General features: G+C 38.7%; 10 protein-coding genes across 10 annotated transcripts in view; 4 read left to right on the forward strand and 6 right to left on the reverse strand.

Moving 5' to 3' along the window:
* Positions 1–533: 533 nt before the first annotated feature.
* cmtm8b (CKLF-like MARVEL transmembrane domain containing 8b) lies at positions 534–3,886 on the forward strand. The gene is given in 5 exon segments (XM_076081340.1): positions 534–665; positions 1,830–1,855; positions 1,857–1,998; positions 2,215–2,334; positions 3,806–3,886. Coding segments are annotated over 5 exon segments (501 nt in total).
* A 1,136-nt stretch (positions 3,887–5,022) lies between these two features.
* LOC142938100 (zymogen granule membrane protein 16-like) lies at positions 5,023–6,541 on the reverse strand. Its single transcript, XM_076081310.1, has 5 exons — positions 6,484–6,541; positions 6,184–6,313; positions 5,663–5,762; positions 5,225–5,314; positions 5,023–5,133 (listed from the first exon to the last, which is right to left on the reverse strand). Exons 1-5 carry the CDS (start codon positions 6,530–6,532, stop codon positions 5,023–5,025), a joined length of 480 nt encoding a protein of 159 aa, XP_075937425.1. The 5' UTR covers positions 6,533–6,541.
* Positions 6,542–12,772: 6,231 nt separating this feature from the next.
* On the reverse strand, positions 12,773–14,286 carry LOC142938103 (zymogen granule membrane protein 16-like). Its single transcript, XM_076081314.1, has 5 exons — positions 14,238–14,286; positions 13,938–14,067; positions 13,432–13,531; positions 13,004–13,093; positions 12,773–12,910 (listed from the first exon to the last, which is right to left on the reverse strand). Exons 1-5 carry the CDS (start codon positions 14,284–14,286, stop codon positions 12,773–12,775), a joined length of 507 nt encoding a protein of 168 aa, XP_075937429.1.
* Positions 14,287–18,569: 4,283 nt separating this feature from the next.
* On the reverse strand, positions 18,570–20,311 carry LOC142938101 (zymogen granule membrane protein 16-like). The gene is made up of 5 exons (XM_076081311.1): positions 20,263–20,311; positions 19,963–20,092; positions 19,138–19,237; positions 18,786–18,875; positions 18,570–18,692 (listed from the first exon to the last, which is right to left on the reverse strand). Exons 1-5 carry the CDS (start codon positions 20,309–20,311, stop codon positions 18,570–18,572), a joined length of 492 nt encoding a protein of 163 aa, XP_075937426.1.
* Positions 20,312–30,872: 10,561 nt separating this feature from the next.
* On the reverse strand, positions 30,873–32,066 carry LOC142938102 (zymogen granule membrane protein 16-like). Its single transcript, XM_076081312.1, has 5 exons — positions 32,018–32,066; positions 31,718–31,847; positions 31,429–31,528; positions 31,077–31,166; positions 30,873–30,983 (listed from the first exon to the last, which is right to left on the reverse strand). The coding sequence occupies exons 1-5, from the start codon at positions 32,064–32,066 to the stop codon at positions 30,873–30,875; spliced, it is 480 nt and encodes a 159-aa protein (XP_075937427.1).
* Positions 32,067–35,462: 3,396 nt separating this feature from the next.
* LOC142938122 (zymogen granule membrane protein 16-like) lies at positions 35,463–36,854 on the reverse strand. Its single transcript, XM_076081350.1, has 5 exons — positions 36,806–36,854; positions 36,506–36,635; positions 36,154–36,253; positions 35,697–35,786; positions 35,463–35,603 (listed from the first exon to the last, which is right to left on the reverse strand). The coding sequence occupies exons 1-5, from the start codon at positions 36,852–36,854 to the stop codon at positions 35,463–35,465; spliced, it is 510 nt and encodes a 169-aa protein (XP_075937465.1).
* An 18,365-nt stretch (positions 36,855–55,219) lies between these two features.
* On the forward strand, positions 55,220–58,228 carry ncoa7a (nuclear receptor coactivator 7a). Its single transcript, XM_076081413.1, has 6 exons — positions 55,220–55,332; positions 55,630–55,782; positions 56,025–56,177; positions 56,304–56,399; positions 56,672–56,745; positions 56,953–58,228. The coding sequence occupies exons 1-6, from the start codon at positions 55,264–55,266 to the stop codon at positions 57,089–57,091; spliced, it is 684 nt and encodes a 227-aa protein (XP_075937528.1). The 5' UTR covers positions 55,220–55,263; the 3' UTR covers positions 57,092–58,228.
* A 1,123-nt stretch (positions 58,229–59,351) lies between these two features.
* On the forward strand, positions 59,352–62,133 carry hint3 (histidine triad nucleotide binding protein 3). The gene is made up of 5 exons (XM_076081454.1): positions 59,352–59,496; positions 60,024–60,141; positions 60,327–60,396; positions 60,927–61,053; positions 61,216–62,133. Exons 1-5 carry the CDS (start codon positions 59,368–59,370, stop codon positions 61,261–61,263), a joined length of 492 nt encoding a protein of 163 aa, XP_075937569.1. The 5' UTR covers positions 59,352–59,367; the 3' UTR covers positions 61,264–62,133.
* Positions 62,134–62,270: 137 nt separating this feature from the next.
* On the reverse strand, positions 62,271–63,980 carry LOC142938123 (actin-binding Rho-activating protein). Its single transcript, XM_076081351.1, has one exon. The coding sequence runs from the start codon at positions 63,978–63,980 to the stop codon at positions 63,444–63,446; it is 537 nt and encodes a 178-aa protein (XP_075937466.1). The 3' UTR covers positions 62,271–63,443.
* A 952-nt stretch (positions 63,981–64,932) lies between these two features.
* Positions 64,933–69,921, forward strand: part of trmt11 (tRNA methyltransferase 11) — an 8,828-nt gene continuing 3,839 nt past the window's right edge. Inside the window, exons 1-11 of the mRNA XM_076081456.1 lie at positions 64,933–65,011; positions 65,759–65,824; positions 65,981–66,054; positions 66,210–66,291; positions 66,437–66,529; positions 66,626–66,760; positions 66,845–67,001; positions 67,103–67,183; positions 67,341–67,505; positions 67,727–67,799; positions 68,010–68,144. Of these exons, the coding sequence (XP_075937571.1) occupies positions 64,934–65,011; positions 65,759–65,824; positions 65,981–66,054; positions 66,210–66,291; positions 66,437–66,529; positions 66,626–66,760; positions 66,845–67,001; positions 67,103–67,183; positions 67,341–67,505; positions 67,727–67,799; positions 68,010–68,144 (1,139 nt within the window). The 5' untranslated portion in view covers position 64,933. The remainder of the gene's footprint in view (positions 65,012–65,758; positions 65,825–65,980; positions 66,055–66,209; positions 66,292–66,436; positions 66,530–66,625; positions 66,761–66,844; positions 67,002–67,102; positions 67,184–67,340; positions 67,506–67,726; positions 67,800–68,009; positions 68,145–69,921) is intronic.

Below are 69,921 nucleotides of genomic sequence, written 5' to 3' on the forward strand. Positions count from 1 at the left end.
CATCTCTTCTTTGTCTTGCCTCATCATTTGTCATCAGTAGCATAACTGTCTTTATCAGTGTGTCCTGAAGTACATTTCACACAGTGCTACTTTTCTTGCCCTCAGCTGTGAATCCCCCTGAAGGGTCCGTCATCTCAATATCAATATAGGTTTAATGTCACCTTTGTGCCTGTTGTGCAGTGGAGCATCATGACTCCTAATAGCATTTATTACATCACCACATAATGAAAGAATAACAAAACAAAAGCAGCGACAGCAAGAAAGTAAATCTTTTATCTTTTTTACTAACAAATTGTCTCTGCAGCATAAATGTATTAACTCAAGGTATTCAGTCAGTGATTTTTAAACTAAGGTGAATAAGACAGCGCACAACACACATGTCTGATGCAATTGTAGTTGGTATGTGAGCTGAAATACAGTATTTATAATTAAATAGAGGGTTGTCCTTGTTTGATTCCGGGACAGGAAGACAACTTCCTCTGCAACAGCGACAACCCGACTGAGAGCACGCAGACCGTCTGTGTCAGTGTAACATGGAGAGAGCCGCGGTGGCGTCGGCCCCTAGGAGTCCCTCAGCACCAGAATGCAACATCTCAACCTCCACCTTGGCCTTCGAGCAGCACTTTACCACAACAACCAAAGGACTTCTCCTCCTGGCTGAGATAGTAAGTGTGAATATGCATTTTATAAGATGTTCAGTGTTATTAAATAATGCTCAGCAGTCATGAAATGTCACCATTACAGATCAAATGACAATAAGTTACGATGGGAACAACTGCAGCTACTGGTTATGATGCTTAGGATAAAAGTATGTTCCAGTTATGATAGTTCTGTGAACAAGCTCAGATGATGCAGAAACACACACACACACACACACACACACACACACACACACACACACACACACACACACACACACACCTTGATCTGCGTTTGGATTGTTTCTAGTGCACATGAACGCAGGTTTTGTGTTTCTCTGGTATTCCCTAAACTGTATTTAATAGAGTAAAAGAAGAAACAGCAAAAAAATAACACAACGAGCAAATCCTCCTTCCTCTCCCTCATTGTGTCTCTTCCTTTCCAAATCAGCTGACGAAGAAAGTCAGGTCAGCCTTTCTGTAAATACAGTCTGGCTGGCTGCCATGAAGAGGCCGCACAGGTCACAGTTGGAGTAATCTGATTGCAAGCAAATGCAACAAGTTTAAATCTGACTGCAGACACATTCAAAAGCTGTTTGGTTTGGGAATTATATAACATATCGACGGATTGTGGGATCATATTATGTATTAGCATGTAGTCAAGATAAGATAATACATTTGCATTTACGTAACTGCAAATTGCGGCTTTTGGGTTAAATTAACGTGACAGGTGTACTGAAACAGGTCAGTAACTCGGCAGATTGTGATGTTAAATTGATTTCCTTCGATTTATCTTAAAAGAAACAAACCCTGCTTAAAGTCATGTTTCACACCTTCTGTGATATTGAAACATCCAGCAGACTTTTGTTATAAAACAGGAAGGGTCGGTTTGAAATAGTGTTGAGGAACGAGAGGAACGAAATTTAGTCACTCACCACAACACTTTGAGTGAGTGGAGGTGCATGATCAGTTTGGAATTTGGAAATGTCTCATAGAAAAACAAATAAATGGCTTAGTAAGCTTTTATTAACAGAAGCTACATGAAATACTACTTTTTGTTTCCGTTTTTAGTTTGATTTATTTGAATTTTCTATGGTCAAAGTTGCACATCAAGAAGTAGGTTCAGCTCCTCTCTCTCTTCTTGTCTCTTGTCGTTTCTCGTTTCGTATTGTGTCTTGTCCTCTCCTCTAGGTGTGTGGTATGTTGGTGTGGATCCTGGGGGCACAGATATTTTCATCTGTCTGCTCTCAGCTGGGTGATGTTTGTTACCATCTTGTGCTGGGTTCTGACCGTTGACCTGTTTGTAATTTACCTCACTGGAGCCCACAACAGGATACCACAGGTCCCCTGGACTACACTGGTTACACACACACCTACACACACATACTCATTTTCCTCCTTTGTTGGGCCCAAACTTTTTTACCCAAATGTTGGGTCCACCCTTTCCAGTGGTTCTACACTTACACACACAAACAAACACACACACACACTCTGCTTTGCTTTTGTGTTTTACCAGAATGGTCTGACTACTTTGACTATTTAACTGTTTCACAGTTTGTGTCTTTCTTTCTTCTAGCCGCTGTGTTTGAACTGCAGTGCTGCAGCTCTTTATCTGGTGACAGCAGTAGTTGACACTCTCTCAGTCAACCAGTCCACTAGGGGGCAACACAACTACAACTGCTGGGCAGCATCTGCAGTAAGAGCACGCCTAACAATATGATCTGTTGAGAGAAGAGTTCATCCAAAAAGAAAGTTTTTGTTATTGTTTGCATGTATAGAAGAACATCCCTGAAGTTTGTATGTCCACATTAGACACAAGACAAGAGCAGCCCAGTGCCAGAGAGACTGAGTTTTCAAAGACAAACAAATATATAACAACCACCAGTGTAATCTAGGATTTGTGGAAAACAGTGATTGCACTGTGCACAAGCAGATACTGTCTTCGATGTGGACACCGAGGTCATGTCTCAATATTGTTTTAAGAAATAATGACCTCAACAGTTCATATTGTAAAAATATGTACAAATACAAATGGTGGGATAGTAAGTGATACCCCTTTAAGTAGTTTTCTTGGGAAAGTATTTTGGGAATAGTATTTTGATTATTAGTGTTTCTCCACTAGAAATATATTGCTGGCAGTATGGAGTGCGGAAACATGGAAACAGTCTTTATACAATCACTTAAGAATATGAAATCTAACCACAAAGAGTCACTCATCTGATCTACTTCACACTTGGCGATGACTTGTGTGTGTTTTTACATCGTGACTAACACTGTATTTCCTCAGTGCATGACTTGATACTTCTATGGCTTTAATACATTCCTGCCAGCATAATTCCACTGCTAATTACGTACTGCCACAGGCAAACATAGTCTTGCTCTACTTTTCCCCCTTTCTTCAACTGAGAATTCTGATATTTCCAATGGTAGAAGAAAGAAGGCTACTCAAATCTTAATTTCAACTCAAGTGCAGAGTGAAAGGGAGGCATTATCAAAAAAATGTACTTATATTTACTTAACGTCTGTTCAAGGTGCAGCTCTCAATTTTTGATTCTGGACAGTTTAATGAAAAATGATGCATCATTTGTGAATCTGCAATGTAACCGGAAACATTTCTCTGTCATATAAATGTAGAACTACAATGTTTTCCTCTGAAGTAGAAGTACATAGTAAGTAGTGTACAGTTGAATTGGATATTTTATAAGTGCTTTGAGGGCATTAAGTAAGTTATTTCAGTGTACGATGAGTTAGAATAGTCACAAAATTAAATCTTTTTCATATCTAAACATCACAATAAATGTATGCGGTGAGGTTGTGCTGCTGGAATTCGGACTCATAGGGATCAATCAATCAATCAAACTTTCTTTATAAAGCACCCTTTGAACAAACAAATGCACAGAGCCCACGTTTTCTCTCCTGACACTGATTTATTTTCCGATACATCAGTTGTTTGTGATGCTTATTGCTCCACCTCAGCTCCATTAGGGGTGTGTGTATTTGCCTCCTTTTTTCGACACACATTTCACTTGGACTTAGAAGGAGTGTATAATGAGTTATTATTTCAGTTTAGAGTGAACTATGCTTTTAAGATATAAAAAGTCACCTCTACTCCTCATTGTCTCCATGACTCTCTCCATTTTCTTTTCACCACCTTTCTTGTGTTTCAGTTCTTTACATTTCTAACTACACTGTTCTATCCAGGAAGCACTTACCTGAGCTACTGTGCCTGGAAAACCACAGGACAATAGTCTCATTGCTTGCTGTTTAAAGGCAACAATGTTCAGGCTTTATCTGAGGGACGTGTCTAATGGAGATCAAACTATAGATTCCAACTAAAACTTGGAAAGAAACTGTAATGGAATACCTTTGTTGCACATCATGTGTTCAGGAAGAAGACATAGAGGGGGACACTTTTGTTCTCAACAAGCTTTTGTGAACTCTGTAAGTAAACAATAGTAAAGTTGAGCTCATTGAGGACAGAAGTTGATAAAATAAAATGTCATCGGATCTAAATAGTACGACAATGAATATTTTCAGCATGTTTGGTGTTGTATGTAAGAGGTTGCATGTACTGTAGTGTCACACACATGAATGAGCAGTCATCTGTCTACAATAATGCTACCAGTGATTTTTTTATTTCATGAACATCTAAGTACATTTTTTCCCTAGTGTGAGGTTAAAAACAAAAAATAGGATAAAAATAAGGACACATTGAGTATACTTTGTTTGACAGACAACCAGATTCTGCTCATCTAAAATTATTTGCATTAAATATGTTTCATTGTTTTTTCTTCTTCGTCAGTACATACATCAAGTTTTCTGTTATTTTAAGGTTTTATTTTTATTTTTATTTGTGTCTTACATAAAATACAAGAGTATGTTGCGTGCCACATCATTTAATATAGCTTGGACAAAACATTTCTCTCACCACTAAAAACCCACAGAAATAATGATCACAGTCATTTGTACAATATCTTGTACAGTTATCATTTCTCAACATACATTTGGTATTCAGTACAATACATCTCTGCTTTGTTTCCTTCAATGCTCCAGATGTGCAAAATGCTGTTAGTTAAAGCTCCTTCATCTGATATATAAAAGTATCCTCTATAACGTACACGTTGAGTAGATCATGTATGTTTAACTGAATCACAGAGTCACAAACTGAGTTGATCTTTAACAATCACCAGTTATTCTGTTGTATTTGTTTAGTTAATAAACCATTTTGGTATAATATTACCCGGTGCACATATGCTAATACATGTAGCACGATATACTAAAACATTTCTTCACAAAATATAGGTTGACTTCTCCCACAATGAATATTAATCAGTATTGGATTATTAATTGCTGTTCATTGGGCGTAGGTGGTTTAGTTTTGATCCTAGATGACATCCCAGTGAGCACCCAATGAAGTAATCCCTGCACTATTGAAGCGGCCACTGAGCAGTATGAGCTCTGCTTTCGGGTCAGTTGGGTAGAAGTTAAAGGAGTTCTGTAACAAAGCATCAAAAGTTAAAAGTTAACACATGACCATGAGTATTAATTGATAATTGTAACAAACATAAAGGATAGAAGATAATTACAGTTGTTGGCTGGCCGGCGACCAGAAAGCGCCCTCTGGAGGTCACAACATATATCTGATAGACATAGTTGCTGTGGTATTTTCCAGAGACCTGAAACATGACATTGAGATCTCATTAACATGGTTGGTAACATGGTTGGTTAATTAAAATGTTTATATATTACATAATCGCGAATGGATATAGTGTAATATAAATATTATAAAATATATTCATTATATAATATTTGCTACTCCTAGTAATATTCCTTCGACCAGTATCATGAAAAAATGTGTATGATAAATAATAAAATATCTATGAATGTCGAAGTATATTGCATTACATTGTCTTATCAAAATAATTCAATTACACGGAAAAATATAAATATATTGTTAAATTTTCCGAGGATGTCTTATCTCTGTTCAGACTAAACTAATATTTTAGTATCGGTGACTCTCTGACCTGAACAATGGTCTCTCCATCAAAGAGGATCAGCTCTTGTGCAGAGCCGTATACGCGACCAACTACTTTACCCCAAATGGCACCGTTGCGCACCTGGATACTGCAAGGTCAGACACAAGAGAGAGGGAACACACTGATTATATACATAAGAGGACATGATCAGGTAGAAACAAATTATGCACAGTCAGAATGTAACTGGATCTTTGTACGACAACGAGTAGACAGTAGAGCAAATGTATAAAGAGCAGGTTATTGAGAGGAGGCTGAACCATATGGTTCACTTTTTAAAAGAGCAAGACCGTCTCCAGCATTTAAGAAATGTTCAATAGACCCTCCCTTTGACTAAGAAGAGAAAACTGTAACATCCTTCCAACTAACAATAATAATACAACAGCATTCAATTAGTACAATTTATTTAATCATAGAAATGTAGGGTGCATAACTGATTCAAAAGGGTGTAATACCCCACATTGCACATTAGATAATGTAGGGAACACATTTGGACAAGAGGACATACTGACCCAGTGATGTAAGCGCTACTAATCTCCCAGACTCTGATCCCTGTGATCTTTCCGTTTCCTTCTTCTGTGGAGAAAGAAGTGCCAGAACCTCCTCCAACAGAAGGAGAGTAGGAGTAGGACATCATGGGAGCTGGAGAAGCACAACAAAGATATTAAGTGATGGACAAGAGGAAGCTACTGCTCTTTGACTCAACTTGACTTAACTGTTAATATACAAAGATCGTATTAGAAGCTACAGAGATGTTTGTGTAAAAAGTATGAAATTGGCATAAAAAGACTGAAGATGGGTTGAAACCTTACCAGCCAGGCAACTGGTGCAGAGCACAGCGACGATCAGGAAGGAAATCATTCTGGTGTGTGAAGACGTCCGGAGACAACACTGGAATCAGAAACCAATTCATCATCATCATCATCATCATTATCATCATGTAATATCAATAATTCTTTAGTCATGAAAATGCTAATAAACGTCACAGTTAAAACGTGCAGATACAGATGTTGAAACTCACCTGCAGTCTAGATCTCCTGAAAACAGCTTGAGTCCTGAGCAAAGGATGAGATGACACTGAGAAACTGGCACTCACTTATATATATGTGTGTCCGTCCCTCACAACGCACACACACACATTCCCCTAACATTCCTACTAAACAGCATCTGACAGCTGAACAATAGCAGACACAATTTGAACCAGGAAGAGAAAATCATTTTGAAGTTTCAGTTCAGGAATTTAGTTTTTATCGCACTTGCTGGAAAGGCAGTCACTGTGATTTACCGTCCTAAACCTGTTGGTTCATCTCTCTTTAATCTGTTTCTCATAAGTTACGACCTTATTAAATTCAAATTAGTAGAGCTGTGACATTCTTTATACATTTGCTCCTAAAACCTGTGTAACATCATTTAAAAACATTTTGGGTCACTAAAATGGATTTCAAAGTTAATTCTTGAGCGTTGGTATAGTAGTTGGTAAAGCAATCTCACCTCAAGGTGCATTTAGGAGCAGCTGTTCTGGAGCTTTCATTCTTTTCACATGATCTGTATTTGCAGAAAGAGTTGGCCCAGTTGTCATGGAAATTTAAATGTTCAAATTTTAATAATTTCTAAACACTTCAAGCACATCTCACCCATGGTGGGTAAAAGAGGGTTACAAAAACAACGTCTCAAAGCAAATCCCTTGTTGGAAACATCATGGACAAAAAGACCTTGAAGCTACTGTGATGAACTTTAATTTGGTGTTGATTTTGACGGTCCCTGCTGACAAAGCAATAGTGTTTTCGAGCACCAGATGCACTTTAGAAAAGCTCTCATTTTACTGGAGCAGGGTCTGACAGTGTGCCTTTGCACTGTGTTTAATGTTTGTTGTTGTGCACCATTCACCAAGTCAGATTCCTTGTATGTGTAACTTACTAGGCAATAAACCGTTCTGATTCTGATTCTGCGCAGTTCTGGTTCTCTCATGCCTCCCTTTCCTCCAGCGGGCCCATTAAGGTCGAAAGGCTGCAGCGGATCTGAATCTCTCCACTGTGGGCTTGCTGCTGACGGAGGCCCCGCTGGAGTCTGAACTGAAGGAGTTTCAGGTGAACCTGTGTGATTTCATCGGATTTTGCCAGAATCGGACTTGGTGGCACAGACGACAAGCATTAATGAGAACTGTATAGAAATAGACGTATTCTCGCTGATGGTCTTGTTTACTTTTGAAGGTCATATAGAAGCATCTGTATTAAATTAAATTAAATTAATTTGTTTAAAGTCAAAAGTTCCTCACAGTAACTTTAAAGTTGGAAAAATAAAACCTTGAGGTGTTTGGTCAACATAATATTATTGTTTGTCAAACCAGGAATCAACTGATAGAATTCACTCAGTTTAACAACCTTCTGTTGTAAAAAGAGGAAACCACCCCTTAAATAAAACATGCCCTGAACACTTGGCATCCATCCATGTAACTTAATACCAGGAAATGACACGTGAGGAAAGTACGACATCATTTTTGTACTAGTTCTACAGGAACAAACATTCTTTTAGGACACACTTATCGCAACCCTCCCTGTTTGTGTTTGTACATGAAGCCTACACCTTTCTGATCAGTATAAACTTGCTTTGTTTTGTCACTATGCATATTTAATTTGTCTAACCTGAAAATGACGGAAATAAATTTTAACAAAAAAGAGACACTGATAATACTACTACTACTAATAATAATACTAATACTAATATTCAAAAAACAAATTCCCAAATTATCAGATCAACACACAGTAGTTTTTCAACTTTATTCATCCTGAAGGACATTTTAAGATGCTTGATATATTTAGATAAAATGATATAAATATACTAGTTATACATACATATTAAAAAAATTATACATACTAATAAATACATATAATAATAAGCACAAATGACGGTGCAGTGCATTAATAAAAGTCCAAGGGATTAATGTTCCATATTACATACAATGAACATGTCTGAACAGAAGGTTACATCAATGTTATTGTATTACTATGATAAAAAACAAAGACTGGCCGGATTGTAATGGTGTTTGCCTGGCTGCCATGCAGAGGCAGAGAAGACCTCACTTGGAGTAATCTGATTGCAAAGTGTTGGGACTTCACCATGTGGTTTGAACAAAGAGAGCTGAGAGCATGGGCCTACGGGGTATCCAACAGCCTGATTTGAGCTAGAATCCCACGCCACAAGACGTTAAATCTCACCTGGGTATGATTTATTTGTCGCAATTCAAGACTGTGGTCTCATTGGACGAGGGCCATAGGCACCACAGGGATTTCCTGTGCTACGGCCTGACATCACTGAATCTATAAAAATCAACGTCACCTCCAGCTGAGTCCCGTCTGACTCGAGTTAGTGAAAGGAGGTACAGAAACAATGTTGATTTTGAAGAAAAACGTAGGTCATAGTCTTATCTTCTCTGGATGAACAATAGACTGTCTGTTAATAGTCTGTTTTTTGGATCCTGAGGTAGAGAGCGGATAACTTCTATGCCCCCTTCTCTCCCCGTTAACGTCAACATTTTGCCGGTCGTAAGGACGAGAATTCCCTTAACTTCCGAGGACCCCGAGTTTAACCAAGAAACTCGAAGAACCACATCGACTCCTACGACGTCATCTCGGAGTAAGAGGCTTGTGTCTCGGCAGAGAGAGTTAGGTCAAAATGTGTTTATTACCTTGTTTTGTTTTAAGTTTACTGTGCCGTTATAACGTGTTATTGTGTATGCTCACGGACCCCCCCCCCCCCCCTCAACACACACACACACATAATCACACACATATAGGTTTTGCTACCAATCTCAGACACACGTGGTAAACGCGACCTCTATCGTGGCCCCGCCTCAATTTTCGTAGTCTCGTGCCATTTTGTAGTCTTGCATGCCGTGGTCACGTACCAGACTACCCCCGCCATTTTGTAATCTTGCGTGCCGTGGTCACGTACGAGACTACATCCGCCATTTTTGGGTCGTTTCTTGCTTCTCCCCTCTTACACACACACACCACAGATTATTTGTTGATTTTAGATAGTAGGATCGTAATTGTATAGTAGTTGTTAGTTTTAGGTATTACTTGATTTTGATCAATGTTATTGGAATTGAATAAACTCTGTTACACTTTAAGGAGAAAGTTTAGTGTACAACGTCTCGTACAATGTACTTCTCAGAAACGAATATAATGAATGCTACACACATGTTATACACCCTCTTAATGAAGAGATTCTGGGCAAAAATATCATCGAAGCCATTTTACATACTGCAAACACAATTATACACAAACTAATATAATCAACTAGAACAGAGGCCTTCAATAGGGGATCCGTGACCCCTAGGGGGTCCGCTGAGGTACTGCAGGGGGTCTGCGAAATGTTTGGTTGATTAGACAATTTAAAAAAAACAATGATCCCCAAACATGAATCTGTCCATTATTTTAATAGTTCAGTATTGTATGCAAGATAACAGGTATGTTTATGCATGGCAGTGGCACTAATAGGCCATCACTCATTTTTGATTCCACATTTATGTTCCAAATGAAAACATCAATTTGAATAGTTTGTATGCATGATTATCATGCAATTGACAGACAATGTTGATATTGGCATTGGTATCAGCTGACAAGGTATGTTTATGAATGGCAGTGGCACGGCCTCCCTACTCACTGTACCTTGCACATGTTTAAAATAAAAACATGAATATATGAACCTGTGTATTATTTGAATAGCTTAGTATTGAATGCACAATAAAGAGGTATGTTTATACATGGCACTAGGCCCAGTTTAATATAAAACACAATTTTATACAATATATATCGGGGGTCCCTGCTCCATCTCTCTATCAGTTTGGGGGTCCTTGGCCTGAAAAACATTGAAGACCCCTGAACTAGAAGATATACCACAATATCACGTATTTTTCGCAATGACTGGGCGAGCTACGCACTCCGGACAAAGCTACGAACACAAAGCTAAAAGCCAACACGGACAACCGAGGTATCAGAAAGCAAGAGAATTCGACACAGAATCCAGAGATATCTTCAGAATTTCTCTCCGTGAAACGATTACAAAGATACAGCCAACAAGCAACACAACAACAAGCCGCTCCACCGCAGAAAAAAATCATGAATGCCCCTTACTTTGAGAAAAATCATGAAGACAAAGGAATAATATCCCGTTTCCCGGCTAAAAACACTGTTGCTACGTATATCCTGTGTGTTTCTAAACTATTTCCTGAAGAAAGGGGGGTCTGACAAGCATGGGGGACTGGGGGGAAGGGATTTCACTTTTGGCGAATGAAATTTCACGCTCTGCGACGCACGGCGCATTTTAGATTTTTACTGGCTAACGATTCTGTTAATCAACACCATCTTACGCCCACTGTCTTCTTGAGACTCTGACACGTCGAAGGAGGTCTCATTCACTCAAATTGACCGATCATAGGCTGAGATAGCCTCACATACACACTGTAAAACAGCAGTCAGACGAGGATAGATCCATGGTTCACAGGCTCAGATAGGATTTTAGCTCTCAAAATGATGCCAAACTGCTGTATTTGGATAGATTGAACACTATTAGTGATACAACTAGTGAAATATATAGTTATATAGTATATAAACACTATTAGTGATACAACTAGTGAAATATATAGTTATATAGTATATAAAATTACAATGGAACAGCTGGTTCCAAAATGACAATTTTGCTTGACCTCGCCTGACCTCTCTGTACTAAAACCTCTCTAACTTTTTTATGCTTCACTTTATCAAAGTCAAAATTTGCAGAGAGACTGTTGACATGTGCTATGATTTGGGAGTGTTTGTAGGCTTGGAGCTGCATCATTCCAAAGAAATAATAACAATAAAAGTGTTTTTTTTTCAGGTGAACCTGAAACTCTTCAATTTGAGCTGTGTGCCATCTTCATTTACTCTTATCCAGTAACATATACACTGATATTTACACATCTGAACAAATGTCACAAGTGTTATCTTTATTATAACATCAAAATTATTGAAATATACCTTGTAGTTAGAGAAAGATACTCTTTTTAGTATGGGTATGCAATTTTCGAGCAGAGGCCTAAAAATAGGGCTAGGGCCCAACGGGTTTTAAAGAGCAGCTTTCTGTAATTATTTTGTGCATGTGATAATAGCTGGATATGTGGCCTGTGCTCGAATTCAAACCTTCACTGTTCACTCTGAATGTGGAATAGTACTTTGACTATTGTAAGGATTACAGGTATTGGAACCCAAGAGCACGACTCAGAGACAGAATACAGGTATAGATTTCTTTACTTGGTAAAGGCAGGGTCAACACCGGGAGGTCCGTCCAAAAGGAGAACTAATCCAATAAGGGACAGGGAAAAATCCAAGGTCGAGAAAACAGGCAGGCAGGGTCTAAACAGGCAGATAAGAACAATACGAACAATACGAGCAGCTTTCTGTAATTATTTTGTGCATGTGATAAGCCCAGTAGTTGTAGTAGTGACGCCACCAGGGGGCGACACAACTACAACTGCTGGACAGCATCTGCAGTAAGTGCATGCCTAACAATATGATCTGTTGAGAGAGAACTTTGTTATACAGACGATTATTTTTGCCGAAAACATTTTTCTTCGATTTTATCTTGCGTGCCACATAATTTAATATAGCTTGGACAAAACATTTCTCTCACCACTAAAAACCCACAGAAATAGTAATCACAGTCATTTGTACAATATCTTGTACAGTTATTATTTCTCAACATACATTTGGTATTCAGTATAAGACATCTCTGCTTTGTTTCCTTCAATGCTGCAGATGTGCAAAATGCTGTTAGTTAAAGCTCCTTCATCTGATATATAAAAGTATCCTCTATAACGTACACGTTGAGTAGATCATGTGTGTTTAACTGAATCACACAGAGTCACAAACTGAGTTGATCTTTAACAATCACCAGTTATTCTGTTGTTTTTGTTTTGTTAATAAACCATTCTGGTATAATATTACCCGGTGCACATATGCTAATACATGTAGCACGATATACTAAATCATTTCTTTACGAAAATATAGGTTGATTTCTCCCACAATGAATATTAATCAGTATTGGATTATTAATTGCTGTTCATTAGGCGTAGGTGGTTTGGTTTTGATCCATGAGGACATCCCAGTGAGCACCCAATGAAGTAATCCCTGCACTATTGAAGCGGCCACTGAGCAGTATGAGCTCCGCTTTCGGGTCAGTTGGGAAGAAGTTAAAGGAGATCTGTAACAAAGCATCAAAAGTTAAAAGTTAACATATGACCATGAGTATTAGTATCGATAATTGTAACAAACATAAAGGATAGAAGGTAATTACAGCTGTTGGCTGGCCGGCGACCAGAAAGCGCCCTCTGGAGGTCACAAAATATATCTGATAGACATAGTTGCTGTGGTATTTTCCAGAAACCTGAAACATGACATTGAGATCTCATTAACACAGTTGGTACATGTGGTTAGACCTTGATGAGTAAAGTAATTGTATGTATTACATAATCATGAATGGATACAGTGTAACATAAATATTATAAAATATATCCAATATATAATAAATGCTACTCCTAGTAATATTCCTTGGACCAGTATCATGAAAAAATGTGTATGATAATAAAGAAATTAAAATATCTATGAATGTCAAAAAATATTGCATTACATTGTCTTATCAAAATAATTAAATTTTACAGAAAAATAGGTAGTCTTATCTCTGTTCAGACTAAACTAATATTTTGGTATCGGTGACTCTCTGACCTGAACAATGGTCTCTCCATCAAAGAGGATCAGCTCTTTTGCAGAGCCTACTACGCGACCAACTCTTTGACCCCAAATGGCACCGTTGCGCACCTGGATACTGCAAGGTCAGACACAAGAGAGAGGGAACACACTGATTATATACATAAGAGGACATGATCAGGTAGAAACAAATTATGTATAATGTAGCTTGATCCTCGTACAACAACGGGTAGACAGTAGAGCAAATGTATAAAGAGCAGGTTATTGAGAGGAGGCTGAACCATATGGTTCACTTTTCAAAAGAGCAAGATCCTCTCCAGCATTTGAAAAATAAAAATTCAATAGACCCTCCCTTTGACTAAGAAGAGAAAACTGCAACACCCTTCCAACTAACCATAATACCATAACCTCCCTTCAGCTCAAACACAAAATACATAACACTCACTCTTTTTTGACCCCTTCATCCCCTTAATAATTTATTTACAGTCCTTAACACATGTGGACAAGAGGGAGGACAGACTGACCCAGTGATGTAAGCGCTACTAGCCTCCCAGACTCTGATCGCTCTGATCTTTCCGTTTCCTCCTTCTGTGGAGAAAGAAGTGCCAGTACCTCCTCCAACAGAAGGAGAGTAGGAGTAGGACATCATGGGAGCTGGAGAAGCACAACAAAGATATTAAGTGATGGACAAGAGGAAGCTACTGCTCTTTGACTCAACTTGACTTAACTGTTAATATACAAAGATCTCATTAGAAGCTACAGAGATGTTTGTGTAAAAAGTATGAAATTGGCATAAAAAGACTGAAGATGGGTTGAAACCTTACCAGCCAGGCAACTGGTGCAGAGCACAGCGACGATCAGGAAGGAAAACATTCTGGTGTGTGAAGACGTCTGGAGACAACACTGGAATCAGAAACCAATTCATCATCATCATTATCATCATGTAATATCAATAATTATTTAGTCATGAAAATGCTAATAAACATCACATTTAAAACGTGCAGATACAGATGTTGAAACTCACCTGCAGTCTAGATCTCCTGAAAGCAGCTTGAGTCCTGAGCAAAGGATGAGATGACACTGAGAGACTGGCACTCACTTATTTATATGTGTGTCCGTCCCTCACAACGCACACACACACATTCCCCTAACATTCCTACTAAACAGCATCTGACAGCTGAACAATAGCAGACACAATTTGAACCAGGAAGAGAAAATCATTTTGAAGTTTCAGTTCAGGAATTTAGTTTGCACCGCACTTACGGGAAAGGCAGTCACTGTGATTTACCGTCCTAAACCTGTTGGTTCATCTCTCTTTAATCTGTTTCTCATAAGTTACGACCTTATTAAATTCAAATTAGTAGAGCTGTGACATTCTTTATACATTTACTCGTAAAACCTGTGTAACATCATTTAAAACCATTTTGGGTCACTAAAATGGATTTCAAAGTTAATTCTTGAGCGTTGGAAAAGTAGTTGGTAAAGCAATCTCACCTCAAGGTGCATTTAGGAGCAGCTGTTCTGGAGCTTTCATTCTTTTCACATGATCTGTATTTGCAGAAAGAGTTGGCCCAGTTGTCATGGAAATGTAAATGTTCAAATTTTAATAATTTCTAAACACTTCAAGCACATCTCACCCATGTTGGGTAAAAGAGGGTTACAAAAACAACGTCTCAAAGCAAATCCCTTGTTGGAAACATCATGGACAAAAAGACCTTGAAGCTACTGTGATGAACTTTAATTTGGTGTTGATTTTGACGGTCCCTGCAGACAAAGCAGTAGTGTTTTCGAGCACCAGATGCACTTTAGAAAAGCTCTCATTTTACTGGAGCAGGGTCTGACAGTGTGCCTTTGCACTGTGTTTAATGTTTGTTGTTGTGCACCATTCACTGAGTCAGATTCCTTGTATGTGTAACTTACTAAGCAATAAGCCGTTCTGATTCTGATTCTGCGCAGTTGTGGTTCTCTCATGCCTCCCTTTACTCCAGCGGGCCCAGCAACTTGGCCTGGGCCTCCTGCAGCGTGGTGCTCGGTGTTTGCTGCCAGCGGGCCCTGGCGGAGCAGCAAGGCGACTTTTGAAGGTCATATAGAAGCATCAGTAAATTGAGACAGTTTCGTTAACAGTCAAAAGTTCCTCACAGTAACTTTAAAGTGGAAAAAAACAAAAACGAAGATCGTGTGATATGATTGAAATCCCAGGAACGGCTACTAAAAAGGACCTTGAGGTGTTTGGTCAACATAATATTATTGTTTGTCAAACCAGGAATTTATTAGCAACTGATAGAATTCACTCAGTTTGATAACCTTCTCTTGTTAAAAGAGGAAACCACCCCTTAAATAAAACATGCCCTGAGCACTTGGCATCCATCCATGTAACTTAACACCAGGAAATGACACGTGAGGAAAGTACGACATCATTTAACTGGTTCTACTGGAACAAAGATTATTTTAAGACACACATATCACAACCCTCCCTGTTTGTGTTTGTACATGAAGCCTACACCTTTCTGATCAGTATAAACCTGCTTAGTTTTGTCACTATGCGTATTTAATTTGTCTAACTTGAAAACGACAGAAATACATTTCAACAAAAAAGAGACACTGATAATACTACTACTACTACTAATAATACTAATAATAAAACTAATTCACAAATATTCAGATCAACACACATCAAAATTCACAGTAGTTTTTCAACTGTATTCATCCTGAAGGACATTTTAAGACGCTTGATACATTTAGATAAAATGATATAAATATACTAGTTATATATACATATTTAAAAAATATATACATACAATCAATGTTCCATATGACAAGAAATTAACATGTCTGAACAGAAGGTTACATAAATGTTATTGTATTACTGTGATAAAAAACAAAGACTGGCCGGATTGTAATGGTGTTTGACTGGCTGCCATGCAGAGGCAGAGAAGACCTCACTCTGTATAGATGTTACAATTCGCTTACGTCAGTGGAAAAACACCTGTGTCATAGCTCATTCGTCTTTGCTTGTTTATTGTTTTATCTTTCACCTTTCTTTAGCTTTTAAAGCGAGGTGAAAGCTCAGCAGTTGTAGTAGTGACACCACCAGGGGGCGACACAACTACAACTGCTGGACAGCATCTGCAGTAAGAGCATGCCTGACAATATGATCTGTTGAGAGAGAACTTTAAGGAACAGAACTGTACAGTATATGAAAAAAAACATCACTGAAGTGTGTATATCTAAAGTACACACAACAAGACAAGAGCAGCCCAGTGCCACAAAGGCTGAGACTGAGTTTTCAAAGAAAAGCTGAGGAATATATAACAACCACATGTGCAGTGTTATGATTTGTGCAAAAAAGTGATTGCACTGTGCACAAGCAAATACTGTCTTCAATCTGGACACCGAGTTTATGTCCTCGGTATTGTTTTTAGGGAATGATGATCTTTGGAGTTCATATTCTACAAATATGAACAAGTACACATGATGGGACAGTCAGTGGAATCAAGTTCAGTTGTTTTCTGGAGGAAAAAATACGTTAATCATCAGTTTCTCCTCAAGAACTAAATTGCTGGCAGCATGGAGTGTTCTTTGAACGAGCCTTCATACAATCACTCACTCTAAGTATAAAACACGGAATCGATGACCTACTTCATACTTAGCAGCATCTTGGGTGTGTTTTTACCTCATGACTAAAGACTCAATACTTTTATGACACTAATAGAATTACCGCCAGCAAAATTCCTCCGCTAATTACTGTTAATCATTGCTCTACTTCATAACTGCAGGGGTTATGTCAGAACAAACAACTAACAGCCTACACCTACCTCCATGAAGTTTCTGACCATGAGTAACCGTGACTTGGGCGTGGATTTCAGGGGTGGATTTAGAGATTTGAGGACCCCAGTCTAATTTACTTTCCACTATTTCTCTGACTGGGAATGTTGGTATTGGCAGCGGTAGAAAAAGTACTCAAAACTTTTTTTCTTAAGTAAAACTATGAAGTATTAATATCATAACTGTGAATACCACGCAGTAAAATCCTGCGTTCAAACTTTTTCTTCAAGTGAAGAGTGAAAGAGACATTATGAGCACAATATCATTGAGTAAATTTAATAAAAAAATTACATTAATTTAATTTCTATTCAAGATGGAGCTTTCAATGTTAATATAATGCTGGATAGTTCAATGAAGAACAATGAAGATATTTAATTGTCATAATTTGTGAGTCAAATCTGAATCAGCAACGTAATCAGTAACATTTCTCTGTCAGGTAGATAGTATACAATGTAATTCTGAAGTAGAAGGACACAGTACATATTAGGCTATACAGATGAGTTGCTTATTTTTAAATGCTTTAGGGGCCTTTTGTAAGTTATCATCAAACTTTTGTGGACTACGTAACGAAACAGTGAAGTTTAGCTCATTGAGGACATAGGGTAGTCAAAATAACAGTGGACTCTGAGCTAAATAGTTCAATGGCTCTGAATATTTTCAGCATGTTTGCTGTTGTATGCTTGAGGTTGCATGTACTGTAGTGTCACACACATGAATGAGCAGTCAGCTGTCTTCAATAATGCTACCAGTGAAGTTTTCTTCATCTTGTTTTTCTATTCATTTTTGGATAACAGCACTTAGGTCACAATAGCATAAAATTATCTTACATAAAATACAAGAGTATGTTGCGTGCCACATCATTTAATATAGCTTAGACAAAACATTTCTCTCACCACTAAACCCACAGAAATAATAATCACAGTCATTTGTACAATATCTTGTACTGTTAGCATTTCTCAACATACATTTGGTATTCAGTACAAGACATCTCTGCTTTGTTTCCTTCAATGCTGCAGATGTGCAAAATGCTGTAAGCTCCTTCATCTGATATATAAAAGTATCCTCTATAACGTACATGTTGAGTAGATCATGTGTGTTTGACTGAATCACACAGAGTCACAAACTGAGTTGATCTTTAACAATCACCAGTTATTCTGTTGTTTTTGTTTTGTTAATAAACCATTCTGGTATAATATTACCCGGTGCACATATGCTAATACATGTAGCACGATATACAAAAACATTTCTTCACAAAATATAGGTTGACTTCTCCCACAATGAATATTAATCAGTATTGGATTATTAATTGCTGTTCATTAGGCGTAGGTGGTTTAGTTTTGATACATGATGACATCCCAGTGAGCACCCAATGAAGTAATCCCTGCACTATTGAAGCGGCCACTGAGCAGTATGAGCTCCATTTTCGGGTCAGTTGAGTAGAAGTTAAAGGAGGTCTGTAACAAAGCATCAAAAGTTAAAAGTTAACACATGACCATTAGTATTAGTATTGATAAATGCAACAAACATAAAGGATAGAAGGTAATTACATAAACTGGCTGGCCGGCGACCAGAAAGCGCCCTCTGGAGGTCACAACATATATCTGATAGACATAGTTGCTGTGGTATTTTCCAGAGACCTGAAACATGACAGTGAGATCTCATCAACACAGTTGGTACATGTGGTTAGACCTTGATGAGTAAAACAATTGTATGTGTAATATAATTATGAATGGATACAGTGTAATATAAATATTATAAAATATATCCAATATATAATAAATGCTACTCCATAATTCCATTTTACAGAAAAATATAAATATATGTTTAAAGTTTCTTTCCCGAGGTTGTCTTATCTCTGTTCAGACTAAACTAATATTTTAGTATCGGTGACTCTCTGACCTGAACAATGGTCTCTCCATCAAAGAGGATCAGCTCTTGTGCAGCACCTCGTACGTGACCAACTACTTTACCCCAAATGGCACCGTTGAGCACCTGGATACTGCAAGGTCAGACACAAGAGAGAGGGAACACACTGAATATATACATTAGAGGACATGATCAGGTAGAAACAAATTATGCACAGTCATAATGTAGCTGGATATTATACAACAAGAGTAGACAATAGAGCAAATGTTTAAAGAGCAGGTTATTGAGAGGAGGCTGAACCATATGGTTCACTTTTCAAAAGAGCAAGATCCTCTCCAGCATTTTAGAAAATGTTCAATAGACCCTCCCTTTGACTAAGAAGAGAAAACTGCAACACCCTTCCAACTAACAATAACAACAACAACAATATAACATTAAATTAGTACAACTTATTTAATCATAGAAATGTAGGGTGCATAAATGATTCAAAATGGTGTTTCATTAACTTGTTATTCAATCATTTTCACAATATACCCCAAATTGCACACAGATAATATGCGGAACATAGAATAGTTTGTTAATCAAATGCTACAGCTGCTGTGCTTTTGATCTAGAGCTATAACTGAGCAGTTCTTACCAATGTCAGTGACAGGCTCTGCTCAAGCTGAAATAAGATATAAATCTAACGCAGAAAAATTAATAAATGACACATGCCTGCTCTGAGAAAAAAATTCAGACCACCCTCCCTTCAGATCAAACAGAAAATACATAACACTCACTCTTTTTTGACCCCTTCATCCCCTTAATGATTTATTTACAGTCCTTAACACATGTGGACAAGAGGGAGGACAGACTGACCCAGTGATGTAAGAGCCACTATTCTCCCAGACTCTGATCGCTCTGATCGTTCCGTTTCCTCCTTCTGTGGAGAAAGAAGTGCCAGAACCTCCTCCAACAGAAGGAGAGTAGGAGTAGGGCATCATGGGAGCTGGAGAAGTACAACAAAGATATTAAGTGATGGACAAGAGGAAGCTACTGCTCTTTGACTCAACTTGACTTAACTGTTAATATACAAAGATCGTATTAGAAGCTACAGAGATGTTTGTGTAAAAAGTATGAAATTGGCATAAAAAGACTGAAGATGGGTTGAAACCTTACCAGCCAGGCAGCTGGTGCAAAGCACAGCGACGATCAGGAAGGAAAACATTCTGGTGTGTGAAGACGTCCGGAGACAACACTGGAATCAGAAACCAATTCATCATCATCATCATCATTATCTCCATGTAATAACAATAATTCTTTAGACATGATAAGATCATTAGAATTTAAATGATCAGGGCCAGTAGCCACAGTAACATGCTAATAAACGTCACAGTTAAAACGTGCAGATACAGATGTTGAAACTCACCTGCAGTCTAGATCTCCTGAAAACAGCTTGAGTCCTGAGCAAAGGATGAGATGACACTGAGAGACTGGCACTCACTTATATATACGTGTCCGTCCCTCAAAATGCACATTCCCTAACATTCCTACTAAAGAGCCTCTGACAGCTGAACAATTGCAGACACAATTTAAACCAGAAAGAGAAAATTATCTTGAAGTTTCAGTTCAGGAATTTAGTTTGCACTGCACTTACGGGAAAGGCAGTCACTGTGATTTACTGACCTAAACCAGTACGACACCATTTTTTAACTGGTTCTACTGGAACAAAGATTCTTTTCGGACACACATATCGCAACCCTCCCTGTTTGTGTTTGTACATGAAGCCTACACCTTTCTGACCGGTATAATAATAATAATAATAATAATACATTTTATTTATATAGCGCTTTTCATAAAACTCAAAGACACTTTACATTAAAATCATCATATATAAAAACAATACACTAAAAACATAAAATACACAATAGTGGTCACACATTAAAAGCAGTTTTGAACAGGTGGGTTTTGATCTGTGATTTGAATATGGAAAGTTCAGTGCAGTCTCGGATGTGTTTGGGGAGAGAGTTCCAGAGGGAGGGGGCAGATATGGAGAAGGCTCTGTCACCCCATGTCCGGTGCTTGGTCCTGAGTGGAAGAGACAGGAGGTTGGCATCAGAGGAGCGGAGCCGACGGGATGGAGTGTGGTGGTGAAGCAGGTCGGTGAGGTAGGAGGGGGCCTGATTGTGGAGGGCTTTATGAGTGAGGAGAAGGATTTTGTATTGGATCCGTTGTGGGACGGGGAGCCAGTGGAGGTTCTGAAGAACAGGGGTGATGTGGTCGCGGGTGTGGGTGAGCAGGCGAGCAGCAGAGTTCTGGATGTACTGGAGTTTATTTAGGATTTTGGATGATGTGCCGTGGAGAATGCTGTTGCAGTAGTCAATTCTTGAGGTGATGAAGGCGTGGATCAGGGTTTCAGCAGCAGATGAGGAGAGTGATGGGCGGAGACGGGCTATGTTTTTTAAGTGAAAAAAGGCAGTTCTGGTGATTTGTTTGACGTGGTGTTCAAAGGAGAGGTTGCTGTCGAACATGACTCCAAGGTTGCGGATGTGTGGGGAGGGAGACAGAGTGGAGTTGTCGATGGTGAGGCAGAAGTTGTGACTGGTTTTGGTGAGGGATTTGGGACCGATGATGATCATGTCAGATTTATCACAGTTCAGTTTGAGGAAGTTGGTTTGCGTCCATGATTTAATGTCAGTGAGGCAGCTGGTGAGAGTGGAGTGAGTAGCAGTGGTAATGGCCTTTGTGGAGATGTAGAGCTGGACATCATCGGCGTAGCAGTGAAAGTGAAGACCATGTTGACGGATGATGTTACCAAGAGGGAGCAAGTAGAGGATGAACAGAAGAGGACCAAGCACCGAACCCTGGGGGACGCCTTGAGACAGAGGAGCAGTGGAGGAGGTGCAGTTGTTGATACTGATGAACTGTTGTCTGTTTGTGAGATATGATTTAATCCAGGAGAGAGCAGTTCCGGTGATGTTGAGGGAGGATTCGAGGCGGGAGAGAAGGATGTTGTGGTTGATGGTGTCAAAAGCTGCAGTGAGGTCGAGGAGGATGAGAATGTTGAGGTGACCAGCGTCGGAGGAGAGGAGGAGGTCGTTGGTGACTTTGAAGAGGTCTCTTTCAGTGCTGTGCTGTGAACGGAAACCGGATTGAAATGGCTCGGGGGCAGGTGGAGAGATGGAAAAGGCGGGGGAGGTGTTCAGGTTGCTGTAAATGGTGTCAATTTTTGTTTGGAAAAATGAAAGAAAAGAGTTGCATTTGTTCACTGTGAAGGATGTGGAGGTGTTGTCCTTGGGTTTGAGAAGCTTGTTTATTGTGGAGAAGAGAGCCTTTGGGTTAGAGGAGCCAGACTGTATGAGGTGTGAGTAGTAGGTGGACCGGGCTGAAATGAGAGCGTCTTTGTATTGTTGAAGGTAGTCGGAGAGGGCTTGGAGATGGACTGTTAAACCGGTTTTCTTGCAGAGTCTTTCAAGCTGGCGCTTTCGAGATTTCATCTGGTGGAGTTCAGGAGTGTACCAGGGAGCCGAGTGTGTGAATGAGACAGTTTTGGTTTTCATGGGAGCCAGTTGATCAAGACAGGAGGAGAGTGTGTCATTGTAGTAGTTTACAAGATCGGAGGGATTATCAGACAGCGGGGCAGGGGAGGCGGACATGGTACTGGCAAGAGAGGCTGAAAGAGTTGTGGGGGAGATAGATTTGAGATTTCTGAAGGATATGGTGCGCTTCGTTTTTGGCATGGGGATAGGGATGTCAATGTCCATGGTGATAGCCAGGTGGTCAGAGATGTTGAGGTTGAGGCTGGAGAGTTGCGGTATTGTGAAACCAGTGGAGCAGACCAGATCCAGGATGTGACCTCGGCTGTGGGTGGGGAAGTTGATATGTTGTGTGAAGTTGAAGCATTGTAGTAGTTCCAGGAATTCTGTCGTAGATTTACAGTCAGTGTTATCAATGTGGATGTTAAAATCACCTAGGAGGAGAACGCAAGGTGAGATGGCACATAGCTGAGTCAAAAGATCTGAAAAGTCAGAGAGAAAGGAGGGATTTGGCTTGGGGGGACGGTAGATTACAGCAGTAACCAAAGGAGTGGGACCAGAGAGTTTGAAGGCAAGGTGTTCAAAAGAATGAACGGCAGGAATGGGAATGGTGGTGGTTTTAATGTCCTTCCTGTAAACAGCAGCAACACCACCTCCCCGCCCCTCAGGACGAGGTTTGTCAATGTATGTGAATCCGGTGGGAGTGGTCTGGTTTAGTGAGAAATAGTCCAGGGGTTTATGCCATGTTTCAGTGAGGCAGAGGAAATCAAGTTTACTGTCCGTTATGAATTCATTCAGAATGAGGCTTTTGTTGTTGAGTGAGCGAGTGTTGAGCAAAGCCAGTTTCAGGTGACGTTGCTTTGTGATAGGCTGTGAGGACTGAGGAAGGGGACGGAGATTGGACGGATTCACGTATTGTTTGTTGTGGTGGTGACGTAACAAGGAAGTTCGGGTGCGACAGGACCAGAGGGATGGGATGGAGTTTGGGGACGTGAAGTTGTAAGTGAACATGCGGCCAGAACCTCTGTGTGAAGGATGGCCTCGGCGAAGTATTCCATGTTCTTTGAGAATGTCCATGCAGTCCGGACGCAGGTGGTTGTTGAAGTTGTGAAGATCTGACGTGGAGTACAGCGGCATGGTCCGGTTGGGAAGCGCTAGCGATAAGCTAGCATTAGCTGGTGACCAGCTAATGTATAAACTTGCTTAGTTTTGTCACTATGCGTATTTCATTTGTCTAACTTGAAAACGACAGAAATACATTACAGAGACACTGATACTACTATTACTACTACTACTACTACTACTAATAATAATAATAGTAATAATCCAAAAACTAATTCACAAATATTCAGATCAACACACACATCACCATTCACAGTAGTTTTTCAACTTTATTCATCCTGAAGGACATTTTAAGATGCTTGATACATTTAGATAAATGTATAAATATACTAGTTATATATACATATTTTAAATATATATACATACTAATATTTACATATAATAATAAGCACAAATGATGGTGCAGTGCATTCATGAAAGTCAAAGAGATCAATGTTCCATATTACAAGAAATGAACATGTCTGAACAGAAGGGTACATCAATGTTATTGTATTACTATGATAAACAAAGACTGGCCGGATTGTAATGGTGTTTGGCTGGCTGCCATGCAGAGGCAGAGAAGACCTCAGTTGGAGTAATCTGATTACAAAGGATTGCAACAAGTTAAGAAACGGTATAATCTAATTGCAGACACACTGACACACAATTATATAACAGACTGTGGGATCATACTTTATATCAGCAGAACCTGAAATCACAGATACATTAGATGCTGATCTAAGTGTCAGATGCGCTGAAACATGTCAGTAACTCGGCAGATTTGTGATGTTAAACTGATATCCTTAATTTATTTGAAAAGAAACCAACCCTGCTTAAAGTCATGTTTCACACCAGAAAACCTTTTCCTTCAGTGATATTGAAACATCCAGCAAGAGTCTTTTGTTGTGAAACAGGAATGATGGGTTTAAAAAAGTGTTGAGGAGCGAGAGGAATGAGATTCTGTTACTCACAACTACACTTTGATTAAGCTGAGGTGGTACATGAAGAGTGTTTGGAAGTTGGAAATGACTCATGGAAAAACAAATACATGGTTCGATAGGCCTTATAAACAAAAGTGTCATGAAACACTACTTATTGTTTTGTTTTTTAGTTTGATTTATTTCAATTTTCTATCTGCAAAGTTGCACATCAACAGCATTTTGTCAGTATTTCATAAAAAGAATGATGTTCAAAATATTCCCTTCACTCAGTGTAAAGATAGATATTATAACGTGCTTCGGTCAGTGGAACGACACCTGTGTCATGCCTCATTAATCTTTGCTCTTTTCTTTGTTTTATCTTCCTCCTTGCTTCATCTTATATTTCCTTCTTTCACTCTGAGGTAAAGCAAGAAGTATGTTAAGGTCTCCTCTCCACTAGGTGTGTGGTATGTTGGTTGGGATTGTGGTACGGGGTACAGAGTACTTTCATCTGTCAGTTTTCTGCTTTGGCTCTGTGTTTTAACAGAATGGTCTGACTGCTTTGACTACTTAACTGTTTCACTGTTTGTGTCTTTCTTTCTTCTAGTCTCTGTGAGCTGCAGGTCTGTATCTGGTGACAGCAGTAGTAGTCACTCTCTCTTTGTTCAAAAAAGCGATTACACTGTGCAAAAGCAGATACTGTCTTCAATGTGAAAGGGAGGTCATGTCCTCGGTATTGTTTTAGGGAACGATGACCTAAGGAGTTCATATTCAACAAATATGAACAAATACACAGGTTGGGATAGTCGTCGGAATGCCCCTTTGAGTTGTTTTCTGGGGAAATAAACGGTATTTAAATTATTATCGTTTCTCCACAAGAACTAAATTGCTGGCAGCGTGGAGTGTTTTTTGAAAGAGCCTTTATGCAATCACTCACTCTCACTATAAAACAAAGAATTGCTGTCTGTCTGTCCTTATGTCTTTCATATGTCTTGAGAACCTCTGATCTGACCTTCTTCATACTTAGCAGTGATTTAGATGTGTTTTTACCTCGTGACTCAGACTGTTTCTGATCATGAGTAACCGTGACTTGGGCGTGTATTTCAGGGGTGGATTTAGAGATTTGAGAGCCCCAGACTAATTTACTTTTCACCCTTTCTCTATCTGGGAATGTTGGTATTGGCAGTGTTAGAAGAAGTTATCTCAACTTTTTTTGAAACTGCCATGTTGGGGTTGGGGAGACCAATAACTCTGGCAGCCATGTTGGTAATGGGTTTGAGTTTAGCCTGTTAAGTAAGGGTTAAATTCATGTGCCTCCCCTTGCTTGGACCACGGCCATTTTTATCTCAAGCACGCATCTGTAAAGTTTTGTGATTGCGTCTTGCATGGTTGCAAATGCTATTGCAGTGACATCATCTGCCCACAGAAATACAAACACCTGGCAGAAGTGCTCAAACCGGCCTCTGCGGTAGTTCCCGCTACAGTAGGTGCAATGATGACACACACACAGACACACACACACACACACACACAAACACATACACATACACAGACAGACTCACGGGGGAAAACAATACCAGCATTCTTTAACAAGTAAAAATAAACAAAAGAAGGTGTAGTGCTTTCATGAAAGTCCAAGGTATCTATTTTGCAATTACAAGCGTTGAATATACTGAACAGAAATGTAAATGTGACTGTATTGACTGGCTTGAGTCATTATTGAGTTTTATGATGGATCCCTGGTGTGTTTCTTTGTGAGCGCATCATGAAATCTACAAAACTAATGTGCACGTTCAACAAAGGTCAGCCCTAAAGTCTAAAATGGAGAGGTGATCTTTCTGGTTTATTTGATTATTTTGTTTTGCGTTGTAAAAGTCTGTTTTTTTATTACTTCTCTACAGCACAATAAACAACCACCCTACCTACACATCTGGTACCTGGTGACATTATTTTATTCATACCGGATTGCTTTTTTTGTTATGCAAATGAGCAAGACAAGGAAATGTTCCCCGCCCGTAAACATGTCTGATCTCTGCCAAGAAAGAATACTGGAAGTCTTTTGGCTTCTAATCTGCTGTTCTGTATACAGGTGAACAGTGTTAAGTTGTCATAAATGTTTATGCTAAAACTCTCATGATTCACATGTGGCAAATTTCTTTATGTAATGTATTGACGTCTGTGTGTCCATTCGCTTGACTGAGATGTTGTCTAATTGCACATGTACCATGACATTTGTGCAGAACTTTACTTTGGCTTGGCTACATCTCAAATACCTTAAAACCTGTTGTAGGAGCAAGGAATTTGGCCGTCTCTTAGTCACTGACGGTAAACGTGTTTTTTGTTATTGTATGTTGGTGTGTCACCAGGCATTCTTAGCGAGTTATTATTATAGCCTTCAAAAGAAACACAAGAACAAAGCTTAGACATCTTTTAAATCACTATCAGACCTTGATGAAGGTGATGTGTCCATAGGTGAGGTGGTTTGGGGTAGCCTCTTTGAATAGCTCTAGAAAACATCCACTGTAACCAACATCATACACATTAATTATTGATGTTTTGTTGTTGATTTGTTATATTTGTTATTATTCATTTGTTACATTTTGTCCAATCCCTACCCACTACCACTCTGTTTGCACGTTTGCATTGAGGTTCAAGTTATTACAAACAAATAAGTTCAGTTTGTCAGCTGCATGCAACATTTATGACATTGTTGGTCAGTCTGTCTGCTTGACATTCCCATTTTGCTGCAATAAAAATGATTGAAGTGAGATGAACGGACTGAAAACTTTATCTTATTAGATAAAACATGTTGACACAGTTTTCCTTTGGGGACATAATTTGAAGTTGAAAAAAGTAATAATTCGCAATATATGTTATCGCAATACTCAGCATATCGCAGTATCTTAAACATATCTTAAAACCTAGGAGCAAGGAATTTGGCCGTCTCTTAGTCACTGATGGTAATCGTGTTTTTGTGTTATTGTGTGTTGGTGTGTGGGTGTGTCACCAGGCATTCTAAGCGAGTTGTTATTATTATAGCCTGCAAAGACCTGTGTATCCTAAAGTTACACCTCATGTGGTGAAACTATTGTTTTTACAACCTACTACTGTCACTAAATGTTTATATGTGGTACTGCTAAGAAAATCATCAATCATTATAAACTGTATATATATTGTTGAATACAGTTTTTTAGATAGACAGACAGACAGACAGATAGACAGATATATATATAGATAGATAGATAGATAGATAGATAGATAACAAAACAGCTAAAGTCTATCAATGTTGGATTCTGCATGTAGAAACATCTGTACTCCTGTACAACTTGTAGCAAAACAGTTTTGTGTGATTTGATGTTTGAATCGTCTGTTCCCCTGAAAAAGATTAGTTAGTCTTAAGTTCTGAATCCTGCAGTATACATTCTCATTTACAAACAGGGGTGGTAGTATTTACAGTATACAGTACTATATTGTCCTGGGAAAGATGGCGAACTGAAACTTGAGCATGAATGGCCCATGTTGAACTTTGCCATGCAAGAGGACTTCTGTATAGATCAGCAATGGTGTGGCCATACTGACAAGCTACATACTATACCTGTCATAAACCTTTAAGAGTCTCTTGAACCAGAGCGCTACCGGGAGCAGTAGCCCACATTGCAACACCAGAAAGACATGTTAAACATGTAGCAACAAATCCTGCATAGCCACATAAGTCTGTATTCATTTGCATGTCATGGAGGAGCATTTACAATCTGCCTTCCTCCTCAGCCTTGCATCTCATCCTAAAGGCATTGGCCTTTAATACAGGAATGAGCTGTCCAAATAGACCAATGTCTTATGGTTTCCTGGAATGGGAACATGTATAGAGGTCTGATTGATTGTTTTTTACGGTATTTAGATGGAATGAATACCTATAGTGACATGTAAAATAAATACATTTGTACTAATACCTGACATAACACATTTCAAATGGTACAGATGGTACCCAAATGTGCCCAAGGCCAGTTAAAAGATTCCGCCTTAATATGTCTCAACTAAAACCTCTCCAACTTTGCTCTGCTTCACTCTATAAGCATCAGTCTGTGCACAGGTTATGATCAGCTGTTGTGATATGGTTTGCTAGAGGTTTTGTGCTGCAACTGCATCATTCCAAAAAAGGTATAGTGACATGTAATAAACAGTTCTGATTCTGATTCTGAAAGTACTTTGTCAGTATTTCAGAGAGAGAACCAATGTGGCAACTATTCTCTTCAATCTGTGTAGATAGATGTTACAATTCGCTTACGTCAGTGGAAAAACACCTGTGTCATAGCTCATTCGTCTTTGCTTGTTTTTAGTTTTATCTTTCTCCTTTCTTTACCCTTTGAAGCGAGGTGAAAGCCCAGCAGTTGTAGTAGTGACGGCACCAGGGGGCGACACAACTACAAAAAAGTGATTGCACTGTGCACAAGCAGATACTGTCTTCAATCTGGACACCAAGTTTATGTCCTCGGTATTGTTTTTAGGGAATGATGATCTTCGAAGTTCATATTCTACAAATATGAACAAATACACATGGTGGGACAGTCAGTGGAATCAATTTCAGTTGTTTTCTGGGGGGAAGAATACGTTAATCATCAGTTTCTCCTCAAGAACTAAATTGCTGGCAGCATGGAGTGTTCTTTGAAAGAGCCTTTATACAATCTAACTCTAACTAACAAGGAATCGCTGACCTACTTACTTAGCGGCATCTTGGGTGTGTTTTTACCTTGTGACTAAATGACTCAATACTTTTCTGACACTAATAGAATTTCCGCCAGCAAAATTCCTCCACTAATTACTGTTAATCATTGCTCTACTTCATAACTGCAGGGGTTATGTCAGAACAAACAACTAACAGCCTACACCTACCTCCATGAAGTTTCTGACCATGAGTAACCGTGACTCGGGGGTGGATTTAGAGATTTGAGGTCCCCAGACTAATTTACTTTCCACTATTTCTTTTACTGGGAATGTTGGTATTGGCAGCGGTAGAAAAAGTACTCAAAACTTTAGTTCTTCAGTAATACTATGAAGTATTAATACTATAACTGTGAATACCACGCAGTAAAATCCTGCATTCAAACTTTTTCTTCAAGTGAAGAGTGAAGGAGAGACATTATGAGCACAATATCATTGAGTAAATTTAATTAAAAAATTACATTTATTTAATTTCTATTCAAGATGGAGCTTTCAATGTTAATATAATGCTGGATAGTTCAATGAAGAATAATGAATATATTTAATTGTCATAATTTGTGAGTCAAATCTGAATCAGCAACGTAATCAGTAACATTTCTCTGTCAGGTAGATAGTATACAATGTAATTCTGAAGTAGAAGGACACAGTACATATTAGGCTATACAGATGAGTTGCTTATTTTTGAATGCTTTAGGGGCCTTTTGTAAGTTATCATCAATCTTTTGTGGACTACGTAACGAAACAGTGAAGTTTAGCTCATTGAGGACATAGGGTAGTCAAAATAACAGTGGACTCTGAGCTAAATAGTTCAATGGCTCTGAATATTTTCAGCATGTTTGCTGTTGTATGCTTGAGGTTGCATGTACTGTAGTGTCACACACATGAATGAGCAGTCAGCTGTCTTCAATAATGCTACCAGTGAAGTTTTCTTCATCTTGCTTTTCTATTTATTTTTGGATAATAGCACTTAGGTCACAATAGCATGAAATTATCTTACATAAAATACAAGAGTATGTTGCGTGCCACATCATTTAATATAGCTTAGACAAAACATTTCTCTCACCACTAAACCCACAGAAATAATAATCACAGTCATTTGTACAATATCTTGTACAGTTATCATTTCTCAACATACATTTGGTATTCAGTACAAGACATCTCTGCTTTGTTTCCTTCAATGCTGCAGATGTGCAAAATGCTGTAAGCTCCTTCATCTGATATATAAAAGTATCCTCTATAACGTACACGTTGAGTAGATCATGTGTGTTTAACTAAATCACACAGAGTCACAAACTGAGTTGATCTTTAACAATCACCAGTTATTCTGTTGTTTTTGTTTTGTTAATAAACCATTCTGGTATAATATTACCCGGTGCACATATGCTAATACATGTAGCACGATATACTAAATCATTTCTTCACAAAATATAGGTTGACTTCTCCCACAATGAATATTAATCAGTATTGGATTATTAATTGCTGTTCATTAGGCGTAGGTGGTTTAGTTTTGATCCTAGAGGACATCCCAGTGAGCACCCAATGAAGTAATCCCTGCACTATTGAAGCGGCCACTGAGCAGTATGAGCTCCATTTTCGGGTCAGTTGAGTAGAAGTTAAAGGAGGTCTGTAACAAAGCATCAAAAGTTAAAAGTTAACACAAGACCATTAGTATTAGTATTGATAAATGCAACAAACATAAAGGATAGAAGGTAATTACATATGCTGGCTGGCCGGCGACCAGAAAGCGCCCTCTGGAGGTCACAACATATATCTGATAGACATAGTTGCTGTGGTATTTTCCAGAGACCTGAAACATGACAGTGAGATCTCATTAACACAGTTGGTACATGTGGTTAGACCTTGATGAGTAAAACAATTGTATGTGTAATATAATTATGAATGGATACAGTGTAATATAAATATTATAAAATATATCCAATATATAATAAATGCTACTCCATAATTCCATTTTACAGAAAAATATAAATATATGTTTAAAGTTTCTTTCCCGAGGTTGTCTTATCTCTGTTCAGACTAAACTAATATTTTAGTATCGGTGACTCTCTGACCTGAACAATGGTCTCTCCATCAAAGAGGATCAGCTCTTGTGCAGAGCCTACTACGCGACCAACTACTTTACCCCAAATGGCACCGTTGCGCACCTGGATACTGCAAGGTCAGACACAAGAGAGAGGGAACACACTGATTATATACATAAGAGGACATGATCAGGTAGAAACAAATTATGCACAGTCATAATGTAGCTGGATGTTCTTACCACTGTCAGTGGTAAACAGAAAATACATAACACTTTTTACAATCCTTAACACATGTGGACAAGAGGGAAGACAGACTGACCCAGTGATGTAAGCGCCACTAGCCTCCCAGACTCTGATCCCTGTGATCTTTCCGTTTCCTCCTTCTGTGGAGAAAGAAGTGCCAGAACCTCCTCCAACAGAAGGAGAGTAGGAGTAGGACATCATGGGAGCTGGAGAAATACAACAAAGATATTAAGTGATGGACAAGAGGAAGCTACTGCTCTTTGACTCAACTTGACTTAACTGTTAATATACAAAGGTCGTATTAGAAGCTACAGAGATGTTTGTGTAAAAAGAATGAAATTGGCATAAAAAGACTGAAGATGGGTTGAAACCTTACCAGCCAGGCAGCTGGTGCAGAGCACAGCGACGATCAGGAAGGAAAACATTCTGGTGTGTGAAGACGTCTGGAGACAACACTGGAATCATAAACCAATTCATCATCATCATCATCATTATCATCATGTAATATAAATAATTCTTTAGACATGATAAGTTAATAAGATCATTAGAATTTAAATGATCAGGGCCAGCAGCCACAGTAACATGCTAATAAACGTCACAGTTAAAAGGTGCAGATACAGATGTTGAAACTCACCTGCAGTCTAGATCTCCTGAAAACAGCTTGAGTCCTGAGCAAAGGATGAGATGACACTGAGAGACTGGCACTCACTTATATATATGTGTCCGTCCCTCAAAATGCACATTCCCTAACATTCCTACTAAAGAGCCTCTGACAGCTGAACAATAGCAGACACAATTTAAACCAGAAAGAGAAAATTATCTTGAAGTTTCAGTTCAGGAATTTAGTTTGCACCGCACTTACGGGAAAGGCAGTCACTGTGATTTACTGACCTAAACCAGTACGACACCATTTTTTAACTGGTTCTACTGGAACAAAGATTGTTTTCGGACACACATATCGCAACCCTCCCTGTTTGTGTTTGTACATGAAGCCTACACCTTTCTGACCGGTATAAACTTGCTTAGTTTTGTCACTATGCGTATTTCATTTGTCTAACTTGAAAACGACAGAAATACATTACAGAGACACTGATACTACTACTACTACTACTACTACTACTACTACTACTATTAATAATAATAATAATAATAATAATAATAATAATAATAATAATAATAGTAATAATCAAAAAACTAATTCACAAATATTCAGATCAACACACACATCACCATTCACAGTAGTTTTTCAACTTTATTCATCCTGAAGGACATTTTAAGATGCTTGATACATTTAGATAAATGTATAAATATACTAGTTATATATACATATTTTAAATATATATACATACTAATATTTACATATAATAATAAGCACAAATTACGGTGCAGTGCATTCATGAAAGTCAAAGAGATCAATGTTCCATATTACAAGAAATGAACATGTCTGAACAGAAGGGTACATCAATGTTATTGTATTACTATGAAAAACAAAGACTGGCCGGATTGTAATGGTGTTTGGCTGGCTGCCATGCAGAGGCAGAGAAGACCTCAGTTGGAGTAATCTGATTACAAAGGATTGCAACAAGTTAAGAAACGGTATAATCTAATTGCAGACACACTTACACACAATTATATAACAGACTGTGGGATCATACTTTATATCAGCAGAACCTGAAATCACAGATACATTAGATGCTGATCTAAGTGTGTCAGGTGCGCTGAAACATGTCAGTAACTCGGCAGATTTGTGATGTTAAACTGATATCCTTAATTTATTTGAAAAGAAACCAACCCTGCTTAAAGTCATGTTTCACACCAGAAAACCTTTTCCTTCAGTGATATTGAAACATCCAGCAAGAGTCTTTTGTTGTGAAACAGGAATGATGGGTTTAAAAAAGTGTTGAGGAGCGAGAGGAATGAGATTCTGTTACTCACAACTACACTTTGATTAAGCTGAGGTGGTACATGAAGAGTGTTTGGAAGTTGGAAATGACTCATGGAAAAACAAATACATGGTTCGATAGGCCTTATAAACAAAAGTGTCATGAAACACTACTTATTGTTTTGTTTTTTAGTTTGATTTATTTCAATTTTCTATCTGCAAAGTTGCACATCAACAGCATTTTGCATTTTGTCAGTATTTCATAAAAAGAACGATGTTCAAAATATTCCCTTCACTCAGTGTGAAGATAGATATTATAACGTGCTTCGGTCAGTGGAACGACACCTGTGTCATGCCTCATTAATCTTTGCTCTTTTCTTTGTTTTATCTTTCTCCTTGCTTCATCTTATATTTCCTTCTTTCACTCTGAGGTAAAGCAAGAAGTATGTTAAGGTCTCCTCTCCACTAGGTGTGTGGTATGTTGGTTGGGATTGTGGTACGGGGTACAGAGTACTTTCATCTGTCAGTTTTCTGCTTTGGCTCTGTGTTTTAACAGAATGGTCTGACTGCTTTGACTACTTAACTGTTTCACTGTTTGTGTCTTTCTTTCTTCTAGTCTCTGTGAGCTGCAGGTCTGTATCTGGTGACAGCAGTAGTAGTCACTCTCTCTTTGTTCAAAAAAGCGATTACACTGTGCAAAAGCAGATACTGTCTTCAATGTGAAAGGGAGGTCATGTCCTCGGTATTGTTTTAGAGAACAATGACCTAAGGAGTTCATATTCAACAAATATGAACAAATACACAGGTTGGGATAGTCGTCGGAATGCCCCTTTGAGTTGTTTTCTGGGGAAATAAACGGTATTTAAATTATTATCGTTTCTCCACAAGAACTAAATTGCTGGCAGCGTGGAGTGTTTTTTGAAAGAGCCTTTATGCAATCACTCACTCTCACTATAAAACAAAGAATTGCTGTCTGTCTGTCCTTATGTCTTTCATATGTCTTGAGAACCACTGATCTGACCTTCTTCATACTTAGCAGTGATTTAGATGTGTTTTTACCTCGTGACTAAGACTGTTTCTGATCATGAGTAACCGTGACTTGGGCGTGTATTTCAGGGGTGGATTTAGAGATTTGAGAGCCCCAGACTAATTTACTTTTCACCCTTTCTCTATCTGGGAATGTTGGTATTGGCAGTGTTAGAAAAGTACTCAAAACTTTTTTCTTTAGTAAAACCATGAAGTATTAATAATAAAACTGTGAATACCACGCAGTAATGATGAGCAATGAATATTTTCAGCATGTTTGCTGTTGTATACTTGAGGTTGCATGTACTGTAGTGTCACACACATGAATGAGCAGTCAGCTGTCTTCAATAATGCTACCAGTGACTTTTTATTTTATGTAAATCTAAGTGAATTTTGTCCCGAGTGTGAGGAAAAAAACAAGAAACAGGACACACAAATAAGAAGGAGACATTGAGGATATACTTTGTGTTACAGACGACTAGATTCGGCCTTTTCTAAATTACTTTCCGAAAATATTTTTCTTCGATTTTTTCTTCACCATTACGTGCAACCAAACAACAAGTTTTCTTTATCTTGTTTTTCTATTTATTTTTGGATAATAGCACTTAGGTCACAATAGCATAAAAGTGTCTTCCATAAAATACAAGAGTATGTTGCATTCCACATCATTTAATATAGTTTAGACAAAACATTTCTCTCACCACTAAACCCACAGAAATAATAATCACAGTCATTTGTACAATATCTTGTACAGTTATCATTTCTCAACATACATTTGGTATTCAGTACAAGACATCTCTGCTTTGTTTCCTTCAATACATGTAGCACGATATACTAAATAATTGCTTCATAAAAAGATAGGTTGACTTCTCCCACAATGAATATTAATCAGTATTGGATTATTAATTGCTGTTCATTGGGCGTAGATGGTTTGGTTTTGACCCATGAAGACATCCCAGTGAGCACCCAATGAAGTAATCCCTGCACTATTGAAGCGGCCACTGAGCAGTATGAGCTCCGCTTTCGGGTCTGCTGGGTAGAAGTTAAAGGAAGTCTGTAACAAAGCATCAAAAGTTAAAAGTTAACACATGACTATGAGTATTAGTATTGATAAATGCAACAAACATAAAGGATAGAAAATAATTACATATGCTGGCTTGCCGGCGACCAGAAAGCGCCCTCTGGAGGTCACAACATATATCTGATAGACATAGTTGCTGTGGTATTTTCCAGAGACCTGAAACATGACAGTGAGATCTCATTAACACGGTTGGTACATGTGGTTAGACCTTGATGAGTAAAGTAATTGTATGTATTACATGATCATGAATGGATACAGTGTAATATAAATATTATAAAATATATCCAATATATAATAAATGCTACTCCTAGTAATATTCCTTGGACCAGTATCATGAAAAAATGTCTATGATAATAAAGAAATTAAAATATCTATGAATGTCAAAAAATATCGCATTATATTGTCTTATCAAAATAATTAAATTTTACAGAAAAAAAAATATATATGTTTAAAGTTTCTTTTCCGAGGATGTCTTATCTCTGTTCAGACTAAACTAATATTTTAGTATCGGTGACTCTCTGACCTGAACAATGGTCTCTCCATCAAAGAGGATCAGCTCTTGTGCAGAGCCTACTACACGACCAACTACTTTACCCCAAATGGCACCGTTGCGCACCTGGATACTGCAAGGTCAGACACAAGAGAGAGGGAACACACTGATTATATACATAAGAGGACATGATCAGGTAGAAACAAATTATGCACAGTCATAATGTAGCTGGATGTTCTTACCACTGTCAGTGGTCAATTCAGACCACCCTCCCTTCAGCTCAAACAGAAAATACATAACACTCCCTCTTTTTTGATCCCTTCACCCCCTTAATAATTTATTTACAGTCCTTAACACATCTGGACAAGAGGGAGGACAGACTGACCCAGTGATGTAAGCGTTACTAATCTCCCAGACTCTGATCCCTGTGATCGTTCCGTTTGCTCCTTCTGTGGAGAAAGAAGTGCCAGAACCTCCTCCAACAGAAGGAGAGTAGGAGTAGGACATCATGGGAGCTGGAGAAGTACAACAAAGATATTAAATGATGGACAAGAGGAAGCTACTGCTCTTTGACTCAACTTGACTTAACTGTTAATATACAAAGGTCGTATTAGAAGCTACAGAGATGTTTGTGTAAAAAGCATGAAATTGGCATAAAAAGACTGAAGATGGGTTGAAACCTTACCAGCCAGGCAGCTGGTGCAGAGCACAGCGACGATCAGGAAGGAAAACATTCTGGTGTGTGAAGACGTCTGGAGACAACACTGGAATCAGAAACCAATTCATCATCATCATCATCATCATCATCATCATTATCATCATGTAATATAAATAATTCTTTAGACATGATAAGTTAATAAGATCATTAGAATTTAAATGATCAGGGCCAGCAGCCACAGTAACATGCTAATAAACGTCACAGTTAAAAGGTGCAGATACAGATGTTGAAACTCACCTGCAGTCTAGATCTCCTGAAAACAGCTTGAGTCCTGAGCAAAGGATGAGATGACACTGAGAGACTGGCACTCACTTATATATATGTGTCCGTCCCTCAAAATGCACATTCCCTAACATTCCTACTAAAGAGCCTCTGACAGCTGAACAATAGCAGACACAATTTAAACCAGAAAGAGAAAATTATCTTGAAGTTTCAGTTCAGGAATTTAGTTTGCACCGCACTTACGGGAAAGGCAGTCACTGTGATTTACTGACCTAAACCAGTACGACACCATTTTTTAACTGGTTCTACTGGAACAAAGATTATTTTCGGACACACATATCGCAACCCTCCCTGTTTGTGTTTGTACATGAAGCCTACACCTTTCTGACCAGTATAAACTTGCTTAGTTTTGTCACAATGCGTATTTCATTTGTCTAACTTGAAAACGACAGAAATACATTACAGAGACACTGATACTACTACTACTACTACTACTACTACTACTACTACTACGACTAATAATAATAATAATAATAATAATCAAAAAACTAATTCACAAATATTCAGATCAACACACACATCACCATTCACAGTAGTTTTTCAACTTTATTCATCCTGAAGGACATTTTAAGATGCTTGATACATTTAGATAAATGTATAAATATACTAATTGCACATACATATGTTTAAATTATTTATTTAAATTATTATCGTTTCTCCACAAGAACTAAATTGCTGGCAGCGTGGAGTGTTTTTTGAAAGAGCCTTTATGCAATCACTCACTCTCACTATAAAACAAAGAATTGCTGTCTGTCTGTCCTTATGTCTTTCATATGTCTTGAGAACCTCTGATCTGACCTTCTTCATACTTAGCAGTGATTTAGATGTGTTTTTACCTCGTGACTCAGACTGTTTCTGATCATGAGTAACCGTGACTTGGGCGTGTATTTCAGGGGTGGATTTAGAGATTTGAGAGCCCCAGACTAATTTACTTTTCATCCTTTCTCTATCTGGGAATGTTGGTATTGGCAGTGTTAGAAGAAGTTATCTCAACTTTTTTTGAAACTGCCATGTTGGGGTTGGGGAGACCAATAACTCTGGCAGCCATGTTGGTAATGGGTTTGAGTTTAGCCCGTTAAGTAAGGGTTAAATTCATGTGCCTCCCCTTGCTTGGACCACGGCCATTTTTATCTCAAGCACGCATCTGTAAAATTTTGTGATTGCGTCTTGCATGGTTGCAAATGCTATTGCAGTGACATCATCTGCCCACAGAAATACAAACACCTAGCAGAAGTGCTCAAACCGGCCTCTGCGGTAGTTCCCGCTACAGTAGGTGCAATGATGACACACACACAGACACACACACACACAAACACATACACATACACAGACAGACTCACGGGGGAAAACAATACCAGCATTCTTTAACAAGTAAAAATAAATAAAAGAAGATGTAGTGCTTTCATGAAAGTCCAAGGTATCTATTTCGCAATTACAAGCGTTGAATATACTGAACAGAAATGTAAATCTGACTGTATCGACTGGCTTGAATCATTATTGAGTTTTATGATGGATCCCTGGTGTGTTTCTTTGTGAGCGCATCATAAAATCATGAAATCTACAAAACGAATGTGCACGTTCAACAAAGGTCAGCCCTAAAGTCTAAAATGGAGAGGTGATCTTTCTGGTTTATTTGATTCTTTTGTTTTGCGTTGTAAAAGTCTGTTTTTTTTTTACTTCTCTACAGCACAATAAACGACCACCCTACCCACACATCTGGTACCTGGTGACATTATTTTATTCATACCGGATTGCTTTTTTGTTATGCAAATGAGCAAGACAAGGAAATGTTCCCCGCCCGTAAACATGTCTGATCTCTGCCAAGAAAGAATACTGGAAGTCTTTTGGCTTCTAATCTGCTGTTCTGTATACAGGTGAACAGTGTTAAGTTGTCATAAATGTTTATGCTAAAACTCTCATGATTCACATGTGGCAAATTTCTTTATGTAATGTATTGACGTCTGTGTGTCCATTCGCTTGACTGAGATGTTGTCTAATTGCACATGTACCATGACATTTGTGCAGAACTTTACTTTGGCTTGGCTACATCTCAAATACCTTAAAACCTGTTGTAGGAGCAAGGAATTTGGCCGTCTCTTAGTCACTGACGGTAAACGTGTTTTTTGTTATTGTGTGTTGGTGTGTCACCAGGCATTCTTAGCGAGTTATTATTATAGCCTGCAAAAGAAACACAAGAACAAAGCTTAGACATCTTTTAAATCACTATCAGACCTTGATGAAGGTGAGGTGGCTTGGGGTAGCCTCTTTGAATAGCTCTAGAAAACATCCAATGTAACCAACATCATACACATTAATTATTGATGTTTTGTTATTGATTTGTTATATTTGTTATTATTCATTTGTTACATTTTGTCCAATCCCTACCCACTACCACTCTGTTTGCGTGTTTGCGTTGAGGTTCAAGTTATTACAAACAAATAAGTTGGAGAGTGGAAGTGTGTTATAGAGAGCTGTCAGGAATAAGCATTTTTGCATGTAGGGTTCCCTCATCTTGAAGTCAGTGGGTTTTTTGAATGTGTGGGTTTGGTTGGATGTGTAAAATAAGGTATGTTTCAAATATCATAAAACTGGTGTTCATCTTGTGTTTTCCACAGATCTTATTTATCTGCAATAATCCAAAAACCAATGAAAAAATCCCATTCGCTTTTTGTTGAGGAAACCAGTGCCATGCTTTCTTTCGGGTTGGCCTACAAAAATAAGTCATCCCTGCAGCACTCTTAAAAAACCTCTCCAACAGTGAGTCTACATCAATGCTGACTTAACCAGCTGCCCTTACTGACCACGTGCAACGCTGATTTGTGTTCGTCAACACTTTCCGCATATATTGTTCTGGTCAACTTCTCGTACAAACTACGGCAGCCATTTAATATTGTCATACATTAACAACTTGAAGGTTACATTGTATTTAGAATCAAACATATCCTTGTTTTTCGTCTAGAAAACAGTAAATATTTATTTGATTGTAAAGTGTATACTTTACAGTTGTATATTTATAAACAAAATATAGAAATACCTATAATTGTTTTCTCTTACCAGCATATAACCCCCCAAAAATATATCTTGAACTGTGGAATACTGACATAAAAATACAATAATTGAATTGTATCAAGAAAATTAGCATTGTTATCTTTATTCTAGTCTTCTAGAAAATCATTTTTTTCTATTTTTTGTTTATCTCTGACAATGTTATATTATTATTGTGATGTTGCTGTTATTAGTTATTATTATAATTAGTATCACTATTATTATAATTATTATTATTAAAAAAAACACGAATTCCTATCCCGCACTGACAACCTCTCAATCACTTTTATTTTATTTTTTAATTAAATAAAAAAAATAATAATACAATTTAGTCAAATCATTGTTTTAACCACAACTATTATTATAATTATTATTATTAAAAAAAACACGAATTCCTATCCCGCACTGACAACCTCTCAATCACTTTTATTTTATTTTTTAATTAAATAAAAAAAATAATAATACAATTTAGTCAAATCATTGTTTTAACCACAACTATTATTATAATTATTATTATTAAAAAAAACACGAATTCCTATCCCGCACTGACAACCTCTCAATCACTTTTATTTTATTTTTTAATTAAATAAAAAAAATAATAATACAATTTAGTCAAATCATTGTTTTAACCACAACCCAAATAATTGGGTTGTGGTTAAATAATTAAATAATTAAATGAATTAAATAATATTTAACCCGGTTGACCCGGCCTGACTGATCCTACTGTCCTGCTCTGGAGCTCCCTGACGGTGTCCTGGTCGTGGTTTGCTGCCAGTGGACGGGGCGGTTCTTCATTTTTACGGATGTTATTATTTTGTAATTTATGTAATTTTCCCTTTCATGTATTTACTTTCTTATGGTCTTTTCTTTCATTTCAAAAGGCTCAGGCATGCACACACACACACACACACACACACACACACACAGACACAGACACACACACACACACACACACACACTCCAAAATCACACCGTTCTCCCATACACTGACTATATGATGTTAGCATGGCTTGTATCTCACTGGTCTTGTCGTCCTCTTGTTGTTATGTTTATGTATTGTCTCTTGTCTTGCAATACAAATTAAAAAAAGAAGGAAAATGAGCAAGACAACATGTGAGAATGTTAGAAGTCTTGTGGTTTGTGTTGCCAGAGACAACCACACCCAGGGGATCTCCAATTAAAATGAGATCACTGCTGTCTAACAGTCGGTTCAAAAATAGCAGCTAGATGTTGTCAGGCGTTGCAAAGTTGACCTACAGAAGTGGCTGGCATCATCATGAAACCATGAAATGCCCTCTGTTGGTCTCAAAGTACACAAGCAGCAAAGATGGGAAGGAAAAGTTCAAAGGTTGTTTTAGAAATGGTCCAAAGAGGAGGCTAAAGTTTGAGATGACATCACTAGAAAATAATTCCTCCATTGTTTCTTTACTTCCTGATTTTCTTCTTTGATATTGTAACCCTGGTTCTACAAGCGCAGGCGGAGCCCTCAACTGGATTTCATGGGTATTACTCCAATCACAAGCATGCATGCATCAGGACGTGCCAACACAAATATGTACAGCTGTACAGTGCACCTGATGGCATTCAACAAAACATGCCAGTGCACAAACTAAGCAAAGCAGTCCGTCTCCAAAACCAACAAAATATACCTTAAAAGAAAGACTGATTATTTCTCCACTTCTCGTTCACTTATCAGGGTTTCTCTTTTGCTGCCACTTTTTCCAGTTTAGCTGAAACAGTTTTTTTTCAGGATTTTCATTTGAAAGAATAATTCAAAGAAAGGCGACTGGTGTTCTAGTTACTGTGTCCTGTCGTGCCTCCTCTCTCCAGTAGATGCCCTCATTGAGCTTCTAAAGATTTGTAAACGGGCATGCACAGCTGTTTAGTTGTGCTTCATAATATAGAGATAAAACCTTAGCAAGCATGTGGATGTCAAACAAAAGCAAGTCAAAGTTACAACATCACTTCAAGTGGAATTTAGTGTAATTCCAATACTATGACTTTATTAAATCTACGATTTAATAAAGTATATTAAATATATTTTATATATAATTAGTATATCATAATTATTGTTTGCATATCCTTGTAAATCAGCATTGCAATTTAATATCTTTGAAAACTTGGAATGTTTGATTGTATGTGGTGAAGAAGAATGCTTGGTAACATGCTCTTGAACTGACTGACCCCTTGGTTGGTCCAACATTTTGCTTTGAAATTGTGTTACTTTACCATGTTTATGAATGAAAGTCATGTTCTCCTTCCTTAATCGAGTTATTTTTTTATTTTTTATTTATAAGTCATGCTTCAATCAATTGAAATGGCCTCATGTCCTTTTCATACTGTCCTCATACTGGATTGGTTGTTGCAAACCACTATGAATCTTTTTTTTAAATCAAGGGAAACACAGTGAAATACTTCCTAAACTATTTTGAACTACCCTCACCTTAGAAAGACCTGTATATCCTAAAGTTACATCTCATGCGGTGAAACTGTTGTTTTTGCAACCTACCACTGTCACTAAATGTTTATGTGTGGTACTGCTAAGAAAATCATAAACTGTATACTGTATATATATATATATATATATATATATATATATATATATATATATATATATATATATATATATATATATATATTGTTGAATACAGCTTGTTAGATATATAGATAGACAGATATATATATAGATAGATAGATAGATAGATAGATAGATAACAAAACAGTTAAAGTCTATCAATGTTGGATTCTGCATGTAGAAACATCTGTACTCCTGTACAACTTGTAGCAAAACAGTTTTGTGTGATTTGATGTTTGAATCGTCTGTTCCCCTGAAAAAGATTAGTTAGTCTTAAGTTCTGAATCCTGCAGTATACATTCTCATTTACAAACAGGGGTGGTAGTATTTACAGTATACAGTACTATATTGTCCTGGGAAAGATGGCGAACTGAAACTTGAGCATGAATGGCCCATGTTGAACTTTGCCATGCAAGAGGACTTCTGTATAGATCAGCAATGGTGTGGCCATACTGACAAGCTGCATACTATACCTGTCATAAACCTTTAAGAGTCTCTTGAACCAGAGCGCTACCGGGAGCAGTAGCCCACATTGCAACACCAGAAAGACATGTTAAACATGTAGCAACAAATCCTGCATAGCCACATAAGTCTGTATTCATTTGCATGTCATGGAGGAGCATTTACAATCTGCCTTCCTCCTCAGCCTTGCATCTCATCCTAAAGGCATTGGCCTTTAATACAGGAATGAGCTGTCCAAATAGACCAATGTCTTATGGTTTCCTGGAATGGGAACATGTATAGAGGTCTGATTGATTGTTTTTTACGGTATTTAGATGGAATGAATACCTATAGTGACATGTAAAATAAATACATTTGTACTAATACCTGACATAACACATTTCAAATGGTACAGATGGTACCCAAATGTGCCCAAGGCCAGTTAAAAGATTCCGCCTTAATATGTCTCTACTAAAACCTCTCCAACTTTGCTCTGCTTCACTCTATAAGCATCAGTCTGTGCACAGGTTATGATCAGCTGTTGTGATATGGTTTGCTAGAGGTTTTGTGCTGCAACTGCATCATTCCAAAAAAGGTATAGTGACATGTAATAAACAGTTCTGATTCTGATTCTGAAAGTACTTTGTCAGTATTTCAGAGAGAGAACCAATGTGGCAACTATTCTCTTCAATCTGTGTAGATAGATGTTACAATTCGCTTACGTCAGTGGAAAAACACCTGTGTCATAGCTCATTCGTCTTTGCTTGTTTTTAGTTTTATCTTTCTCCTTTCTTTACCCTTTGAAGCGAGGTGAAAGCCCAGCAGTTGTAGTAGTGACGGCACCAGGGGGCGACACAACTACAAAAAAGTGATTGCACTGTGCACAAGCAGATACTGTCTTCAATCTGGACACCAAGTTTATGTCCTCGGTATTGTTTTTAGGGAATGATGATCTTCGAAGTTCATATTCTACAAATATGAACAAATACACATGGTGGGACAGTCAGTGGAATCAATTTCAGTTGTTTTCTGGGGGGAAGAATACGTTAATCATCAGTTTCTCCTCAAGAACTAAATTGCTGGCAGCATGGAGTGTTCTTTGAAAGAGCCTTTATACAATCTAACTCTAACTAACAAGGAATCGCTGACCTACTTACTTAGCGGCATCTTGGGTGTGTTTTTACCTTGTGACTAAATGACTCAATACTTTTCTGACACTAATAGAATTTCCGCCAGCAAAATTCCTCCACTAATTACTGTTAATCATTGCTCTACTTCATAACTGCAGGGGTTATGTCAGAACAAACAACTAACAGCCTACACCTACCTCCATGAAGTTTCTGACCATGAGTAACCGTGACTCGGGGGTGGATTTAGAGATTTGAGGTCCCCAGACTAATTTACTTTCCACTATTTCTTTTACTGGGAATGTTGGTATTGGCAGCGGTAGAAAAAGTACTCAAAACTTTAGTTCTTCAGTAATACTATGAAGTATTAATACTATAACTGTGAATACCACGCAGTAAAATCCTGCATTCAAACTTTTTCTTCAAGTGAAGAGTGAAGGAGAGACATTATGAGCACAATATCATTGAGTAAATTTAATTAAAAAATTACATTTATTTAATTTCTATTCAAGATGGAGCTTTCAATGTTAATATAATGCTGGATAGTTCAATGAAGAATAATGAATATATTTAATTGTCATAATTTGTGAGTCAAATCTGAATCAGCAACGTAATCAGTAACATTTCTCTGTCAGGTAGATAGTATACAATGTAATTCTGAAGTAGAAGGACACAGTACATATTAGGCTATACAGATGAGTTGCTTATTTTTGAATGCTTTAGGGGCCTTTTGTAAGTTATCATCAATCATTTGTGGACTACGTAACGAAACAGTGAAGTTTAGCTCATTGAGGACATAGGGTAGTCAAAATAACAGTGGACTCTGAGCTAAATAGTTCAATGGCTCTGAATATTTTCAGCATGTTTGCTGTTGTATGCTTGAGGTTGCATGTACTGTAGTGTCACACACATGAATGAGCAGTCAGCTGTCTTCAATAATGCTACCAGTGAAGTTTTCTTCATCTTGCTTTTCTATTTATTTTTGGATAATAGCACTTAGGTCACAATAGCATGAAATTATCTTACATAAAATACAAGAGTATGTTGCGTGCCACATCATTTAATATAGCTTAGACAAAACATTTCTCTCACCACTAAACCCACAGAAATAGTAATCACAGTCATTTGTACAATATCTTGTACTTTTATCATTTCTCAACATACATTTGGTATTCAGTACAAGACGTCTTTGCTTTGTTTCCTTCAATGCTTCAAGACTTCAGTGTGAATCTTTATTTGTAAAACTGTGGAAACACAATATGAAATATGGCTTTACAAACTGTCCCTATTCACATTACATGAATACAAAACAACAATCCATGATATAGCCAGCATGTAACATGTCCGCCTAGCTAGCTTCTAAGCAAATTTTAACATTACCACCAATGGAGAAATGCTAACCGCGATTAGCATTTAATACAACACAAATGTTATACTAAACACGCGAATAGAATATATCTACGTACATCTTTTCATGCTTCATAAAGACATACTTACAGACTAAGGTCTCTCAAGGCTACCAAACGGAAGAAGTAAAACGTTAGTGCAGCATGTCTTCTCATCAGAATCTAAAAACAACGAGCTGCTCCATAGGGCTGATGCCGGTCACGCCGCTCGCTAATCACTCCAATAACAGCTGCTTCCTCCACAGAAATGCAGACTTTTACTGCATAGCTGCTGCTAGCTGCTGCTAGCTGTTTTGTTAGCAGCAACATCATGTAGCTGTTGTGCTAGCAGCAACGCTTGCAATTAGTTATCCATGTTGAAATGAATCACTGGTAGCCCAGTTTGTTTTCTTCCGGGTACGGGTCACGTGATAGTGAGTGTGACGAATCAGGGACGGAGACGTCATGGTTGCCAAGAACCAATCCAGTTGCGAACACGGGTGTGGCCGTAATTTTTTCTAAGCACATCCGTATCCGACCGTCCACACGCAAACGCAACCCCGGAGTTCTCAAACACCTCCAACCTCGGCGGAGTTTTCAGATTCCTCCGTTTAGGGTGCTCCAAAACTCCGGCGTAGTGTGGCCGCTCAGTGTAAACGTAGCAAATACGGAGTAAAAACGGAGTAATGTGGACAGGGCCTAAGGCTGGCCTTGGCTGATTCTGGTCTAAAGGGCAGAGGTGACGGTTGGTCAGTTTGATGAGAGTCCGGTTGGGTTTGGCAGGCCACCAGAGACAGTTAATCTGTCATTCTGACAAAGGTAAAAACAATATCTACATTTCAATAGGCAACAGTATACAGTCAAAATGATGAGCTCAGAGGTGATGAAGGTGATGATGAGTATTATTGGTCTTATCTAATGCTGTGACTGCTCCCGGATACAGATAAGGTCCTCCATACATTTCTAATAAAACACTGAAAATGAGAAGTGCAATGCGTTTTCAACCGCAACTTATCCGTATATTCATATTGCCATTTTGCACTTAAGCCACTAACTGCCACCAAACTATGTGAGGAACATATCTACAAGACCAAAAGTTCACAGCCAAGTTAGCTGCTCTATGATGCTAACGTCATGCTCACAGCTCACATTCTAACATGCTGATATTTAGCAGGTTATGTTTATCATGCACACTATTTTTATTTAGTTAGCATGCTAACATATGGTATTTAGTATTGAATGCAAAGCCAAGCTGAGGCTGATGGGAATACCATTAACAACAAATTAACATTTTAACCTGGCCTCCCGAACAAAAGTTAAGGGATCTCCAAAGTTACAATTCATCTAAAAGTCAAAACATTTTACTCCGAACCACAAATGTCAACCTCATGATGGACAGTAGAAGAAAAGTCAGGGGATCACGGAAGTCATTAGGATTTATTGACTGGGGACCATGAATGTTTGTAAAAATCTGATGTCAATCCAGCAAAGAGAAGAGGTATGTCAGTGGTGGACTGACCAACAAACCAACACAGAGCCATGCTGCAAGCGTGACTAAAAATAAAGAGTTACAAAAGGCATCTTGGTAAATTTAGTCCATTGTTAAGATTGAATATTAATCGTCATCACAATAATAAATGTAATTATATTTATTATTGTGATATAGTTTGTCATGGAATCCTCAATCAACGTTGAGCCCTCTCATTTTCATTTACTTGAACAGGTTTTAGTTAAATTCTAGAATGGAATAAACAGCGGATGCGGTAAGAAACTACGCACATTTCCTTTTAAACTCTCCTTTCATCTTGCACCGACTCAAATTTCCCTTGATTCAAGACCTCTGTTTCAGAGGAAGTCCCATCTTGGCAAGCAGTGCTCATTTGTGGTCTGTCTTAACCTCCGTGTCCCACAATGCAAAGGTAGCCTACAGTAGAAACACACACACATACATACACAGAGTGCAAAAGCAGTGCTGTATCCGGTCCAAACCAGTTTTTGTGAGCTTTGAGATTTTACTTGCAGCATGCAGACAAAAAAAAGAACAACAGCATAAATGCATTAACCTGGTTTTGAGCACTAATTCTTCCCAATGAGCAGCCTTGAGCAAAAGGTCTATGACTATGCACAAGCGATCATGGCAAAAGGTACTGAACTAAAGGGAGTGGATAGAATAATGGAAACACTTCAACACATTTCAAATCAACAAGTGGAATAAGTGGAATATTACACATTTATATTTTTGCACTTCAAGAAGCAAAGTCACCAATTTGCACTTCACAGCTTCAGCTACATGCACTTGCAAGCAAGGGCTAACAGTTTTTTTTTTGTATAATATAATTCACATGTAGAACTGATCCAGCATAACCCTCAAGCTGATACACTTTCCCCTGTAACCTTTGTGTGAACTCTGGTGTGCCCATGCTCTCTGAATTGATTGACAATTGTTCAGTCCTGTTTTATCATCATTTAGATATGTACACTGTTGACTTGCATGCATTGTACACCCGCACATAAACAGATGAGAATAACTTATGTATAAGTACACATTTATAAAGAGATAAAATCTACACACACACAGGAAGATACACACAACCAGAACCTACGCTCATGCATACTCTACGTGAGTTTTAGCAGCAATAATCCCCAAATGGACTTTTGGATAGTTGGAAATCAATTCCCCCCACATGGTTCAACTTGTGGTCATGTCACTTGACCACTGCACTGCGTCATTTTAGCTTCATGCAGATTCAAGAAACACAAAGTAAATATGTATACTTGAATGATAAAATACGATTAAAGCACAACCGAAAAAAATTACAAATTTAGGGCGACGATTTTTGAAATATGGTCATTGTCATTCCAATCAATTTCAGTGAATTTCACTTTTCTAATTAAAGATAAGTTAGTCTGTCTTTACAGCAAACTATGATTTTATATGGTTCTAACACAGCTGATATGATTATGGTATGATGTCTTTATTGAGAAAAAGATGTATAACAGGTCTTTCCTTTGTGGAAATTCAAGCTTTAAAGTTTCCCTGTGGAGTTTTCTTTCAAACAAAAGTTATACGTTCACTGTTACTCACCAAAACAGATACTGTGTATCTTTCAGGTCCAGCCACAGAATACGGAACAGCATACGAATACGGAATTCAAGTTCCGAATACGAGTTCCAAATACGGAATACGAGTTCCGAATACGGAATTCGGAACACGAAACGGAACACGTAACGGAACACGGAATAGAATACGGATCGGAACACGGAACAGAATACGGATAGGAATACGGATAGGAACACGGAACGGAACACGGAACAGAATACGGATCGGAACATGGAACAGAATACGGAACAGAATACGGATAGGAACACAGAACGGAACATGGAACAGAATACGGATCGGAACACGGAACGTGTTGTCCTTCCTCATAAGACATTTGCAGAGCTGTTCATTAGATTTCAAATCATGAATTGTTAACATTCATGTTACTTGCCAGCTATCTTCTTAACTGCCTTTGAAGGCATATTGCAAAACATTTTTGTGCGTTAGGGTTAGGGACAACTGTTAGCTGTCAGCGAAAAGTGTGAAACCGACAGCGTGAATGTGTATCTGTGCAGGGATGACATATTTTTCTAGTCCATCCCCGGAAGTAAGCATTGACAAAAAGCTAATGGAATTTTTCCATTGGATTTTGGATTAAATCATATTAAAACATATTTCCAAGCTTTGGGACTCATTCCTACAGCAAATGCATCGTCCAAATGCTCACACGAAAGAAAGAAAAAGAAAAAAGTTCCACCGTGGTCGTACTGATTGAGGTTACTATGTTCAACTTTGGGCTTTTAAGATATAATAATTTGGTCAGTCTCTACAATAACCAGAATCAAACAAGTAACAACGTAATGGATTGCATTGCTCCAAAAGGACCATTTCATTTTAATAAGTTGCCAGTGTAAAAGGAAAAATGTTCACTGTCATAAAATGTTGATGGTTATGTTGTAAATAGGTTTGATATTGTTCAAGCCAACTGTGTCTGCGAAATGTTTGTGGTAAGAAAATGGTCTTTGTGGCAAAAGCACATATGGACATATGAAGCATCTTAAATTGCTATCAAACTACACAATGGCCTCAATCTTTGCATTGATCTACTAGTGATAGTCACCCTGGATATTGGATTTCTCCAAAGTCAACATACCGTTTCAATTTACTCATACACAACTGTTGCAGAGAGTGTTGCAGAGTTACACACACTTGCAACTCTAGACCACAGAGTGGCAAGGCTTGCATCTGCAACAAATCGTCAATCGTCAAATCGTCAAATGCATTTACATTCCAGGCTCAGAAACGTTTGCAGGAGTAAATAAGACCAGCCTGTGGAGTGATGCTTGTTTGAGTACGTGCCTGCACGCCTCATTACTGTGTTTGTGTCCCAGTAAGTGTGTGTGTACTGAACCTAGAGAAATGAGCATGCTGTCTTGTGGAGGATTTTCCCATGTATGGTTGGAAGCATGCAGGGAAAGAGAGGATTTACAAGAATTGGAGGAGAGTTAACACAACAACCAACTGCCAAGAAAATGACAAAGGCGTGTTGTGTGTGTGTGTGTGTGTGTGTGTGTGTGTGTGTGTATGTGTGTGTGGGTGTGAGCATGTCTACTGTATACACGCATCCTTTCCCAGAGTCCCACAGCCTCTGGGACAAGGCCCAAACAATATCTAATGGTGAGTGCACATTCATATAGAAACCTCTTCTTTGACACACTAGTTTGCATTTACAGTGAAAGGAATTTGCCACAGTTATTAACAGGACCATTACCTTATCCCCCAATAATTTTGTAGCACTATCGTGCCTCAACAAGAGAACGCCTCAAAAGATTCAAAAATATTTGAGCTGTACTCATACAAACCGTTATGTCTGAATATTTGTGCAGTTTGCATCAAAATATGGTGATGTGAATTGTTTATTGTTTGTATTTTTTCAATAAAGAATCTTAACTAAAATGAGAAAAGGATGCCTTGCACAGCCATGGTAACTCATGGGTCAACACTCGAAATAGAAAGGTAAAATTACAGTCACACGTATGTGTGCGTGTCTACGTTGCACAGCAGAAAATTGCATTGACCAGAGAGCCAGTGACCGGACCAATCAATCCTGGAACGAGATACTGGCAGCTACATTGATGGTTTAGGTGTGTACGAGACAACATGGAGAAGCTACTGTTAGGTGGCTCCAAAAGAGGTTAGCGTAGATGCTACAATAGCATCAGTTATATCAGAACAGGAAAGTATTTCTTCTAAAAAAAGCTTACTGCTAACTGCTTATTAAGGGTCTATCTCCCCCCCACTGCTGCATGCTCTACTCACAGCAGAGCAGCCTCCTGGCGGTGGGTAGGACGAGGTTCTGAATCTTTTTTCTGGCACTTTGGATTTAATTCAATAGACAAGTCAAAAAACACATGTACGACGATTGTATTATTGACAAACCCTCGGGGCCGCTCTGGTTCTTAATTCTCCAGACTGAGGGCAGACTAACGCTGCAGTACCTGCATTTTGCATGTTTTAAACTAAAATTCTAATTTCTTTTATCAAATTTTTGTGTTTATTATTTTTTTATTCTTGTGTGGATCTTATTCTTGCTTGCTTTGATGACATGAAATACTGCAAACCATGCAGGTGGTGCTATCTTGAGTGGGAACTAGAATAGTGACTTCTGCTGTCATGGAAAGCATGTGGGCTGACTTTTGACAGAAGATGAAATACGCAAGAAACTACACCCTTTTCTCGTGTGAACTTTTCATCCATCCATGCATAACTGCTATTAACATGGCATTTAAAAATCCCACAGTCTTCCTAACACAGAGCATTGGACAGACTTAAGCTGAGGACAAAAGAGGAACTCAAAACCTAACTGCCAATTTATGAAATACATAAGAAATAAAAAAATCTCAGCAGTGATCTTTTCTGCGCAGACCTGAATGGGTCATCGGGTAACAGTGTTGAGTTCTTCTACATATATACACATGTGCACATGTGTAGGGCTGACACGTATGCATGCATCAGGTGTGCATATTTGAGTGTGGGCACATGCATGTCGGCTGGTGTTTGCACATATGCATTTATATATATATATATATACTGTCTTTTTAAGTGTGTTTATCTGTGCGCCTGTGTGTTTGCTTATCGATCTTGTCTTGTGTGTCATACCGCACATCGTCTCCAATTGATCTCTTCCATCCTACTTCTCTTGTGTAAGAGCATCATGACTAATTGTTGACCCCAGAGTGTCCCTATTGTATCCTGACCTGATATTTGAACATGAACAAACCTGTGTTTGAGCACTGCAACCATTATCATTTGTTAATTTAGCAAAATGCAGACCTGTCATTGTTATGAAAGTATCTTTGAAGAAGATGCTGTATATACTTTTATTGTATATATCTCTCGACTTAATAGAACACCATTTTTACAGAGAAGACTGTAGAAAGCTTTGGTCATAAAACTGAAAATATTTGGATGAAACACCCTCAAAGCAGCTCTCACAATAGGATTACTGCAAATTTAACAAAATAAACTCAGACAACCACATATATAAATACAGCATGAACATGAACAGCAGTTCTCTGCCACTGAATGAAGCCAACACTCCCCGTCAATATTCACCATCAAAATTTCTCATGTTGCACAATACCAGAAACTTCCAAATCTAGTCACAGAGTGCTCTGAGTATGTCTTTCATGCAGACCACAGCTATTGTGCTATTTACATTTCCTCTGGAGAACTGACATTTTAGACTGGCCAAACAAACCGTGAACAACTTCCCTTTTTGTATTGTTCAAGAGAAACCTGAGACACAGGCAGTTACAAAAAGAAAAAAAACAGGCTGCAGGAGAAAGGACAAAAAGTGAAAGTGAGAGAGAGAGAGAAATGAATGTGATGTGATGCAGTGGTGAAAAGAAGTATCCAGTATCAAAAGTAAAGCACTCATTATTCAGTGAGGCATCACTACCATATTATTATATATTATTTGAATGTTTTTAATGATGTATTTACATGAAGGGAGCATTTTAATGTTCGGTTAAATGTATCTGATTAAGGTGGAACAAACTTTAACTTTTTTAACTACTCTACTGTAAAACAATGCATTGTATCTTATATGCTTATTAAAGGTCTTTAAGAATCGGACTCTGGAAAGTAGTCAGTAGCTCAAGCAGTAAGATGAATATAGCGGTGTTTAAAAGTGCAATATTTTGACTGAAATGTAATGGAGTTGCAGATACGCAAGGAAAATACAACTATGGTTCCTTAGAATTGACTTACATGTTAATGTAATTAGTTTACTTTTCACCTCTGATGAGCTGGGAAGAGATACATAGTATCTGGAAAGACTGAGAGACAGGAAGGCACAATGAAAAGACAACCGAACTGACAGACAAACAGGCAGGCTTTAAACTTTCTGACAAGCCCCCTCATTCGGTCACTGAGCCACTTGACGCAGTAACTCCATAACCTTGAGCCAGATTTAAGGACAGAGACCCTGAGCAAGACAAGTTAATGTGTCACCAACTTTGGCTTCCAGGCTCCATTGTGAAATCCTCATGTGAATAGCTGCAGGTCATGTAAAGCTGTCAAGGGAGAAAGAGAGGGTTTAAGGTCAATGGGGCTTATCTCAGCAATTGATCCATTGGTTTAAAATGCTGCCGATGGTGGCGACTCAGAGTGGACAGGCCGCTTCAGCATTGAGCCACCAAACATTCTACTCCCTCCTTCTCCTTACAGTTTACCCTCATCTTCAATCAGCCATGGGAGTTGCCTACAGCGTCGGAGAGTAAGTAAAACGAATCAAGCGAACTGTAAACATTGCTATGCTGGGTCCTGAATATGGTGGTGTTGTCTGGAGTTTAATCAGACAGTACTTTGGATTGCTTGTTTCAATACATTTGAACAAGATATGGGAGCTTCGAATTGCAGACCATTTAATTACGTGAAGATTTAAAATCGTGCATTGGATATAAACTTTTTTTTACAGTCATAGTGATTAGTGTTATTGGTGTTGTATTTATTAATACATGTGGAAAGGAAGCAAGGGGGAGGTTTTTTTTTTTAGCCATTTCATGGTAAAGGAGGTTACTGCAGTGCAGATTGACACTCTATTGAGTTGGAGATTTTGTGTGAGTGAGTGACAGGAAGAGAGATAAGTAGATGAAGAGAAAGAAAGAGACTTGATTGAGGTTAAACATCCAGAGAGTCAAAGTAGGTTCATACTATAAATTGTTGTATACTGTAACTGCTTTTTTCAATGGTAAATGGACTTCCAGGATTCCAGCCACGAATTGCCCAGAAGAGGCTCTCTTTTGGAAAACCATAGAAGGTGGCAGAATCCAACATAAATAACTCCAAAAAAGGGCTTCCTGATTTTCACTTCCTGATTTTCATATCCTCAGCACAGCATGATTAATACTCAAAGCATTCAAAGCATGCTCCACTTTCTCGCTAATCATGTCCAGGCATGACCTAAACCATAATAAAGTATTGTGAGTGATGGCATTTGCTCAACTTCCAATTTCTTTTCTCTGTCATGGGTAATAGAGGTTGGGCCAACTGTCATAAATGCTTTAAAGTTGCAGCAACACGCTTATTTCAAGTCAAAGATGTATTTACTGTACTGCAGCTAAAATGAAACACAGTGATTCTGCTTGAGTTCAATCATTTTCTGATGACATTATGTCATATAACTGCATAGTGATGTTTGATGATAGCAGCCCTTTGCTTTTCATCTTAAAAAGTATTAAGTTTAGTCATGGCAAACCACGGGAATAAACACAAAATCTGTTACAATATATGATGATTATCTATAAGTAAAAATGTTCTCCTAATGCTTCTACAGGGTCGACCACCTCTACACCTTCTTCGTACAGTGGTCACCAAAAATCTACACGAAGGGCAACAAGAAGCACCGCCAGCCCCGCTACCTCATCAGAGAGAAACATCAGAACTGCTATCTGGTAGCGGAGAAGAACAAGGTGGCTGTGATCAACAGGCTCCTCAGTAACCCTGTCAACCCCACTAAAAACTGGGAGGTAAGGTTTGCACAAACACACACAGAGACACACACACACACATGCACGATCAAGGATGAAAACAAAAGCCCACTGTGGGTCTTCAACAGCAGGATATCCAGGAAAAACAAAAAACACAGTGTAAACATTTACTTAACATTTGTCAAGCATTAGTTTACAAAAATCATCAACCCCGACTTACAGTAACTGAGGCACCAGAGTGCTTGGCAGTTCTCCAAGAGGTTGTGGGAAATCCCACAGTCTCCATATATGGATATCCTATCTGTAGCTCACTCCCATTATCCCAAAGCAGCCTTCACTTTCCTGTTACAGAGAAAAGGAACTGTTCAATATCAGCGCTAACCAATGAGAAGCCCCTCCACTTAGGTTTCAAACCAATAGCATTCAGAGACAAAAGTGAAACTAACGCAGAGGGGCATAAAACTTACATGCTGCCAGTTTCGAGTAACAGACATGTGGTACTGCAGAGCGCAGAGTTTGACACAGAAATCAGAAACTATGAAGCTACTGCCAGAAAATGTCAAGGTGCTTTATTTTGCCAGTGACTGCGTGGAGCCGTATGTTGAGGTAAGCCTGCTGTTATCTTTTTAGGAGGTGTTGTGCATTTATGGGGTAAAATATACTTTACTTTGGGGGTAAGAAATGTTAGACATCATCCATCCCTCCTAACTAGCTTGTCATCCAGCAATCCAGTAATGAATTCACCTGTGATGAAGCTGTGATAACCAGCATCTACTAGTGAAATAGCATGTTTTTTCCTTCAAATTTCATGTGTGCCCTGTCTAAATGAGTTATTCAACCACAAGTTGCTGTACCTAATGTAGAGGAAATTTTCATTTTGGAACATCTCTTGTCTTCCACCAGATTATCACAGTAAAGGACTCCAAGTGGCGTCGGAGTCTGTGTAGCTCGAGGGATTATGAAACAAAAGAGACTGAGTACCAGGAGGAGGTCGAAGATGCTCTCCCTGTCTTGAACAACCACAGCCAGCTGCTGGATGACCGACACCTGGAGCGAGTAAGTGTGCACGTACACACACTCACACACACACACACACACACACACACACACACACATTGCTTTTTATCTTTTGATAGAAGTCTTAAATTGTATGCCTTCTATGTTTTGTAAATTCTTCGAGTTTATTATTGTATCGAGTTTTGAAATTCCGGTATGTGACAACACTAATATAACAATAATATAAAAATGTATACCTTTCAGTCAGACATCTTTTGATTAACATCTCCTTTTCCCATCAGATTGCTGCCCACATGCCAGCAAAGACCCAGGGCTATCCATGGCAACTAGTCTACAGCACGGCCGTTCACGGGAGCAGCCTGAAGACTCTGTACAGGAATATGGCTTGCCTAGACAGCCCTGTGCTGCTGGTCATCAAAGACATGCACAAAAAGGTTTGCATCTTTATCTGAACTCTCCAAGGCGTTTCTGTAAACAAATGTAGTCAAACTGGTTAACAGTGATTAATAGTATATCTGTGGGTACTCTTTAAATAACCCAATGTCTTGGTCTTTCATCAGGTGTTTGGGGCTTTTTCTTCTGATCCATTCAAAGTCAGTAAATACTGCTACGGCACAGGAGAAACCTTCCTTTTCACCTTCAACCCTGACTTCCAGGTACGGATGTATTTATATTGCAAGTCAAGTTTGCAATCATCTGAGAGCGATTTTTTTTCTGAGGAACTAAACACAATCTCAGGAAAGAGGATTAAAAAAAAACATTTTTGTGTTCTAAGAAAATTTTGAGGGCATGGGTTATTAACACAATATCATTATATGCGTATTATTAACAAGATATCAATATTTCAATTTTATGTTATCGTCAATACCGGTATATCGGCATAGTTTGAGTGCAAGTGTCTTATGTCTTTCATTTGGCATTTTCCCAGGCATACAGGTGGAGCGGTGAGAACTCCTACTTTGTGAGTGGAAACCTGGAATCTCTGCAGATTGGTGGAGGAGGGTAAGTTATGTGGTTATTTATTTCCCCTAAAATATAGACATGCTCACCCAAGGAAAAGGCAGCAATTAAGTCTGACATTGTCATGGAGAAATAAAAAGCAAGACCATAATGTAATTACTTTATCTGGTATCTGAGAGCATAACACATTTACAACTTTCAAAAGATTTGATATTTAAGTACTTTTTTTTTCTTTTTCTTTGTCTGTAGGGGCGGATTTGGCCTGTGGCTGGATGCTGATCTGTACCGTGGCTCAAGCTTCTCCTGTCCCACATTCCAAAACAAGTCTCTCTCCACACAAGAGGACTTCAGTGTACTAGACCTCGAAGTCTGGACTGTGCAGAACTGAGGGCAGAACATCTGAACAGACGAGCTAAAGTAGAACCTACTATCCTGTCTGGAGTTACAAAACGTCAAGACTTCAAGGGGTATGTGTGGTTTTAGCCACTACAAAATCTGATAGAGCAGCTGCTATCGTCTGTGCACCTGGTCCAGATAAACCCACATCCAGTAGCAGAATCCTGCTCTAGCAGTTCTTGGGTTGGACTTTCCGTTTATGCTGGTTTGATCTGTGCCTATAAAAGACAACTGATCAAATGAAAGGGTCAGGGTCCTGCTGCATTAAACTACTGGCTATCCATCAGTAGCACTATGCTAAGACCAGTTAATAACTGGACTCTGATGCTTTAAGCCCTCCATACCAACTCTTTGTTGTGGAGAGCATTATAATGCAAAGTTCACAGTAACACTGTTGACTAAAAAGATTGTAACTACTGTAAGCACATTCAGGATTTAAGGAAAATATTTTCCATTTTCTGTCTAACAGCCATGTATATTTAAGAAAATGTTTTTTTACAGTATTTATCTCTGTGTGTAAGTGTGCATGATAGGGATGAAACATACTTGGCACATAAAGGGCATCAAGGTTAAATACTTGTTTTATGGTAAAACCACTGTAACATTATCGGACCCACAATGACCTATCTGGACTCTAATTGTGCTTGTTTTTTTCTAACATGAGGTCTGGTTTTAATTTTCTCCATTTGAAAACTACTGCAGCACATGAAGACCTTTCCACTCAGGTTGAAAAACAGAAGTGTAGAGTTGCACTGTAAACAATGTATGATATTTTATGTGTGTGGTTTGTGGAAGAAGAGACCTCAACTGTTAACTGTCACTTCTATTTTTGGAAAGTGATCGAGACACCTGCCTGCCTATTTGCACAAATAGGAAATATTAAGGAAATTACTTTTACCATCTATATACATCTAAATGCATGTTTAAGAAAATCTTAACAGGAAAGCAAAGCCAATGTTATTGTTGTTTGTTTCACTTTTTGTTTGTTTGTGTGTATATCAGTGTCTGCCAGGCGGTGCTGGCACTGCCAATGCTGTTTTGTGGAACCACATTAGAACGTTGTCTTTCCTGGTGAAAGACAATATTTTCAGAGCAATCATATTTAATTATGAATAAACCATTAAAACAACATCCCCTTTTCCACTGAGTAAGCTGTTTTTTTCATGCTACAAATAACAAAATAGAAGTAGACTCATGTTCGGATATGATATTTGTGTGACCTTGTACACTAGCTGATGCTACTGTATTTTTTCTATAATATTGCATATAGCTCCACAAACAGGCATATGATAGAATAAATGGAACAAACCACAAAATACATTCGCCCATTGAATATTCACTCAAAAAGAGGAAACACTAGAGTAGAACAGAAATATTACAATAAAGTAAACTTGCAGATTCCCAGACAATAGGCCGCTGTACCTTTAGGAACTTCAGGCAGCTGAAAAATGCTTCCCCATACATCAGTGACTACCTGTTTAATGACTTGCACACAGACTTTAGAACCAAACAACCTCAATAAAGATATCGAGACAAAGAAAATCAGAAAAAAAAGAGTAGGTGGTGCACCCGTAACATCATGCACTGAGTTAGAGGCAGAGTATACTCTGGACAGGCTCCCAGTCTAGATACAGGCATGAATGGGTTACTAAATGAGTCAACGGGCACCCGTACCCTGAGCTCAACACACTGCAAATTAAAAAAACAAAACGCAAATAGACACAAGCAAATTAAGAAAAATCGGCATAATACATGATAATGTATATACATTATCAAAAAAATATTTATGAAAAGTGTTTAGGCTATTTCTATTTCATTGGCTTCAGAAATCAGTATCAGTCATTTTTAAGGTATACCTACTCTGCCTTTAACTGGACCTATGTACTGAACCAGAAAGTCACAGGAACGACTATGTTGGCTTTGACAGAGTCATCAGCTCTCATTACAACGTGACCAAAAAAAAAGATTCAAGTTATGGAGAAGACAAATACTATGCACTTAATGTACAAAATATGAAGGGCAGCTGATGTTTTCATGAAGCATGCCGGAAAAGGGGAATGAAAAACTTCTAAAATCAAGTAAAATGAGTAATCAAATATACTGTATGTTGAACCACATCGCTCCCTGGTGGCAGTTTTATCCATAGACTATATAAGAAGATTTGATCCCTTCTTACAATATAGATCGACAATCTGTTGGTTTCCCCTTGTGCGCTCGATGGTCTCTGGGATCGACTGTGCAGGTCTAGAGTGTAAAACCTAATCAACAATGGCAGCAGTCGAGGCTACACAACCTGCTCTGGCTGATGTTTCCAAAACCAGCAGCGAAGGATATGAGAAGAAATGTATTTTCTGCAAGATTGTAAACAACGAAATGGGCACGGAGCTTCTCCACTGTGTGAGAATATTGCAATGATTAAATAATATTGAGTGCAAGGTTAGCTAGCTGTAGCCTTTGTTCAGAAGCAAGTTCAATTGGCTCTGTAACAAGTGACGTTGTGAAGAAGTAGCTAGATTTAATGTTTGATTTTCGTTGAGACTAACGTTATGCAAGTTAACTGTACAGTAATTGAAATACCTTTTTGTTTTATTTGGTACTATAGTTAGTAGTTTTATTATGGTTTATTGTGTTGTATTGCAGGGTGTGCCTCACATTTCACCTCGGATAATTGTAGGCCTGTATTGTGTCCATGTGCTAGCTTGGTCCTGTGTTATGTAGCTCATATTTGCCAAACTGTTTATACTATAAGGACCTTAATTCAGGGATCCTGGTGATTGAATTAACATATAACAAAATGGTAACTAACATGTGGTATTTAAAAAAGTGTTGCACTTCAGTAAACCGTGTTACTCTTCTACCCTTCCAGTCCCGAAAGTGATGCATTCATTTGCATTTGCTGACTTGTTCATTTGTCTCTGCTGCAGGATGAGGACATCTCATGTTTCAGAGACATCAAACCTGGAGCTCCCCATCATTACCTTGTCGTTCCAACCAAACATATAGGGAACTGTAAATCACTCAGCAAGGAGCATGTGCCTTTGGGTAATGTTTAAACTACATGCCGCATGACTGATGCTTGTGGAAATTATTGCATTTTGACAAATTGCCAACTTCAATGTCACTGACAATTCATTGCTAACTAATCCTGTGGACTAAAACGTGTATTTTGTGTTGCCTGGTGCCAATTGTATTATAAAAAAGCAACTTGTTTTTGTTGTCATACCCAGTGAAGCGGATGGTCGAGTTGGGGAAGGAGATCCTCCAGAAAAACAACGTAACGGACCTCAGTGATGTCAGGTGAGCTACATCCAGTGGTGCATTTTGTAGTTCACAGCTCATCACGCTAGAAATGAGTGGCTCAGGAAAGTAAGTGCTACAATGTGAATACTACAAAGGGAATGACTTCAAACATTTTCAGCAAAGCAGCTTTTGTCAGGTCAGTTTTTCTGTCAGCAAATAGTCAAGCATTATTTCGAGGTCAATTGTCCCTTTAAAATGAATCAACACTATGCCTGTCTAGACAGACGAGCAAGGAAACAATCTTCAGTTATGCCAGGTACTTATTGGTAGTATACTTGTTATCAGTACACATCACAGTACCAGTGTAAACTACACTATGAACTGTATTTACCTGGAGAACAGTAGGTCTTAGTCCAATGGAAATTGATAATCTTCTAAACTGCTGTGTAATTGTTAATGACTGATTTGATAACACATCTGTTGCTTTCTTGATGTAAGTGGCACTTAAACTGAGTTAGCTTTTAAAACTTTCCATATTTTTCAAGCAGTGAACCTGTGTGCACTGAAGCCCTTTCCCTTGTCTGCAGGTTCGGTTTCCACTGGCCCCCATTCGCTTCTGTCACACACCTACACCTTCATGTCCTGGCACCTGCCAGTCAAATGAGCCTCATGTCTCGCCTCTTCTACAGACTCAACTCCTATTGGTTTATCGCGGTAAACCCCTTCTTTATTATACGTTATGTGCTCCAGAACAAAGCATTCTATTGTATATAATTTGAGGATTAGTAAAAGGAAAATAATCCCTTCTCAATCCCTGATTTGTGCATCATCAGGCCACATCTAAGCAAAATAGGTTGACTTTTTTCTTTTTTGCAGGCGGACCAGCTGATTGAGCTTCTTAACTCTAAAGGAGAGACCACCTGATCACTTGTTTGGATCCAGTTCTCTCAGTACATGACTTTGATGTGACTGAAACATCCACCTTCCACACTCTCCAATTAAGATGCGGTCTGAGCTAATGACCCAACATTTTAAACTGGTGACATATTTGTAACAAGACACTACTTTTCAGACTTGAATAAAGCTAAATCTTTTTTCTTTTGCTACTTGAGACATGTCCCACCAATGTTTGTTTTTATAGAAGAAAATAATTTTTCCATTAATCCACCATATAAAAAAAATGCATTTACTTTATGGACCAATAGCATACGGTGTGATTCACCTGTTTTCATCTGTTGATCACCTTTTTACTGAGTGAGTCCTGAGTGAGTCCAACAATAGATAGCCCATATAATGCACAAGCTGTCGTATTCCCTGACATGGAGTGCTGCCTTAGTGTTTTGCCAATCTGATTTATGCATGTGTAACTGACATTATTTTAAAAACTCTGGAAGAAAATCGAATTTGTGTAATTGATATAATGACATATGTTAACTAGCTGAGTCTATGTTGAGTTGTCTCTTTCCTGATGGGCATTTTGTGGCCTAGCTGAAGTGGGTCAAAGCTCAGAGTAACACTTTCATGAAGGATTTACAAAGCTCCTTCACAGTAGAAGCGGCTAAGTGATCCTCTGACATGTGCATAAAGTGAAGTATGCTTTATCAGCTCAATAGGCACAGAAATATAGTGGGGTATTTGCAATGTATGACATGAACGGTATGGTGCATGAAGTGAATATTTATGCTATACGATACAACTGTACACTAAGGAATGAAAAGAAAGAACTGTACTGTATGAAAGTGTATGTACTTTAAGACTTAATTTAACTTAGAATAAATAATACATTGCTGCTTCTCCGTGTGTGCCTAATGTAGTGAGTCCTAGATATCAGTTTACACTCTTTCCCAGTCATTAGTTTAACTACTCCAGTCAGTGCTTACAGTTCACAAAGCACCCGCAACAACACAATAACAGACAAGACGTTACTTTTCTTTCTTTATTTTAATACCACAAGCAGTACTTGCTAATTGAATAATCAACTTTTTTAAGCTAAAAAACATTCATTAGTTTGCATGGCCATTACTTTTAAGGGCAGCAGATGTTATGGCGTATATTAGTCAGCGCACAGTTTACTGTGTAGTTCTCATTTCATTAAAGCAGCATTTTGTGTTTATTGTAGATGTGACTTGGTGTGGTGCAGGTAAACAAAGTTTCAAACTGTAACAAGGTGACCTAAACTACAAAGCACATTTGTAATGCTGTGACGCAGCCAAGCCAACTCGGATCAAGTTCATCCTAGAGCCCCATATTGTCTGTCACAGGCAGCCTCGTGTTCTCTTTGGCTTTGGTTCAGACTCATTAACCACTCTGACTTAATTTCAGCTGCTCACTCCGCCACTTCAAATATAGGGAAAGGGATTTGTTCGGCTAAGATCTGATTTAGCGAGATAATAAAATAATGTAAACAACCTAGTCACACTGGGAAACACAAGGTTTGACTCCCCCAACGAAGAGTATTTCTGTTGTATCTCTATTGTTGAGTTTCAACCTCAGATCAATGTTTCTCTTTATTTGTGCTTAAGATTTAGCTTTGCATATCCTGATTTAATTCCCCTCGACATGTTACTTTATTATTATTTGTCTGATGCATCTGCATTTTAGGTACAAACTGTTTGGCCTTTTTTGAGTGCTATTAATAGCTTTTAAAACTCACGAATCCACATGCAGATGTCCTCTTTTTGTTGCTGACAAATGCTGCCACTTGTCATTTTCCCTGGTATGACCCAAACTTGTAAAAGTGTTTGTAATTGTGACCTAAGTATTTCATGCCATTTCTTCAGGTTTTTCTATTTTTTTTTCTATTTGCACTTTCTATTTAACTCTTTGTGATTAGTGATTAAATTGATTATGTATTTTTTATCACAAGGAGAAAATACATTAGTATGGCTAATGTACACTCCTTAGGGAGGCGATGCGAATTATCAGCTACGTAAGTTTTTACTTTTGTAAGGAAGAAAAACTATTATGTGACCAAAGTACAATGAGTGCTATCCCCCTGCTATCTGAATACCACAGTGAGTGCTGCCATGAAGTAGCTCTATATTGCCACTGCATGTACTGCATGTAACATGAATCAAGGCATAAACACTAATCCAAGTTTGTGATCACTCCAACAGAGTGATAACTGCATGGTTGTCCTTCCCCTGCCACAGCATTTCTCCCTCAAAGTCAACCAGCTCCTGCTTCCTCGCTCGTAGAAGAATCCCCACTAGTTTATTAGAGATCGTCACATAATGCTCAAACAGTTTCCCGAATTCCACAGTGATGACTCTCCCATCGCTACTTCTTCCATCCCCATCTTTGTCTCCAGGTTGTCCGATGTTTCTTATCACCTCACACAGCTCCTCAACCTCTCTGCTGACGTGTGTGTGAGCATCCTTCCCTCGTTGCTCCGTCACGGACCCCTGCAGGGGTCTCCCGTAATCATCCTGCCCCCTCTGAGGGACCACCACACTGGGTCTGGTGTCCTGACTGAAGGGGTTGTGCTTCTGGTACTCCCGGTGCTCATCGGACCACTTCTGCCAGTTTTCCTTTAAGCCTTTCACAGAAACAATGCACGCAGCAGTGTCATCGCTAAACTGAGCAGGATCAGGGATGTCATCCTCAGTTTCCATGATGCTGCTCTGGCTGTTCGTCCCCATCACTCTTTATGTTGAGGAGATCACATAGCTTTAATTGGTCATTTCTACATGCAGGAATGCAATGTTGTTCTCACTGAATAATATCCATTTACCATTTTTATTGCTTTATTATTTAAATAATAACTACCTAAAATGATCTCTGGGTATCGAGCTAAACGTTATATTTCATCTAATCATAGTTGTCCTGTCCTGCATGTGGACTGTTTTTCTGATTTAGCTGTAGAGATCTGTATATGGTAACTGATGACTGAGGCCACAATCTGAACAACTAATTAAGTTGACAATTCATAAAAAATAATGAAAAGCGAAAATATAGTTTAACAAAATCAATATCGGTAAATCAAAACTAGAAGAAGTGAACACACTGCTTTGGAAAGTAATTACACAACCCGACAGACATTTCTAGTAAACAATTATTAAACATGATCGAACTTACACGCTGCACACGGATTCGATCCTCACTTCATCTGCATTAATGTTTCATTGTTGCCAAAGTGGAAAAAAATCATTTGATTACACTGTTACTATGCAGAACTACTTCACAATACAGTCCTGCAGCACTGCTGACAGCAGCAAGAGTGCGGATGCTTTTCCGTCCAAAGACAAAACTGCTGTGATGGACATCTGTCTCGGCCAATGGCCTGTTAGAAGAGATCTGGGCAGCCAATCACTGATCAGAGAGGGAGGCTCTGACAAGGTGCCGATGAAGCAAAGCAGATTACAGCCTTGAGAGGTGAGAGGAGTTTATCCTTGCACGTAAGAGCACGTAAAAGCAGAGATAAAGTTGCTTATTAATGCCATGTTATTCTTTTAGTGAATACAAACGAACAATAATTAGTTGTACAAAAATGAAACATAATATCATTCTTCTCCATTTATGGTAATTTGCTCCCCAAGCGGAACTACTTCACAGCCCGGTTTCAAGCCGGACGTATTTTGAATCCGCAACAAATATGGCGACCTCCACCAGTCGATCATGCCTCCAGTACCTCTTGCATCTTGCCCAAGATAATCTGGATTTCAGATTGCCGGTAACCTTCATAAACTACTATCAGTTTCTGTCTGGCTCTTGTTGTGAATGTTTAAATATAATTCGTGAAATTTGGCAGATAAGACTCCCTCCTCCCGCTGCGTTAGCTACGTGCTAATTCAAACTGTCAAAACGGAGTGGATACATTTAAGCTTTGGTTTCACGTGACAATTTACCGATGTTTTATCACATGATAATAACAACACAATACGACTTAATTTATCCACCTGTACCTCCATCGACCTGGTGATAAACTGGTAGTTAACACTTGTGTGATCTCTAGCTTCTTTCTTATCATACATATAACCACGTGAATAGGACCCATGCTTGTTAGCACACATGGACCTGTGGACATACATTATAAATACATTATAGACAGTTTCAACGGAATTGCATTGCTAGGCAACAGCTTGGGTCCATATATACTTCCTGTCAGCTGATGGCATTCACATACACTGCAACAGGAAATAAACTGGGACACGTGGCATGTTTATATTTACATTTACTATGAAATGGCCTATTTTTAGGTTTAAACTGCAGTAATCGCACACTTGTTAATAAGCAGAATCATGTTCACTTGTTTTTAAATGTGATCCTGTCGCATCTTAATCATCTTACAAGGATCCGCACTGATTTTACACATGAAGATGGATTTATTTTTCATGTGAAGTACTGCTCAGTCTGTGAAAACAAGACTATAATCATGCATATGATGGGTTTTTTGTGATCTATGTGCTCATTCACGCAGGAGATTAAGGCCTTGCTCGCTCTCAGAGGAAAACCATTCCAACCGAGTGGAAACTTCCAAGAAAAGGTTTGCAAGTCAAATGCACTCCTTTCAAAACTTGTCCTATTTACCCAACTGCTGTATAATAAAATGTTTGGCTCTAATTATTGCTGATTTGATAGCGACCTCATCAGAAGGTTTCTGTTCCACAAAGTAACTAATATTCTTGCCTCTTGTCTGTAGACTCCTTTCTGGTGTCTGGATGGTTTGTCCGAGGGGGATGTCCGCGGCGTCATGGCCAGATCTGTTTGTGCAAAGTAAGTGTTTTAGCTTTGGGGGGAAGGTAGGCGATGGCCTTAACATGCTGCATATATTCCCGTCCATTTAAATCTGTGCCTTCTTGCTTTGGTAGTATTTCTCTACTACAGTGGCTGAAATAATGCTGTAGGTTCATGTTGCATTACCCTTGCAGGTCTGCTTTTGAACTTTGGGGCCACGGACAAACACACAGTGAACTCAGAACATCCCTCTTGAACTACCCATCAGAGAACATGGTTTGTGATGCTACTGTTTATAGTCCTATTGTGTTGGGACAGACCAATCACTGCAATTCTGGAAAGTATTTTCATATGAAACATACAGAGTCTAAGCTTGTCTGTCAAATTTCTGTTTGTGCTCTTCCTCCTCATTCCCCTACAGTCACCATTCATGCACAAAGACTCAACTTACAGAATCAATGTCTACACTTTCAACAAGACTCTGGAGTTTGCAGACAGAATCAAAAGGATTGATGTGAGCAGAATGCAGATCAACGAATGAATGAGCTGATGTGAAAGCATCGAAATGTGTGCGTATGCCCTCTTTGAACGATCCGTATCCTCCCACCAGGCTATGGAGTATCTTCCGTTTGAAGGAGCGGTGAGCCTGAAGAGCCCACAGCACATCTTCTGTTTGTTGGAAGACTACGGCACCGACCCCAACGACATCCCCGAGCACCCAAACTACATCTATTTCGGCCGATGGGTGAGATACATTTGACTGTTTGTTTACATTTGAAAAATAAAGAGGTGATCTGCAACTTTTCATCTTTACACACTCCTGCACCAGATAGCGGATGGACAACGTGAACTGATCCGCTCTCACAGTGTGAAGAACAGACACTTCATAGGGAACACCAGTATGGATGCTGGGCTCTCATTCATTATGGCCAACCACGCTAAGGTCAATGAGAATGACCTCGTCTTTGACCCGTTTGTTGGCACAGGTGAGAAAATCCTGTCGCTGACTCTCACTCACTCACATACATAGAATATAGCATAGACGGTCACACACTTGAATGGGTCTTTGTCTCTTGATCTGTTTTAGGGAGCCTGCTGGTAGCATGTTCTCACTTTAGAGCCTACGTCTGCGGAACGGATATCGATTACAACACTATTCATGGCAGAGGTAAGTTTAGTCTACTTAAGTTAGGATTGTGGCTTTAGTTTATACTTAAGTTCAATATTGCTTCTAGTCATGTCTGTGTTCAGAACCAACAGCGGCAGGAGCCTGCTTTGAATTTCAGACACTATCCAAATGTCCTAAAATTGCTGTTGTCTCTCAGGTCGTTCAAGCCGTACAAACCAGATGTGGCGCGGACCTGATGAGAATATCAGAGCCAACCTGCGGCAGTATGGAACAGAGGAGATGTATTTAGATGTAATGGTGTCTGATGCTTCCAAACCTGTGTGGAGGGAGGCAGCTCTGTTTGATGCCATCATTACTGATCGTAGGTCCTAAGTTCATTCTTAACAGGCTGTTAACACTTGTCATAAATGTGTCTATAGCTTTTGTGATTCTTGCAGGTCCCTTTAAAACAAATTTCACTGAAGCAGCAAATGTGTGCACCAGCTACATCTGTGCAGTCTATTGCATTAATCTCATAATAGGATCATCTTTGTCCTTTGTCTTTCTTGTTCGTGGTTCTTGTTGTGGTGCTTCTGACATCAGCTCCGTACGGTATCAGAGAGTCCACGAGGAGAACGGGCTCCCACAAAGATGTTACGAAACCCCCTGACGGCATGTAAGTACGACTGACACTCTATGACATCATGACAAAATATCATTTGTGCAGTAGGGTCATATTTTATTCTACCCTCTGCAGGTATCATTATATGTTCTCAGTAACATAGCCCGATTAGGTGAAAATCCTTTGAAATGTTTTTTTCGTTATGTTAAATGTTGTGTCTGTTGCTCTGGTCTAAACCTGTTTGTGTTGATTTGATTCTTCCAGCTATACAGAGTCTCACGTCCCTGTCTCACAGGCGTACCACCTGAGTGACATCTTCACAGATCTGTTAAACTTCTCTGCCCACCACCTGGTCTTGGGTGGGAGGCTCGTCTATTGGCTGCCTGTCTACAGACCAGAGTGAGTATACATACGTATTGTACTGTGTCATTAGCTGATAATATAAAGGTCTTTTAATATGCTGAGTCTGCTGCTACAAATACTATTTCAAGAAACTTCAGCCTCTCACAGTAACATCTAGTTCTTTAAAGAGTACTGATTTCTGTTATTTGAGCAGTCAAACTGTGTCTGTGACTTTCATTGTTGTTGTTGTTGTTGTTGTTTAAGAACAGGCTTCGTGCATGAAGATTTATATTTCAACACTAGATTTGAAGTGAACTTTGTCCTCATTGGCTTATATTAGGAACCCCTTTTACTGGTGCTTCTTCAATTAATAATTTGTATCAATAGGGGGCAGGCTCGAACCATAAACCAGAACTGCACAATGTAGGCTTGTCCCACCCAATAAATAAACCTACATTTAAATCTTTTGTTGGCCTAATTAATTGCCTAGTTGCCAAACAACTTGAAGCAAAGCATACTTTATAATGTTAACACTATAATGTAAACCTTTTATAAAATGTAATTATGGCAATTAAATTAGTAGATAAGTTGTGAAGAAGTGTAAATGTAGCACAAACAGTCGGAACAGTCTGTTTTGTTAATCAGTTGAATATTAACAGATTAGTTTATGAGCTGCTAAATGCTTTTAAAACCTCGGGTTGTGTAGAATTTCCCCGTAGCACTATTCCATTCCCGCTCCTATAAAACGTCATCCTGCGGGTGTAACCACCTGTGTGAATGACAGTGTTTATACAGAATAGTATACAGGTGTGTTGAGGTTTTCCCACTCAAACAGCTGGGCCACAGTAAACCACAAAGGGCTTATACTATACAAGACGGCTCTTCTGAAACAGTTGTGCATTGTCTAATGTTTTGTGCACTAGCAGAAAGTGAAGTGCTGACTCGAAGTGCAGGTGTTTGACTGTAAAGGTATGCACCACAACAGACAGCGGCAGCAACGGTAGTTTGGGAAAGAAAAACCCTGCAGGCCTGCAACTCCTTCTGGTCACTGATTATATGACCGGCGAAGAGATGAGATAATCACGCATCCTCTGGTTTTTATATGTCTGTCTGTGAATGTGTGTGAGTGAAAGAACAAACACAAAAGCAAACCTTTGCTCAGGTCCCCCTGTGTGTGTGTGTGTGTGTGTGTGTGTGTGTGTGTGTGTACATGCATCCGTACATATGCATGAATGTGTGTGGTCTTGTGTATGAGCCCATGCATACATGTGTGTCATCATGTTCACACATTTGTCTTTGCTACTCATCTACCGGCGCTTGACTCTGTGCCTGCCAGAGCGCCGTGCCAAAATAAACGTCTGAGGTCAGGCAAGTCAGATATTTGAACTATCTGTCTCTGTAGGCTGTCTGACCTGTGTGTGCGTTTGTTTTTGTGTACAATCACACGTAAGTCTGTGTGTGTGTAAGCCCAGACGTAGCCTGTCTCTTGGGCCTAATCTGGGGCTCTACAGGGGCGATATCGTGTTTCTGTCACCCCCACATACAGTATTGTGTGCATCTGCGTCCATGGCTTTGATAGAAACAGTTGGGATTGTGTGTGTCTGCCTGCTCCATGAGAATAGGGAGACTGTGTGTGTGTGTGTGTGTGTGTGTTTGTGTGATGATGACAGGTGACACACAGTCCTCTCAGCAAAAGACGGCGTCTAGACCACATTAGACCCCTTAAGTTTTTCCCCTTAAAAAATAAATGGAGGAGGAAAACGTACCAAGACAGATGGTGGAATATCAGTCATCACAGCCATTAACTGTCCTAATTACAACATAAACAAGTGAG

This window comes from Anarhichas minor, unplaced genomic scaffold (assembly GCF_050575085.1).
Source record: "Anarhichas minor isolate MPS153535 unplaced genomic scaffold, ASM5057508v1 ptg000080l, whole genome shotgun sequence".
In the NCBI taxonomy this organism is placed as follows: domain Eukaryota; kingdom Metazoa; phylum Chordata; class Actinopteri; order Perciformes; family Anarhichadidae; genus Anarhichas; species Anarhichas minor.

What these genes read in the sequence shown, in the direction of transcription:
- LOC142938101 (XM_076081311.1), bottom strand. Translation starts at nt 20,311, where the DNA reads ATGTTTTCCTTCCTGATCGTCGCTGTGCTTTGCACCAGCTGCCTGGCT. An exon ending in TTGCACCAGCTGCCTGGCTG is followed by an intron (nt 20,093 to 20,262) that starts GTAAGGTTTCAA and finishes GTACTTCTCCAG; the next exon opens with CTCCCATGATGCCCTACTCC. An exon ending in AGTGGCTCTTACATCACTGG is followed by an intron (nt 19,238 to 19,962) that starts GTCAGTCTGTCC and finishes CTGACCTTGCAG; the next exon opens with TATCCAGGTGCTCAACGGTG.
- LOC142938122 (XM_076081350.1), bottom strand. Translation starts at nt 36,854, where the DNA reads ATGTTTTCCTTCCTGATCGTCGCTGTGCTCTGCACCAGCTGCCTGGCT. An exon ending in CTGCACCAGCTGCCTGGCTG is followed by an intron (nt 36,636 to 36,805) that starts GTAAGGTTTCAA and finishes GTACTTCTCCAG; the next exon opens with CTCCCATGATGTCCTACTCC. An exon ending in AGTAACGCTTACATCACTGG is followed by an intron (nt 36,254 to 36,505) that starts GTCAGTCTGTCC and finishes CTGACCTTGCAG; the next exon opens with TATCCAGGTGCGCAACGGTG.
- LOC142938102 (XM_076081312.1), bottom strand. Translation starts at nt 32,066, where the DNA reads ATGTTTTCCTTCCTGATCGTCGCTGTGCTCTGCACCAGCTGCCTGGCT. An exon ending in ATGGAGAGACCATTGTTCAG is followed by an intron (nt 31,167 to 31,428) that starts GTCAGAGAGTCA and finishes GTCATGTTTCAG; the next exon opens with GTCTCTGGAAAATACCACAG. An exon ending in TCGCCGGCCAGCCAGCATAT is followed by an intron (nt 30,984 to 31,076) that starts GTAATTACCTTC and finishes GCTTTGTTACAG; the next exon opens with ACCTCCTTTAACTTCTACTC.
- LOC142938100 (XM_076081310.1), bottom strand. Translation starts at nt 6,532, where the DNA reads ATGATTTCCTTCCTGATCGTCGCTGTGCTCTGCACCAGTTGCCTGGCT. An exon ending in ATGGAGAGACCATTGTTCAG is followed by an intron (nt 5,315 to 5,662) that starts GTCAGAGAGTCA and finishes GTCATGTTTCAG; the next exon opens with GTCTCTGGAAAATACCACAG. An exon ending in TCGCCGGCCAGCCAACAACT is followed by an intron (nt 5,134 to 5,224) that starts GTAATTATCTTC and finishes GCTTTGTTACAG; the next exon opens with AACTCCTTTAACTTCTACCC.
- LOC142938103 (XM_076081314.1), bottom strand. Translation starts at nt 14,286, where the DNA reads ATGTTTTCCTTCCTGATCGTCGCTGTGCTCTGCACCAGTTGCCTGGCT. An exon ending in CTGCACCAGTTGCCTGGCTG is followed by an intron (nt 14,068 to 14,237) that starts GTAAGGTTTCAA and finishes GTGCTTCTCCAG; the next exon opens with CTCCCATGATGTCCTACTCC. An exon ending in AGTAGCGCTTACATCACTGG is followed by an intron (nt 13,532 to 13,937) that starts GTCAGTCTGTCC and finishes CTGACCTTGCAG; the next exon opens with TATCCAGGTGCGCAACGGTG.
- LOC142938123 (XM_076081351.1), bottom strand. Translation starts at nt 63,980, where the DNA reads ATGGGGACGAACAGCCAGAGCAGCATCATGGAAACTGAGGATGACATC.
- ncoa7a (XM_076081413.1), top strand. Translation starts at nt 55,264, where the DNA reads ATGAAGCTACTGCCAGAAAATGTCAAGGTGCTTTATTTTGCCAGTGAC. An exon ending in ATGACCGACACCTGGAGCGA is followed by an intron (nt 55,783 to 56,024) that starts GTAAGTGTGCAC and finishes TTTTCCCATCAG; the next exon opens with ATTGCTGCCCACATGCCAGC. An exon ending in CCTTCAACCCTGACTTCCAG is followed by an intron (nt 56,400 to 56,671) that starts GTACGGATGTAT and finishes GCATTTTCCCAG; the next exon opens with GCATACAGGTGGAGCGGTGA.
- hint3 (XM_076081454.1), top strand. Translation starts at nt 59,368, where the DNA reads ATGGCAGCAGTCGAGGCTACACAACCTGCTCTGGCTGATGTTTCCAAA. An exon ending in ACGGACCTCAGTGATGTCAG is followed by an intron (nt 60,397 to 60,926) that starts GTGAGCTACATC and finishes CCTTGTCTGCAG; the next exon opens with GTTCGGTTTCCACTGGCCCC. An exon ending in ACTCCTATTGGTTTATCGCG is followed by an intron (nt 61,054 to 61,215) that starts GTAAACCCCTTC and finishes TCTTTTTTGCAG; the next exon opens with GCGGACCAGCTGATTGAGCT.